The sequence below is a fragment of the Bombyx mori genome, chromosome 7 (genome assembly GCF_030269925.1).
Source record: "Bombyx mori chromosome 7, ASM3026992v2".
NCBI classification, from domain to species: Eukaryota; Metazoa; Arthropoda; class Insecta; order Lepidoptera; family Bombycidae; genus Bombyx; species Bombyx mori.
The window spans coordinates 12,830,016-12,902,104 of NC_085113.1; the positions used below are offsets into that span (position 1 = coordinate 12,830,016).

Here is a 72,089-nt window from a genome sequence, read left to right on the forward strand (position 1 = left end):
TCCGGCACGTACTTACGGACCAACCCATGTCAAGGTATTTGAGCGCTACCTGATATACAATACATATTTTTTAATTAAATTTAGTTTTTTTTATTGCTTAGATTAGAAGTGGTTACCGGAGCCCATAGACATCTACAACGTAAATGCGCCACCCACCTTGAGATGTAAGTTCTAAGGTCTCAGTATAGTTACAACGGCTGCCCCACCCTTCAAACCGAAACGCATTACTGCTTCACGGCGGAAATAGGCAGGGCGGTAGTACCTACCTGTGCGGACTTACAAGAGGTCCTACCATCAGTAAAAAAGACAACGAGTCTTGAAACCTACGAGCCCAGAAACCTACAAAATGCTATAAAATTTAAACGAAATATGGTTTCAGCAGAGACGAGAAGTATAATACCAGCATTCAACAATGGACGGTGGTAGATTGATAAGCAGAAGATACCACTAACGGATGTTATTAAATTACTAATACTAGCAAGAGGAAATGAGCACGCTAATAGGACAGATTATACACTATGATTAAAATCACGTGTGATCTAAATTAAAAAATCAAACTTTATGCATTTATTAATTTATTAAAACACAAAATTTATGTACAAAATTTATTACTTCTAAAATAATATAATATGGCTTCCACATATATGTTTTATACATAAAATATACAATCTTATGACTATAGATTAAAGATATGTTTTCAATAAGGTACCTTAATAGATTCTATCATCAAGTCATACCAAATAATTATCTATCTGAAAACAGTCGTTTGCAAATAACCAATACTATTAATTATTTTAAATAATTTATTACATGGGAAGTTACATTTTGGATCCAATCAAACTTGAGACTGACACAGATAAGTAATCCGATATTATAATCTGTGACTAATAATTTTAGCGCGAAAAACTAATCACTAGAAAATAAAAAAAATATAATAAAAGTGAACTTCATGGCATCGCAATCGTCTCAGTTCTAGAATAAATTTTCCACGGATGAAGCCCGCATGAAAACTGTTGGAGACTACGGGATCCATTTTTTTTTGTAACATCACAACCTTCATATCTGACTCTAACCACGTGCAGCCCACGACGACTAATTTGGTGAGAATTCACTAATGCATACTAATGTTACAAAAGCATAAGTCGGTTTATTTGTCACGCTTTCACGTCTAACTACTTTAGTGATCATCGTTTAATTATGCAAATACATTATTCAACCCGACCGTACAGGAAAGGGCATAGGGTACCTTTCATTAACAAAATAGTACCACCCTAAAGTATTGTCATTATCGGTAGATACCTGGACAAATTTCCAAATTAATCTGACGTATTGAAATTAGTGAAAATAACGTGGAAATATTATGTTAAACAAATAAAAGTCCAGCTAATGAAAGAGCGTCATTGCCGAAAGTCTATTACTTAAAAATCTCTGCAAAATCGATTCACGACAGAATATGTATGTCGGTTGGTACCTACCCGTGCGAAATTAAAATATCTTTAGCACCAGTGATCCCGCATACTTCGGAGTGTTTCTCATGTGTCCGGCTATTGGACGGGCCTTATAGTATAATACATTACGCACAATATGCGCCCGACAAGTTAGAATATTTGATCATGGTGTTTTAAATAGGTAATTATCAGTTATGTTACGTAATATCAAAATTACTGGCTTTTATAGCTCAATTAGCAGAATATTGTCAATAAATTGGCGTGGTAAATGACATAAGTCACGGGTGTGCTACTGTAAATAATTCATATAAAATAATTCAAACTTCTAATTGGTTATATGCAATCGAATAGTTTTACCTAAAAGGCAGCGTGTGGCTTCAAAACGCATGCAAAAATGTATTAAAAAAATGTTATATTGAAAGATCAATTTTTTTTTTTATTGCTTAAATAGGTGGACGAGCTCACAGCCCACCTGTTGTTAAGTGGTTACTGGAGCCCATGGACATCTACAACGTGAGTCCGCGCCAGTAGGTACCACCGCCCTGCCTATTTCTGCCGTGAAGCAGTAATGCGTTTCGGTTTGAAGGGTGGGCAGCAGCTGTAACTATACTTGAGACCTTAGAACTTATATCTCAAGGTGGGTGGCGCATTTACGTCGTAAATGTCTATGGGCTCCAGTAACCACTTAGCACCAGGTGGGCTGCGAGCTCGTCCACCCATCTAAGCTATAAAAAAAAAATTCGATCTCGTGTCTCGAGACGGGTCTCATGATGGCGGCTTCACCTTCGTGAACTAGTCTGTCAGTAGACGCAAAACAAAACAAGTCGACGCGAGATTAAATAGTAACAAAGAAGTGAAGCATCGTTCGACGCACGTGATTGTCACTGTGGTGACGTGACATTTGTCTATCTTCTATATATTAATACGTGAAGCAAAAACTTTGTATCCCTTTTTACGAAAATTGCGCGGACGGAGGAGTATGAAATTTTCCACACTTATATAGAGAAGAAGTGCACAATGCTAATATTTTTTTTAAATAATGCATAAAAGGTACATTAAATCAATAAAGAAAACATTACACACACTACATACCATGTATTTGACGCACACACGCATGCATACTATTTATTGTCAAACTTTTGTTCTTGACGTCTGTTGTTAAATTGAGATTAAATATTGTTTGTCTTTGTTAATATTTTTTTATAGTGTAGTCTTGGCGAAATTTGTGTTTATAGAAGTATAAAATACAATCATAATAGTGTACAAACTTACAATTCCAATTAATTATAGTCGAATTTCGACTACTGCGGGACCTCTAGTGTAATTAAAGGTACGTTTTATTTGGTGTTAAAATCAACAGTTCGATGTTTTTAATTGAACTTCAATTAAGTTTACTCTATTCAAATATATAGCTGTTTTTATTTATTTATAATATGTTTTTCCAAATTTTAAACTATGAACAGCTAGCTCTCCCGTAAATTTGCAAAAATGACGCCTAAACCCAATACCCTTTCACCCCTCGTTAAGTGAGGTGAGTCTAATTCACATTTCGTCGGCGCAGCGAGTCGTACGACTTTCGATTTATTCATCTGCTACTAATAAAAATTAGAGAAGCTATCCAACCCTTTTAGATATTAACCGTATTCATTAGATACTGAGATTCTTTCATCCCTACTAATATATAAATGTGAATGTAAGTTTGTTTGTTACGCTTTCACGCGAAAACTGTTCAACCGATCATCATGAAACTTTGTACACATATTCTTGGAGGTATTAGAAGTAACATAGGATACTTTTTATTAAGAAAAAAAAAATTTTTTTTTACGAAAAATTAAAAATTGTATGTCAAAAAATCTCAAAATCTAGCTTCTTCAACGCCATCTACCGGTTCAGTAATGAAGTTTTAATCCTGAGTACTGTAAATGAAGTCGCGGGTAAAATTTAGCGTTATGCCAAAGTAACTATTCCACGCGGTCAAAGTCGCGGGCAAAAGCTAGTTAATTATAATCTAATCAATGTTTCTTTGAAAATGGTGAAGTTAACATAAAATTAACATGTTCCAAACAGCTACCATTTTTTTTTAAATTAAATATTCTTTGATATTTGTCCAATTACGTGGTCTTCTATCACTACGTGCCGCGGACGGTGGACCGACAGAGATTCGCAAGAAGATTGTGGTCGGCAAAAATTCGCTTCCAAAATATACCGTAGATTGAGGGAAATCGGGACCCTTTCCAAATCCAACATAAATTTTCAATGGTTTTCCTTAGGGTAATTAATACCAATAAAATTGAGATTAAAATGGTTCCGGAGGCTTAAATTTTTATATACGATGCGTTATTATACATAGTTCATTACAAAGAATACACAAAAACTGAAAAAACTAGCTTGACCCGATTCACCTTGGCTTTGGGGTGAATCAGGTTACGTATGGGCCAATCGAGTTTTTCATTAGGGCTGGCACTATTTAGTTGCTATGTAGGTACCTAACTTTAGGTAATTAACTTTTTAATATCTTTAATTAGTTACAAAAATTTGATGACTAAATTAAACTATTTAATATCCTTGACAAAGTCAAATCTAACAACTCAACAAAAGTATTGTGACGTCCCAGATTTGTCCCTATTCTAACTCTAGTCTCTATTCCCCCCAATCTAATGTATTTAGCATTTAAAGTGGTTGGATTATAAAATGTCATTTGTTTATTCAAACGTCAAATAATTGAAAATGGTGGGTAGTTATAAGGCAGGTGGTGTGTCAGTTGGCGTGGTTGGCGTCCGGGTGGGGGCGCGGGAGGGGGTGCGCGGCGGGGTGCGCGGGGAGCAGCGCGGGGTTGGCCACGGCGATGATGCTGTCCCCCCGCGCCGCCACCACGTGCGGCCGCGTCTCCTCCAACTCCTGGACACGTTTAGTTTAATATCAAAGTTAATTCAACGAATTTAACTGGTTAATTTACTGGTGGTAGGACCTCTTCTGAGTCCGCGCAGGTAGGTACCACCGCCCTGCCTGTTTCTGCCGTGAAGCAGTTGTAGATGTCTATGGGCTCCGGTAACACCAGGTAGGCTGTGAACTCATCCACCCATCTAAGCAATAAAAAAAAGTAACCTTTATTATTATTTATTATTCTAGATTCTAGTTATTCTAGATTTATTCTAGTTATTCTAGGGTTACTCTAGATTCACCGAACTAGTAGGTGAGCTCACAGGGCTCAAACCTGACGACGTTGCTAACACGAACCCTAGCAAGAGCCGTGCTTCGCAGAATCTACCACCGGATCGGAAACGCGACCAAAACCTTGTTTTCCTTCTAGACCATAATAGAATATAGCCATTGCGGGTTCCATTATAAGCAGAGAAGGGGAACAAAACCCATTTGCTAAATAATAATAATAATAATTTTGCAAAAAAAAATAAGTGTAACGGCTTTCACGTTAGCCCGGATAGATAAATAGTCACCACCCTGCATACTTCTTCCGCTAAGCAGTATTGCGTTCCGGTTTGAAGGCTGGGGGCCGGGAGAGGGAAACAGTAATACTACACAATTGAGACTCCGATATAAGATCTTAAGATTAGTGGACCATATTATGCCTATCAGTTCTAGTAATCGCTTAGCACTAGATGGGCCGTGATCTCGTTCGCCTACCGAGTACAATAAGAAATAAACAGAAGCTAAAGCTAAAATCTAGTTAGTGAAGCTCAAAGTTAGGCAATGGCAGCTGTCATTGACGATGTCCATGGCTAGCAGCGTGCAATATGTCATCATCATCAACGTCATCAGCCCACAGTCGTCCACTGCTGGACATAGGCCTGCCCCAATCCACTGTTCTCGGTCTTGGGTTCTTATAAGAGACAGACTCCTCTCCTCTTCTCTCTCCTTCTCTCTCTCTCTCTTACAATATGTCAGTTTTTAGTAAAAGAAGAATAAAATGACTCACAGGAGGAGGAGTGCTGGTGCTGGAGTACGAGCACCTGGAGTCAGCGTCATCACTTTCTGCTTTAACGCCCCACCAACTAGAGAAGACACTGCGTCCTAGATTCTATTTCATTTCGAGGCATGAAAGGCGACGTTTTTGCTTAATACGCAAAATTTATCTTTGTTTTTATTTATTTATTGCTTAGATTGGTGGACGAGCTCACAGCCCACCTGGTGTTAAGTGGTTACTTGAGCCCATAGACATCTACAACGTAAATGCGCCACTGACCTTGAGATATAATTTCTAAGGTCTCAGTATAGTTACAACGGTTGCCCCACCCCTCAAACCGAAACGCATTACTGTTTCACGGCAGAAATTAGCAGGGCGGTGGTACCTGCCCGCGCGGACTCACTAGAGGTCCTACCATCAGTTAAGTTGAAAAGTGTAGTAATAGTGGTTTATTGAGAGGTTCTTCGAAAAAGCGACGACACAAGATATAACCCTTTTATCGTGGTCGAGGCTATTACATTACCAACCCAGGCGACGAGGTACCACTCAATGGCCGTCGCCCAAAACCTGTAAGGGGGCTGTAAGCTTGTCCACCTATCTAAGCAATAAAAAAAAGGAAATAAACTAAATAAAATAATTCGTATAACTTGGCACCTAGCGCTCCTTCGAAAAGTCTCTAGTTTTTTCTTAGAATCTAAACAGAGCTTCCTTCGTCAAACCTTAACCCAGGTCGCGCGGCTGCGAGCTTCCAAATCAGCTGTTGGGCTATTTACAGAAAATTGGAAAACGAAATTCGTCAACCGTCGTCATGTTCACTCGTATGTACATCAGTAATAGACGCTGTCAATGTCTCTAGTCATCGCGCCTACCTGTGGTTACAGTTCCTGGTGACGTCCGGACTGGCGCCCACCCTCTCTTCGCTTTCCTGTTGGCAGAAATCGTCATGATAAATCTCAATAATCTGAAACCTATAATAGTGCCGATCACTAAGACCATTAGAGTTATTTCTGCCGCTAAGTCAGGCGTTCCAATTTCAAGCGTAGGTCGTTAAGCATTACGTTTCAGGCTTCGATCTCACGACTCATGACTGCGGTATCCACTTGACACGAGGTGGGCCGTGAAATCCTTTGCCCAGCTGCAGAGATAAAAAGATATGGGAATAAACAGACTTTTTGGCGGGAACGCGAGGAGCGAACTTGTGTGAATTGTTTTATTTTGTCTATTTCGTGTTTCTTCAGACTGAAATGTTTAATAATGGTAGTTTATAAACTGTTTAGTATCTGTGAAAGTGTACAAATGTGGGAAAACAACACAAAGCCGCTGGACGTAGCTACTCGGGATCCTCCAAAAAGTCCTCTGAAAAAGTCTCAGTAAATAACCACCATTTTACTGAGATTATATTTCATCCTATATCATCTCATTTCATTACATGCCAATTGACTAATGTTTCAAATTAATCAACTTCATTTTATTTCGCCCCATATTATCATTTTTCATAAAAAAGAATGTAAAAGATTAGGCTGTATAGTATATACCATTGCCTTTCCAGTTGGAAAAATAGAATTGCTACTAAAACTATACACCGGCACGTAATGTAATGGACATTTTCAACAAAATCCAAAAATTAATACCCACAGTAAATGTCTCTGAGTTATATGTTACTGTAAAATATAACGCTATTAAATAACGCTGTTTTTTGTTTTAAATTTCGGCAACTGAAATATAAGTGAAGTGTTTAACTTTAATTAAGCATCATTAAGTACAAATTACAGCATGCTTACTAAGTAATAAAATTGAATCGCTACTCACCAGTTCCGCATACAAGCTTTATCGTTCTCAAACTAAATACAAAGCGCTAATTAAATATCCTGAAGCCGTTAATACGTTATCTACCTGCTTTTGTTTTGGTTATTAGTTTTACATGTGCCTCAATATTTGGGATCGTCCTTTTCTCCTATCTATCCGCTCTTAGTGACCGGTAGGTGAGGTCGTGGGCTCAACCTGAGGGAGTTTACTAACACGCAGGGAAGTCGTACAGCCAACATTTGGTGGTGGAAATAACCAATACTAGTACGGTTCAGCCGCTGGCTTTTTGCCTTAGAAGGCGGCGTGCATACGACCCAACTGATGGTTATTACTCAACACCGGTCTAAGGCATCAGCAATGCCCACCCCTGAGGACTTTCCACAAACCTTTCAAGAAAGACATAGGGCACGAATACTTTTTTTTTTAGAATTGAAGGGTTACTGGTGGCATGGAGGCCTTTCCTGTTTCACCAGGACAGGTGGGCGAGCAAAGGCTCAGCTAAAGCACGGATACTGTGGAGGGAAGTCGATCCAGAAGTGGCTAGAACTAACCCAGGAAATATAATGCCGATAAACGCGGCGGGTCCACACTCCTCAACGTGGTGGGATGAAGTCTGCTCTACCGCTACGAACTCTTTTCAAGTCTTAATCAAGGTGTTACACACATGTGACGTGCTTTAATAAGATCATGACGTCACCGCGATGGGGTACGCAGTCCATTGCGTAATATAAAAAATGGTTAAGATAAGTTAAGATCGTAACTTCGACTAAAATTTAGATAATGGAAAAAATGTACGAAGTAACATTGCGAAGTTTTTAGTGGCAGGTGCTGAAGAAAAAGACTGGATATTGTTTATTTTGTTTTAAATAATTATCGTTATTTCTAGAAAAGAAAGGGTCGAACGAACGAGGGTAGCTAAGCGTGTATTGTGTCGTAGAACTAACTACCTTCATTTAAATAGAAAATACTCTGCAACGTTCGAAACTACTCAGCGGACGTCTCCGCTTGCGCGGGGTCGACGCCTGTCCTATTTTTACATTCCATTGCGTAAAATGTACTATTTTATCTTTGGTAAAAGTCCTCAAATGACCGATCGCAGGTAAATGGCCATTTGGGTAGTTTTCGTTGACATTAACATTCTGCTGTCTACTTTCTTGCAACGACGAATCCATATTAATTTTAGATTGAAAAACTCTAATGTTTGCTCAAATGTACGTTGACCTCCTAAAGTTCCCTAAGCGACAACCAAATGAATAAAAGAGTGATGTTAAAATTTCATTAAGCATTTGTGAAGCAGCCCTAATGTCCCGATAGTTAATCTGTTAATTCCACGTTAGTGTTTAGACTAGGTTCTATGTTAGGTCTAGTCTGTGAGGTCTACGTGTGTGACCTGACGAGGCCGCTTCGGGGTGGGCTCTTCTTCATCACGATCTTCTCCAGTGGAAGCTGTTGGGGGGAGCCTGGAAATGGTAAAATTTACATTACACTTTACTTTTCGTGTTTAGGCAAGAAAAATACATGAAACTGACAAAAAATATTGTGATATAAGAAATTTAAAAACTAAATAAAACGTATTATCAACTAACTAGACTGAAATCCCAAGAATATTGTCCTCTGGTCAGGATGTTTGGCAAAAGTAAAATACAGTTCAGTCAAGTGGAAGTCTTGAAAATGTTGGTTGGTGAAAATTGAAAGATTCTGTTACATACATAAATAATAATCAGAGGTAGAGCTGAATTGAAGCTTGTTAGAGATAATTATTGTTGAAGCTATTATACAATAATACATGTAGTTATTAATTTTCGATTTCAAATTAATTTTACTACCAAGTTGGCACAATATCCAAGGATCAACGATAGCACTTTAGTCATTCGCGACACGACAACTAATTATGAAGTGTTCGTAACGTGGAAATAATGTAATGGCAGTAAACAACTTGATATTAAATTGTAAAAGTAGTTTTATATCTTTATAACCCTCAGAGAGCGACCGTCGATAGATCGACTCTCTATCAATACGTACAAAGTGCGGAGCGTCGGAATACCGACTATTGCGCAGTTTGACTTTAGGTGTTTGGTATCGACCTGTACTGTGTTTTAGCGCGTGCATGTATGTATAATACTTTTAATAAGTTAATATAATTTATAAATTACATACCGCTTAAAAATATTTTACTGTGAATTTAGCATTGATTTTTTATTTGTTTTTTAAGTTAAAATTTATATACGGTACTTTTATCAAAAAATCTTTAGCAGTTTATGCAAAATATGTGATAATAAGCTCAGAACAAAAACGGTTAAATAAAAAAGTATCACATCGGCATTGGTTTGTCTGTAGTCCGTTTAATGAGCTAATTACATTTTATTGAATTTCGGAACGAAGTACCTTATGGGATGATGCAGAGGGGTACCCTAACCGGGAAAAAACGTCCGTAACGTAAGATTTTTATTAGTAATGCACACAGTGTACGACTTAATTTTTTAATAACGTAAAAAAAAATAACATATTTTTATTATATATTTTTTATAAATTGTGAATAAAATAAAGTTGATAACTTTGTAAAGTAGTTTTTTTTTATCAATAAAAAAATCATAATAAAAAATGTATACCCAAATAATTATTTTCTTTATACCTCGAATAGAACTTAAAATTAATATTTTTATAATAAGGAACTCGGTTCCTATCCGGTGTCCCACGACACCACACATCTTTTTTTTTTTATCTAAAGTAGTCTAACTGGAATTGTAGTTTTCCTGAACCAATCTCATAAGACATTGCTTTAACGAAAATATAATAACAGAAATCTTATTTACCAAATATTCAATACATAAATTCAAATGAACATACACACATACATATTATGTTCCTACATGTTCGTTCGTTCTGGAAGGTTTCAGGAAATGCCCCACAAAAAAGGCTTGGAAATTTTGAAAAGAGACTTGAGTGGATAAGGTACCTGGTCTATAGCGAACGTAACAATTAGCGACAGTCACTATTCCATCAGATGGACCAAATACTGGGAGTGTTTTTTGCTTACGAAGAAAAAAAAGCGTCACAATTTTGATCACCAAACTTTTTTTATTGTTTAATTGGGTGAAGAAGCTTGCCCACCTGGTGTTAAATAGGTATGGGAGTCCATACACCAACAACGTAAAAGCTACCACCCATCTTGGTGGTAGGACCTCTTGTGAGTCCGCGCGGGTAGGTACCACTGCCCTGCCTATTTTTGCCGTGAAGCAGTAATGCGTCTCAGTTTGAAGGGTGGGGCAGCCGTTTTAACTATACTGAGACCTTAGAACTTACATCTCAGGGTGGGTGGCGCATTTGCGTTGTAGATGTCTATGGGCTCCAGTAACCATTTAACACCAGGTGGGCTGTGAGCTCGTCCAACCCATATAAGCAATAAAAAATATAACCTGAGTTCTAAGTCTCGGTTTTACAATATTCCAACTCACCCGTGCTTGGAGTAATGGAGTCCAGCTCTCCTGACAAGCTGCCTCGCTAAAGGAAACAGCTCGTCTCGCCTCGTGAGGAGCGCAGGGACGCATCGGCACATCTGAGCTGCAGCTTCGTTCACCATTACCTGAAAACGAGTGCAACAGTTTTCATTGACTGATTTCATTGACATCATATCATTTGAAGTCGTCGTGGCCTAAAGGATAAGACGTCCGGTGCATTCGTTTGAAGCGATGCACCGGTGTTCGAATCCCGCAGGCGGGTACCAATTTTTCTAATAGAATATGTACTCAACAAATGTTCACGATTGACTTCCACGGTGAAGGAATAACATCGTGTAATAAAAATCAAACCCGCAAAATGATAATTTGCGTGGTGGTTACTCGCCGGATCTTCTCAGTGGGTCGCGATTCCGATCCGGTAGTAGATTGTTGGTAGAACTTCTTGTGAGTCCGCACGGGTGGTTACCACCACCCTGCCTATTTCTGCCGTGAAGCAGTAATGCGTTTCGGTCTAAAGGGCGGGGCAGCCGTTTTAGCTATAGGTACTGAGACCTTAGAACTCATATCTCAAGACGGGCATTTATGTTGTAGATGTATATAGATTCCGGTATCCACTTAACACCAGGTTCTGTGCAATAAAAAAAAAAAAAAATTGCTTCAACGCTAGGTGTTCATGTTTACCTCGTGTAACGTCAGGGGCTTTTCCGGTTTCCTCTTGCAGTCAAACCTCCCGTAGATCGCAGCGTACTTCCTGATCTCTTCCATCCTCCGAGGATCCGACTCGGGCATCAACATGACCAGCTCTAGATCCTTGCACATCTTCTTTTTCGTGTTCTGCGGCTTCGGCTCCAATTGAGGCAAATGCTTACTCAACTTTTTCGCGGCCGCCGATAGCTTTTGTACATGAACGTCCAATAGCACTGGAGTTATTTGGACTGGTGACGTCACGGAACCTGGACTAGAGCCCGCTGATGCAGGTGGACACGCGCTTTGGGGGGAAAACGACCTTGATACGGCTGTGGTTATGGGAGCAGTTGGGGCAGGAGACGGGGGTAGGACTATTTTGGTAAAGGTGTTTGTCGGACTAGCGTTAGGTTGGGAGGTTGTGGAACCACAGCTGTTTTCTGGAGCTCCTGGAGAGGGACTGTACATGGGTCTGCTCTCGGGTGAAGCAACGGTTCTCGGAAGTACATTGGGATGAGCTGGTGGTATATTAATCAGCCTTTGGTTACACTGTATGAAGGGGTTTTCGCTTGGACATAAATTAGGTACGATCGGTATTTGGAAGAGCGCGGGATTGTTGACCCATTCCTGCAGGGCCTTCTGAAGGCGTCTAACGTGGAGAGGCTTGGAGGCCATTCCCACTAGGGCCATGATCTCTAAGAATTCCTCTTCGCCAGCGTCGCATAGTTGTTGAACGTCATCGCCTCCTGGAAATATAATTGGATTTCAAAATTTATTTTTCTTACCCTAGATAAGGTTCATAAAATACGTGTAGAATTGGGATCGTGACCCAAAAATATCCCCCTGTTGCACTTTTATTGTTCTCTTCCGAAATCTTTCCATTATTTTAATTAAAAATTAACTGATACCTTTTTATGCCTTTGCTCATACAATCGTTCTGGTGGTAGAACCTCTTGTGAGTTTACACGGCTACCCGTACCACCACCCTGCTTATTTCTGCCATGAAGCAGTAATGCGTTTCGGTCTGAAAGGCGGGGCAGCCGTTGTAACTATACTGAGACTTTAGAATTCATATTTCAACGTGGATGGCGCATTTACGTTGTGGATGTCTATGGATTCCGGTAACCACTTAACACCAGGTGGGTCGTGGTTCGTCCACCAACCTAAGCAATAAAAAAAATTAAAAAAAACCGTCTTCGCCATCTTGCTTTTATCTGTCATTCTCTTTTCTCTTCCGTTTCACACTCTTTTCACACGTTCCGTTCTTACCGATCCCTACATATGTAATATACGTATTCATATTGTTCTTTTTCACGACAGACTATATTTTACCTCGGATAAAAACTGTCGGAATTAGCGGCAAGACTTAGTTAATAACCTTATAAGGACCTGGATCTTACGACACAATAGTCTGTCCGTTATAATTGGCCAGCTTTATCTCGTCTTTCTATTAAGTACTATATCTATACTAATATTATAAAGCTGAAGAGTTTGTTTGTTTGAACGCGCTAATCTTAAGAACTACTGGTCCGATTTGAAATCTTTCAGTGTTAGATAGCCCATTTATTGAGGAAGGCTATAGGCTATATAACATCACGCTAAGACCAATACAAGCGGAGCACCAATAAATAATGTTTCAAAATCGGGGTTTTTTTCCCTTTTGAGAGCTTCCGCTGCGTGCGCTGCAAAAACGGTTAAAGTTTCGCTAAAATAATGTATGACAGAATTGTTCCCCTTTAAAAGATCTAAAAAAAAATCCGCGACAGCATATGTCTATATTTTAAGGTTAGCTCACTATAACTTTTTTATGCTAACCAAATTTGTTCTAAAATATAGCATTATTTGTGAACTATTCCACGCGGACGAAGTCGCGGGCAAAAGCTAGTCTGTCATATTTAGTTCCGGAAAGACGATATTCCAATAGAATAGAGCGTATCTTTGACATTAATATTAAAACGAATACTAATTAAATTTCAAATAAATATAAGTTTTCTTTTAAATGGAATTGGAACTTTTAAAAAATACATACTTAAATGTATGTATAGCATTTAGCTTCCGCAGCCGGCGACAGTAAAAAGCGCGCGAATAACCGAAACGTAAAATTCAAATTAGGAACTTTCGTGTTTTTTTTTCTTTTGATTCTTTCGACTTTTAAATTATTCACTCACGAAAGAGGGTCTCGCCTGTCTTATATTAGTCTAGTAAGTTCTTTTTTTTCTCTCTCCCCCTTCGTGAAATGGTCACGACATAAATTTGCATACTTACATAGAAAATTTAATGATTAGTTAGTGTGATGATATTTTTTCTTACAATCACACGTTTTTGTCGATAGTTCGGAGTATGAGTGAATGAAGATTTACAATTAAAAGTTTATGCATATTTATGTGGCTCTGGAAGGTTAACTAGGTTTTTTTGGGTAGGGTAAATTTTGCTATGGTTTTTAAGATTATAAGTAGACTTTGTGCTTGAAGGAAGTGAGTAGATTATTAAGCTGCAATTCCGAGATCACTCTTAAGATGGTTAGATGATGATTGTCATTACGACTTTGTTCCATCCGATTTAATTAAAATTTTAAGTGTAACACCTATTTCGTGTATTTAGCCAAAATCACATCAAAATGTGACCAGATATCAATAGTACCTATATTCTAACACAACTTTTTGCTGAGCCGAGATCGTTTTTGGGAGTTTCGCTGTCTTGAACTAATACAAAAGGCCTGCAATACTTTAGGATACATTAAAATCAACTGCCAGTGAAGTCAGACATACCCATTTCAAGTAGAGTGTCGTAATACGCCAGGAGGCTGGCTCGCTGCATCACCCTGTACAGTTGCAGCTCTGCTTCATTAGACGGTGCTGACGTCACAACCACTGAAAGCGGAAAAATTATACCATATTTTTTTTAATTATAATGTCGAACAAGATGATTATCTGTCTATCTATATGTATATATAAATCTACAGTGGTTTTTACGGATGTTCCGTTATAACTACTGAACCGTACAGCCGATTGATTTGAAACTTGGTATCCATGTAGAAAATACATGTACTTAATGGATAGGCTAATATTTATATGAGTGTTGGACTCTCTACATCAGTTGCGGGGGCGTTAATGATGAGAATCTTTGTGGGTGTGAGAAATAATAATGTTAATTTTAAATGTCCAGCGAAGCAGCCGGCTACAGCTAGTTAGTCAATATAATTAATCTTGATAGTGTGTTTTTTTTGTTTATCAGACAGGCAAAGGGTGTAAAGCTAAATGTGTCGTCGTCCTCGTCCTTGAGTCGCTTTCGTCATTACTAAGGGTCGTAACTCTCCCGCGGCATCATTCTCTCATACACAATTGTTCTCCATCTGCTACGATCCTTGACTTGGTGGAGGGCATCGTAGAGCTTGATGTCCAGATAAGATCGAATTTGGGCCGAACGTCTCGTGGGATTGCGTCCTCTGGGACGTGTCTTTGATGTTTGACGACAATGTTAACAAAGGCCAAAAAACGTGGCTGCTGTATGAAAAGTGGTACCAAGTGACTTGACTGGTAAATGAAGGAACGATGACCTCCAAGTTGCAGTAGCTCAGGATTGTGTGTTTAGCGATTTACCAATACGCATTACAAAGTCCCTTAGAGGAAATTAGTATTTATTGGTTCTTTTGTAAAGAGTAGGCAGCTTTCTAGCGGTAGGCAGCGGCTTGGCTCTGCCTCTGGCATTGTTGAAGTCCATGGGTGACGGTAACCACTCACCATCAGGTGGGCCGTATGCTCGTCTGTCTACAAGGGCAATAATAAGAAAAAGAGTAGATCAGTAAAGCCTATTAAAATTTGGAAATAAAATTAAACGTATCTTGACTTTCGGAATCCAATAAGAGTATATTATTCCACATTTATTGGCTAACAACTGTATTATATACTTATAGTTTTGACGTATAGTCAAGTCGAAATATAAAAACGAAATCACTAAAATTCAGGGTAACAAAAACTCGATCAGATTTCCGTTCGAAACATACGAATTACGGACGAAAGCCGATTAAATAAGGCAAATTACTGATTTCTCGGAACTATTTCGTTTCTTCGCGTGCAGCCGACAATTTTAGCCGCCAAAACATCGTGTAGGGCGCAAAAACTATGCCCCCCTTCGATGTTAACCCTTCGTTAAGATCGACCGTTACAACAAAAAAATAAATTCAATGCATTTTACATAAAGGGTTAAAGCTTTTGTTCTCAAAACGAGTTACGTCTATTGGGGTTGCCGTTTGGGAGAGAGAAAAAAAACTGTTGCCACCCTTGAAATAGTGCATTGGGTAAAAAAAGTATCGGGGTGGTAAACTCCACCCCGAGCTCAGGTAGAAAAAATAAACATAATAGAAAAAATTATGGGTCATGTCTATTTTTTTTCTTATATTCTATATGTAGTTTTTGAATTGGCTCTGCTGTTTATGGATAGTTATACTCTATGTAGTGTGTATGTACTCCGTGTACCTATTTGAATGAGTGCGTATTGAAGTATTCCGTAAGTAAAATGTAGACTATGCGTTGAAATGCTTCTTTTAAACTCTATAATACGTTTCTTTTTTATGTAATTATATATTGTAAGGTTGCTACTGTATACTGAAGTGTTGGTGTAATTAGTTTTAAGGGCAAATTTTTATATAAGGTACCTATATGCGCGTATACAGGGTGTCCCAAAAATAATGAATAATCCTGAAACACCTCATAGTAGAGCTATTGGGGACACGCCGGTCATCGTTCTCGTCGAGCCCGTCGCTTACGACGAAGGGCTCGACGAGTAAATTAACCCTCAGACACAGCCCACTGAGTTTCTCGCCGGATCTTCTCAGTGGGTCGCGTTTCCGATCCGGCGGTAGATTCTGCGAAGCACGACTCTTGCTAAGGTTCTTGTTAGCAACGTCGTCAGGTTAGAGCCCCGTGAGCTCACCTACTAGTTAAGGTTACGCTGAAATAGCCTCTCAAGGCTCTCAGCTTAAGTAGAAAAAAAGGGGACACAAAATAAAAAAATTAAATAAAAATCTCAGGAGTACCTACCCAACATACGTATTTTAAAAAAAAGTTGATATTTTCCATAATGCTGTGCGTTTCTGGAATATACAACAGCTACAAATAAATGAAATCCATAGGCTTTTTGGTGTTATAATATTCTACATGGACTATACTAAGGAAGAAAGAACAAAAAACAGTAAGCAGTAAACAGTGAACAGTAAACAGTAAGCAGTCCTATGGTAGACACATATTCAAAGGATCCACTGCTTGAAAGATGTAGGTACAAACGTCACAAAATAAAAACTATTTTATGTCGAAATTGACAAATAAAAAAGCGGTCTATTTCATAATTAGGAATTGGTAAATATTATATTGCGGAGTTTGACCCATTGTTCGTTACTTTTTTGTTTCTGTAAATTTACTAAAATGTTAGTTTTTTTTTCCTGCCTAAGCTGATAGCCTTTGGAGGCTATGTCAGCGAAATGTTAGGATACAATAAAACAGCGTAATTTATTTTTTATTCTAATAGGTTAGCAAACTAGTAAGCGGACTAATAACTTTGTTTCCAATAGCCAATAGATAAAAGTAGCATTATGAATGTATTAAACAATTCACGTATTAATTTATGCAAAACTGAAGTCTCGTGAGAATACTCTCATTAAAAAACTAAACCCTTTCTCAAGTTTTTTTTTTCCAAAAATAAAAAAGCCATGATATCTTCTCTCACACGTTTATGATGTCCAAAAAACTAATTTGCATAATCTGTTTCAGTAATAAAAAAACAGAGTACGTATGTATGCAAATTAAAAATTTTACCGGGAAGGGTTATGGCCGCGTGGACTGCAGATTTTTTTTATCAAGTTTTTACCAGTTTTTTTGTTTGTTTTACCTTTTTTTATTTTAAAAAGTGGTCACGTAACTTATTTGCATACGAACATTATGGCGTGTGTTTAATTTTATTCGTGTCCCACGATGTCTTGAAGGTGATTTTTTTTGGTCTAGTAAAAACTAATCCTTTGTAGGTTGGTCTGTGGCTTTTGTTTTTTTTTTTGCATATAAAATGATCGCGGGAAATTTCTCGTGAGATACAGAGTAATAATTTTTTTCTTTCGATATCTGCACAGTAATTATCTCTTGTATATGTAATATTTTAATTTATTTATAAAAAGATTTAGCGAGAGGGACATTTATAGGGCGTTCAGACACCTGCTGCTCATTATGAACAGCCGTGTTGATATGAAAATTACGATATCGGAAACATCCACTTGTGATTTCATTTTTGCAAAAATCGCTTTCCTACAATTTCGTTGGTAGTTTTTTTTTTATTGCTTAGATGGGTGGACGAGCTCACAGCCCATCTGGTGTTAAGTGCTTACTGGAGCCCATAGACATCTACGACGTAAATGCGCCACCCACCTTGAGATATAAGTTTTACGGTCTCAAAGTATAGTTACAACGGCTGCCCCGCCCTTCAAACCGAAACGCATTACTGCTTCACGGCAGAAATAGACGGGGTGATGGTACCTACTCGCGCGGACTCACTAGAGTTCCTACCACCAGTAATTACGCAAATTATAATTTGCGGGTTTGATTTTTATTACACGATGTTATTCCTTCACCGTGGAAGTCAATCGAGAACATTAGTTGAGTACGTATTTCATTAGAAAAATTGGTACCCGCCTGCGGGATTCGAACACCGGTGCATCGTTCAACAGGAATGCACCGGACGTCTTATCCTTTAGGCCACGACGACTTCGAATTTTGAAAGAGATTTTGAAATTCCTCAGCGTCTCGTCTTCAAGATGGCTATTTAGCACGTGTCAAATGCGTAATTGCTTAAAAAAACCTGTAACTGCCTAGTTTCTTAGAGATCTAATTCTGATATCTGTTGAATACGAATCAACGACTTTCAATATCCAATGTTAAATTTGAAGACGCTGTGAGATTTAAATGTAATATCTCGAGGCGGGCGGCGTCAATTATGTTGTTGATGCCCGTGGACTTAAGCAATAAAGCATAGAATAATCTATTCCACGAATGACCGGATGACTCCCATTTTTTTATTGCTTAGCGGACGAGATCACGTCCCACCTGGAGTAAGTAGATAAAACGGCTGCCCCACCCTACAAACCGAAAGGCATTGCTGCTTCTCGGCCGAAATATGCAGGGTGGTGGTAGGCTAACTTCATTTAGTTTTAAATGCGTAAAGATCAGAACGCCTTATATCCATAACAATTTATTTGTATAGGCATAACCTCAGTCTTCGTTTGAAAAAAAAATGCACAATTTTTTTTCATGTCACTGCGCTATTGCCATATCATGTCTTCTTATCTTTTATTCCGTACTTAATCGTTTGGTAGTCTAAGAGATTATTAGACTAGACTACGCCCGGACGCGTGAGTGAGCTCACGGGCTCAATCTGAGAGAATTTTCTAACACTAGCCCCTAGCAAAAGCAGTGCTTAGCTGAATCTACAATTGGATCGGAATCGCGACCCACTGAGAAGATCCAGCGAGAAACTCAGTGGACAACTTCAAAGTCTAAAAAATAAAGTCTCATGAATACTGGTGGTAAGACATCTTGTAAGTCCGCGCGGGTAGGTACCACCACCCTGCCTATTTTTGCTGTGAAGCAGTAATGCGTTTCGGTTTGAAGGGTAAGGCAGCCGTTGTAAAACTATACTGAGACCTTAGAACTTATATCTCAAGGTGGGTGGCGCATTTACGTTGGAGATGTATATGGGCTCCTGTAACCACTTAACACCAGGTGGGCTGTGAGCTCGTCCACCCATTTATGCAATAAAAAAAAAGAATAGAAAAATTAATTTCAAATGTCTTAACATTATCAAACATGTCAATCTTTTTAGACTTTCGGTTCCTAAATTAGTTGTGTAATATGAACAATTTAACTACTGTTTGGTATAATTAACATAACTAGCATCCAACGCTATGTAATTATCCGCTCACTTACCGCAACGGGACAAACACGTCTTTTCACAACCGTGCGAAAACGTAAACTGATATTCAAAATTCAAATACGAAAGTAATTAGGCACGTTACGAACAAAACAAAACAAAACAAAAAAAACGTATCCGTAATATCTCTCGTAATCCCTTCATACAAAAAAAGGTCTTTCATAATTCTCCTTCTCGAAGGAGATAAACAAAAACATTTCGTATTGTCAGTTCTTAATTTGAATAATGTTTGGGGGTTTTGAAAAAAGGCGCTAATGACAGTGCTTCGGTGACTAAACAATGGCGGACGGATGTGCGCGCATTCGATTAGCTTCTTTCCACACTTGCAACGTGATTGATATGCGTAATACTGTACTTTTGAATAACATTAACGTTATATGAATGCAGGTTGGAGATGAGTTGTTTTTTTTTTCGTTAAAGATTAAGACGGATGTCACCGTGCGAATTCTTTACTAAAAAGTTTTTGTTTAAAAAGTTTTGTAACCGTTGTTAGTTCTTTAATAAAGGCTACACATTGCTATTTGTTAATCTATGTTTCAGTGCCATTAAATGTAAATAGTTAAGTCCAGATAGACGAATAAAAAAAAAGACGAATAGAACCTAAATAAATATTAAAATCAAGCATTACGGTTTTAAGGGCAGGAAAACCATTCATCTAATGCCATTGAGTCTTTAATACCGCATCTTAAGGAGCGTAAAGGTTTTCACACTGTGGGTAATAAGGTAATCACTTAATAATAGATGCGTTGTGAGCCAGCGTTCCAATTTACGTTTGTAAAAAAATTAACTATTACCACTTAGTACTAGAGTCCGCTAGAAAGAATGACAGCTCGTCTACTTCTAAAATTAAATAACGAGTCCAAAATCCACAATATAACTCTTAAATATTAAGTGTTATAATCTATGGTGGTCATAACAAAAAGAGCTGAGCGAACTAAAGATTATTAAAACGACCGACAGATGTTCGTAACATCACAGCCACTATCACATCAAATCAAAATCTAAACTTTTTCATTGTCTCTGGCCCGATATTGTAATGACATGTAATAAAAAATGTTGTCAGAACAAAAAAAAAACTTACTCCCGAGCGACTTCCGCGGCGTTTCTGTCCTAAAAAAACAGAATGAGTGGACATTTTACGAAGAAGCTGTAGTGTGAATATTTAAAAAAAAAAAATTGTTCTTGAAGGGTAGGTGTAACACGTTCTGTGACTAGGGATGAACTTAGAGAGGCGCGGTGATTTTCTTTCCATCTTCCACTTCCGAATATGAGCTTCCACCAGATACTCCTTTTTTTTTGAGATTTTATGACCTGGTACTTACAACCTTTAGGTCAATCCAGATACTCCATTCTACGCATAAGCATGGCGATAATTGTGGCAGGGTATGCTTCAAGTCAACATGTAATTTTTTGCCTATTTTCGTGAAACAATCATGAGTTCCCGGGTGTTTTAATTTATGTGTATTAGCTACGGTACCTGCTTATCAACATGTGGTCCGTGGGCTCGTCCATCTATGTAGCGCATTAAGAAAAGTTATTTCGTTTCCGTGTAGTCTAAAGGAATTTAGGTCAGGTCACGAAAAAAAAAAAAACCATTGTAATTAACCGATAAAAACGAATGCACATGTCCGCCGGTGTATTCTAATTTCTTTATTATGTTTGATTAACCCTTCAAAATGGCTGGTAATTATACAACAGATGCTACACTGATTAATTGTTAGAGAAAAAATGTGGTCGAAGTGAAATCACCTGCCTTCGGTCTCACTATCGAATATTGAACGTTAATAGTAGGTAATGTGTGTGTTAGGTACTTTTTAGGCAGCGCTAAGCCCACTGAGTTTCTCGCCGGATCTTCTCAGTGGGTCGCGTTTCCGATCCGGTGGTAGATTGGTGGTGGGACCTCTTGTGAGTGCGCAAGGGCAGGTACCACCATCCTGCCTATTTCCGCCGTGAAGCAGTAATGCGTTTCGGTTTGAAGGGTAGGGCGGCCGTTGTAACTATACTGAGACCTTAGAACTCATATCTCAAGGTGGGTGCCGCATTTACGTTGTAGATGTCTTTGGGCTCCAGAAACCACTTAACACCAGGTGGGCCGTGAGCTCGTCCACCCATCTAAGCAATAAAATAATAATAATAATAGTCTAAGCTAATCTAAATCTAAATAATGAGATTATAGGGGAGACGTTCCTAGGTGACAAAAATAATAAAAAAAGTACTTTAGGCATAGATGTAATAAGATTTAGTTCGTTTTTTAATAAGTCCATTTGACGATGCGTTCACGAAGGATATTCGGTTGGATACGTGTACATATCGGAATAATTTTTATCAATATGTTTGTACCGATGTATCGATTAGATTTGCGAATAAAGAATTCTTTAGTCGCGAATATAGGAATTGGTTCGATTTTTTTTTACCCGCGAATAGTGAAAACGCGAATAAGGACGATGATGCTAGGATTAAAAAAAAAACAATTTAATTCACCGCTATCCTACAAATTAGTGCCGATTTTAACGGGATTACGTGTTCACGAGTAATTTGAATGAAGTTAGGATATAATTTTGCCATCAAAATTAGCTCCGCAGAATTTATTACCTAATTCTGTTACTAGTAAGGGTAGTGTCAGCACGCAATGACGGAGACCACCATCTTCTCAGTTTAGGGGGCGCAGGAGTTATGGGTCCGGGTTGAAGAATGTGAATATCGATATCACAATAGGTTTGGTTGTAACATCGACCTCATATCAAATCGGTGATAGCCTTACGATATTGTGTCCACAAGTTTCTAAAGTGTGCTAACTAGCACCACCAAGTGAGCAATAACTTATACATCGACAGCAATTACCATAAACAATTTCATAAATATTCATTCAATTTCATTAGCATTTTGAGGTTTGTTTATTTTTTATTTCTTAAGGCGAGCTCATGGTCCACCTGGTGTCAAGAACTCATGTCTCGAAGTGGGTGGCACATTTACGTTGTAGATGTCTATGGACTCCGGTGACCACTTAACACCAGGTGGGCTGTGAGCTCGTCCAACTATCTGAGCAACAAAAAAAAACGCTACACGGACAAAACCGTGTAAGTTTATCCTAAATGAGTATAAATATAATTGGAAATGCCACACGCTAGAGCCCGAAGCGCCATTTAACCCGCACCACATGTCTTATTATCAGCCAAACGTCTAATTGGTACTCACGTTCGATCCCCGAAGGGTTAGTTAACACTTCACCTACGCAATACTTTTTTTCAATTTTTCAACTTTACAAAAAAAATTTAAACCGATAATTTTCGTCGGTCGCGACGGCTTCAAAATTGAAATATTAGGGTTGTCGATTTTAGAAAAATTGAATAAGTGCAGTACTGCGAAGAAATGCGATTCAACATCGCTTCATCACTTTTATAAACTAAAATGCTATCTTTGGGCAGAATCGAGATATGATAAAAACGTTTCACGATGGAAAATACAAAACTATATTATATATCGACGCTTGAAAGGCGAACGTGACTAAGCGACAATAACCGCTTTGTACATAAATGACAGGCAACAACCATATTCGTAGCACAAAAAAAAATTCTAGGTCTATTAAAATCATTTCAATCCTACAGCTAGATTCGTTAAAATATAATTTTTTTTCAGGTATTTCAACTTTAAATTAGTCTACTGTAAAGTTCACGCATTGTCGCTTAGTCACGTTTGCCTTTCAAGCGTCGGTATGTAGACTTCTTTTTCGTCGGTATGTAGGCTTTCGTTTCATTGATTTTATGATTTACAACGTTTATGTAGAACGTAATTTTACAATTTTCGTTGCGACGAGCGAAAAGCTATGAAATGTTTGAAACAAAGAAGAAGTTAATCCCTAAATAAACCTTAAAAGTTTATATCATAAAGTACTGGCAACCGTTTTTTTCCTACCTAAACTGATGATCTTGAGAGACCATTTCAGCGTAGCCTTAACTAGTAGGTGAGCTCACGGGGCTCAAACCTGACCTCGTTGCTAACAGTAACCCTAGCAAGAGCAGTGCTTCGCAGAATCTACCACTGGATCGGAAACGCGACCCACTGAGAAGATCCGGCGAGAAACTCAGTGGGCGATTGTGGCAACCCTAATTACCCGTACCGCATATCGCTTTAGGGCACCCATCTGTCAGTTCGATCCAAAGGGTTAGCGCTGTTACTTAATGGTGCATGTATTAACTTAGAAAAGTTCAAAACAATATTTAAGTTGTATTAAAGCATAATTTTTTCTTTTTCTACCTAAGCTAATAGTCTTAAAGGCTATTTCAGCGTAACCTTAGCTAGTAGGTGAGCTCACGGGGCTCAAGCCGGAGTATGCTATTTTTATTAAGTTTTATGTTTTTATTAAGTATATAAATTATATTATTATTTTGTTACTCGAAATGAGCGGATGACTCAAAGTTTGTTTAGTGTTAAGCGGATATCGAAGCCAGTAAATATAAAAGTTTAATGGCGCCACCCACTGTCAAACTGTCAAAACTGTTTCGCCGCCAAAATAGGCAGTATGGCTGTACTTAACCCTTGTATAACCCTTTGGGCTCACAAAACGGCTACACAATGTTACATTTGACGTACCAGCAAATATCAGTAAGAGTTTTTGAAAATTTAGACTGAAATTTCCATGCATTTTTCAACTGAATTACAGGTGTTTTGATTTTAAGATACACTCGTAAGCAATTCGTTTATTTTCTAATGAATATTATAAAGGCGTTTCATTCCTTCCAAGTTATATTAAAGATAGATCGTTTCGGAATTGAGTTTCTTTGGCTTAAGGTTTATTTTCTATACATAAAGCCGCAAGAACAATAATCTTTGTTATTAACGAAAAAAAAACTGTCAGAAAAACGCGGGAACCTCCATACTGCATTACTCAATCAAAGTCAGTTTGTTCAGAGTTTTTTTGTTAAGACACCTGTATCATTGAGGGAGAGGTGTGTGAGGGCCCAAAAAACTTGAATCGGACGTGAGAAACAATTTTTTTTTAAATTATAATATATGTAATAATAATATTGAACGCGGTGTATATCGGGGTTCATTATCCCGAAGCTATGATGTTCATAGTTATGATTAATTGAGTAATTATATCGACATAAAGAAAACCTGGTTAGGTGGTACCTACAGCTTTCGCATCTTTTTCTGTTATGCGGCTATCGCTCATAGATATAATGTTTTTATAGACACAGATTTTTTTAGATATAGACCTCAAGTCGGTTGAGGCATTTAAGTTGTGATATCTATTGCCGGTAACTAACTGCTTAAGAACAAATGGGCCGTGAGCTCCTTCACCCAAAAATGGAAAAAAAGACACACGAGGTGGTAATTCCCTCCTACCTTTTACTTCTAAATAATAATAAGAAACATAATAGATACCTAAATATTAGAAACTTCAAATTGTTAAACTGTCTTAAAATGTTATCATTAGACTTCACACGAATCCAAGTTATTTCCCCGATGAAGGAATAAAGAATCAGCAAAATATTAATTTGCGTAATTAGGTACTGGTGCTAAGTACAGTGGCAAGCTCGGGAGACGGCCGGGAGAGACGTGTCCTCGACGTCGGATTGATATCAATGGGAGCCTCGGCACTGATGACGAACACCATCTGCGAGTCTGCAATGTCGCAGGAGAGGACGACGTGGGGTGACGATGAGCGCTCCTTTACCTACGCCCCCACTATCACTACCAAAGCCAGGATAGGATTATCACCTATAAGCCACCCCACACGCGTCTTCCGAAGAAGCAGCGGGTTGATAGATGCGACCCAGGCTCGTTTTTTTATTTTTTTTATTTTTATTGCTTAGATTGGTGGATAAGCTCACACCCCACCTGGTGTTAAGTGGTTACTGGAGCCCATAGACATCTACGACGTAAATGCGCCACCCACCTTGAGATATAAGTTCTAAGGTCTCAAGTATAGTTACAACGGCTGCCCCACCATTCAAACCGAAACGCATTACTGCTTCACGGCAGAAATAGGCACGGTGGTGGTACCTTCCCGTGCGGACACAAGAGGTCGTACCACCAGCAAACCACCAGTGCTATTAACAACCATCGTTTCAACATCTAGTGGAAGTAAAGTGGACGGTGACATGTGATGCGTTCCGTAGCTGGTGGATAGTCAGCCCGTTAAGCTGATTGAATAGGTGGTTTGGGAGCGTTAGGGCAGTTGACCATCCAACCATGTGAGCAATAAATACCTCGAAGTTGTCTTCGTGGACTACCAAAAAGGAGTTAATCGATGACATCGTCGAATATGAGTAGAGAATTGTGGGTCAATGGTAGTTGGGCTCTTAAATTTCGGGCAAATCGGAAATTACTGAGGTCAATAAATAGTTCAAAGGTCATTTAATATGACTAATAGAGGTATTTCTCGTTGGAACCAATTCGTCGTCCTGTTCTAGCAAAGCTGTAAGTACCTCATTCTCTTGTGTGAACTTTAGAAAAAATTTAAAGATGATCTTCATAATATCACCCCTTCAAATTTAAATACACATTAAATAATAGTAACCCGACACTCGTGGTCCATCGTACATTACTTTTTCTATTGAACAAAACATTCTCATTAAGCCAACACATCTTCCCGGAAGTTAAAAAACCCAAAATGAAGGGGTCATTCATTCCCAGAGGGCACCTTACGGGCCATCCTAAAACAAACTAATAATTTTTAATACTGGCAACCCTTCCGTGGTTTTTTATTCGACCTTAGACATAAGTCCATTCAGACTCCTTCCGTGAGAACTTCAAACATCCAAAAAAATGAAGAGGGCGAGTGGACAGTTGTCGTGTTTATCAAAAGAGTTATTGCTTTTTGATTTGAACATAGGATACAATAAAATTACCTTTTTACGATAAGATTGTAATTTAAATAAAGCTGTGTTATTAATTAATAGATTCTTTTATTTGAATAAAATGGTCATTTGTCTTAACTTGTGACAGTGGTCAACAGTAACAAACAATAACCACAAATTAACAAAGCACCTACTGATCTATTGAGACTGGATTAATATTGATTAATCCAAAACAATGCAACCAACCACTCTACCCGATGATATGTAGGCGAAGTAAAATGTCCCTTAGATATAAGGTGACACTCTACAAAACTTGCATACGCCCCGTCATGACCTATGCAAGTGTAGTGTTCGCTCACGCGGCCCGCATACACCTAAAATCATTTCAAATTATTCAATCCCGTTTTTGCAGGATAGCCGTCGGAGCCCCGTGGTTCGTCAGGAACGTCGACCTCCATGACGACCTGGACTTAGAGTCCATCAGTAAGTATATACAGTCGGCGTCCATGCGCCACTTCGATAAAGCGGCACGACACGAGAACCCTCTCATCGTGGCCGCCGGTAACTACATTCCCGATCCTGCGGACAGAATGGAAAGCAGTCGACGTCGCCCAAAACACGTCACGGATCCTCCCGATCCACTAACGGTGCTTTTAGGTACTTCAAGCACCGGTCACCGTTCTCGTCGAACCCGTCGCTTGCGACGAAGGGCTCGACGAGTAAATTAACTCTCAGACACAGCCCACTGAGTTTCTCGCCGGATCTGGGTCGCGTTTCCGATCCGGTGGTAGATTCTGCGAAGCACGGCTCTTGCTAGGGTTCGTGTTAGCAACATCGTCAGGTTTGAGCCCCGTGAGCTCACCTACTAAAGTTAGGGTTACGCTGACATAGCCGCTAGGGCTATCAGCTTAGGTAGGAAAAAAAAAAAAAAAAAAAAGCAACCAACCAACCGCCTAGCTACTAAGTGTCACTCGATGCAATTCTCCATCGCCTACATTTATAACTAAATTTTGGAAGTATAAATTTACAAAACGTGGAAAAAATAAGTCTTCCCCACCGAACAAACAGAATAATAAGGACACACCAAACAAGCACCTTGACATTATACATATACTCGTAGGCACTTACAATTTATTTTTCGATTTATTTGAAGTATTATACTAAACTTGTATATTTTAAACAGTGCAAATGTTGACGCTGAACAAGCGCATACATACTTTCCAAACGATTCGTCGCTTGTAAAGGTTTAATATCTCCGAGATAAAATACGACGCTAAAAGTAAACATTGTTAGACAGGAAGTCCAACCAAGCAGTTCTGTTATTAAATAAATTAAAAAGCAATCAAAACGCGTCCACAGTAAAAATAAAAATAAATGAACGCATCGACACATGTCACTTCCGATTGTGGAACGAAATCAGTTAACCCTTCGTGAACCTAACCAAAAAATGGCCGACAGAATCAAACAATTAAAATGATATAAAACAAATCTTTTTAACAACTGTCCTTCGGGAAGAACAGGTGGCGCGGCCTGTTTAAAGATGTTTTTACTAATTTATTTCAATGTACGCGGTGAAAGCGTGAAAGACATTTTGGAGCATGTGCTACCAGCGTTAATTAATTATATTGAGAAATTGAAAGTAACCCTTTGCTTTTATAGTTAAGAAACGGACGAAGGGTTATACATTTTTTAGTCTATTTTAGTTTCCACGGCTGTCAGTTTTCACTTACATTCACATAATATATTAAGTGTACTTTATCTATGCATCCACTAATACATTTATGTGGATGAGCGCCTCTATGGCTTTTTGGCGGGAAGCGGAGCAGCGAAGTTGCGTGAATTAATTTTTTTATTTTGTCAAATTAGTCTTTCTGCAGGTTTCGATTTGTAAGAATGATAGTTTATTAATTGATTAGAATTTCTGAATTAGCCATTAACATTAATTGACATTGTTTTGAAACCCGATTTTCATTTTCACAATTAATGTTTATTTACTCGAACTACCATTACAAGCTTATATCAACACACCAAGCCATGACTTTCCTCTATGTATAAAGACGCCGCGAGTTTGTTCACTAGGCAATAAAAAAATTACACTCTTACAAAACAAAATAATTTACAAATTTACTTCAATCGTCGGGCTCCCGCCAAAAACACCGATGACATTGTTCTAATGTCAAAGTAAGTTTTAAAGATGGCCGTTATGTCCATAAAACGCACTGCGGCTTTAAACTTAAAAAAAAAATGATAACTATATACTTGGACACTTTAAATGCTGAAAGAATTGTAATTTGTATCCAAAAACACAATTGTAAAGGTTCAATATGCGTACAAAATTATGGTTACGACTTGTCTCCTCGCAAAGTGGGAAAGTATTAAAAGCGAAAGTGATCTCGTTTTAAGAATATTATATGTAGTCTCAAAATTTATCTAGCACTTGTAGAATTTTTACTTGTGGTAGGACCTCTTGTGAGTCCGCGCGGGTAGGTACCACCGTCCTGCTTATTTCTGCCGTGAAGCAGTAATGCGTTTCGGTTTGAAGGGTGGGGCAACCGTTGTAACTATATTTGGGGCCTTAGCACTTATATCTCAAGTTGGGTGGCGCATTTACGTTATAGATGTCTATGGGCTCCAGTAACCACTTAAATAAAATAGTGGAACATTTTTAAAAACGTACAGTACTATCAAACGACTCATGTTTCGTAAACTACATAAAATAACCCACAAATGCCGGCCTAAAGGTCGAATCAATTACAAAATTAAATAAAAACAGCGCCAACTGGCAAGTGACCCAAATCCAAGCAGTTATCCTTTCATGCGCTTAGTCATTACTATATAATTATCTATATACTTTATAATTAGATTACTACGTGTGCTTTATCTAACGCAATATATTTTTTAGATACGAGAGGATTCGATACTTCGGATTGCTTAGGCGACAGTATATCTCCCTGCCTATTTCTGCCGCGTTGCGATATTCTTACCATTATTTCTATGGAATTAAGTTTCACTTTACTTGAGAAGTATGAATTTTTCGTAATGGTGTTAGTTGAAATGTAACGTAAGTAGATCGTGATTTATAGTGGACTTGTTTTATTATAATTAAAACGTAATATCATATTCAATATTGTTTATAACGTAGACGAGAGAATAAATTAACTGCTTAACTGGTGTAAAGTGGTTACTAGAGTAAGCTCTTCAGACAACACACCGCGAATCCCGCCACACACCTTGAGGTGGTTAAATTATTCTTCTTTTTCTTCCTAGCGTTTTTATGGTCTATTGTCAAGGTCCGCTTTCCTAACTAAGCTTTGCCCGGTCTTCGGCATCCTTCTGGGTGGGGATATTCTCCTCCATATCCGCCTTTACCACATCCAACCCGGGTTGCTTGGGCCTATCGCGGGATGTTTGGCCTGGTACGTAGAGATTGAAGCACGTATTTCCGACGTAGTCTGAGGTAATTAAAATATTACTATACAATAATGTCTCAATTGTATAGTAATCTTTTCGCGGGTTTGGTTTTTATTTGACGATGATTTTATTCATTGTTTAATATGCAACCATTTGAATCTGAGCACGCTCATCGCTGATATAATTATGGCGGTACAAAAGGTTGTTGGTACAACAGTTATACAATTGACAATTCGGCCTTAGATGTCTACACTCGCGATATAATGTCTATGGGTTCCGGTAATGGCATTATCACAACGGGTCCTCCCGATCCATTAACGATGCTTTTAGGTATCTCAAGCACCGGTCATCGTTCTCGTCGAACCCGTCGCTTGCGACGAAGGACTCGGCGAGTAAACTAACCCACAGACAGCCCACTGAGTTTCTCGCCGGATCTTCTCAGTGGGTCGCGTTCTCGATCCGGTGGTAGATTCTGCGAAGCACGGCTCTTGCTAGGGTTCGTGTTAGCAACGTCATCAGGTTTGAGGCCCGTAAGTTCACCTACTAATTAGGCGAATCCAGAATAACCCCTCGAGGCTACTAGAATAGGTAAAAAAAAACAACGGAATCGTTAGCCTGTCTATACGGTTTGTTTTGTCAACAAATCTCTCTCCAAAATTAGTGGTTAAGAAAGCGGTGAGTGAATTTAGCATTTATAAACTATAAATATTAGTTACGGTACTTATACGAACGACATAAGTTTAAAATAGAGTTTTTTCTTTCCTTAAAACTCCTCCCGCCTCGACAACTTAATCACAACATAATATAAAACGGTCGCTTTCTCTGTCCCTGTGTATGCTTAAATCTTGAAAACTACGCAACGGATTTTGATGCGGTTTTTTTAATAGATAGAGTAATTGAATAGGAAGGTTTATATGTATAATAACATTCATTAAATACTGGAGAAATCATAATAAAATTTTACATACTTTCATACTTTGATAACGAAATCTAACAATGTTATTTACATCCAGGTCTATCACCTGTCGCCATATTTAAATTTTTAAACGTCAAACATTCAAAATCGTGTCATTGACCTCTTGACAAATACAATCGTGTAATAAAGAACTCTATTGCCTATTGTTTGAGTTCACTTTGTTTAAGATATTCATTTGTATCTCGCATCCGTATACAGGGTCGAATTAGTTGATTGAATTTTAATAATTGTTTAAATTACGATTGTTTTAAATTACAATTTGATTTTGTAATGAATTGAAAACGAAAAGAAAGTCTTCGTAGAGAATCGACACTTAAAGTTCTCATCATCATTATCATCTGCTCTGGGAGCTCTGGATGCACCTCTGGAGATATCTGATTCTGTCCGGAAATCGGATGTGGTCACCGAGTTACTAACAACTAAATCATTAAGAAGACTATGTATGTAGTTCCTAAGCCTTATCATACTTAAAATATTAATTTTATGACGTCATTCTTGCATAAACGTTAGTAACGTTTGCTATTAACGCACGCAAACATCTATAAAAGAGAAAAATAGTCAAAAATTTATCCTCCCCGTGTCGTCAGAACTAGCCGATTCGACTGTTAAACAGATAACTTGGATCTTACAGCAGCCTCCTCGATCCCCCCTCATCAACCCATGGTAATAGAAACTCCGTGCTGTTTCTCTTCTGAAGATGCTCTTCTCTTCTTCTCTAATAATTATTTTGTGTATCAATAGTAAAATTAAACTTCGTGGCCGAAATAAATATGATAGTGGTACCTTATCGGGTGAGCTCATCATACGCCCTGCTATCATATTATTACGATTCCGGTCTGGTCGCAGATTCAGCGAAGCACTGCTTTTCCTAGGGTCAATGTTAGCAATTTTCTCAGCTTGACTCCCGTGAGCTTTTTTTTTTTTACCCTTGTAGGCTTGTAGGCAGACGAGCATACGGCCCACCTGATGGTGAGTGGTTACCGTCGCCCATGGACTTCAGCAATGCCAGGGGCAGAGCCAAGCCGCTGCCTACAAAACCTACCAACCTAGCGGTCTGTGCCTAATTGGAATAGACCCTAAGGCTACCAACTATTAGGTATTAATTTAAACTAAAGTAAACTTCAAAAACAAGATATTTAAAAGAATACGTTCTCATGAACCGTAGGCATATATAAAACGAAAGTTTTGGTTTATTTATTAAGTTAATATAATCCCTAAAATTGTAGCAAGCAGTGCTAAAAATCGTTATAATAAGCTCTACTGGGGGTCTTAAGTGGGGGGTCATAGTTGCTTATTTCCTGATTACGTCTCTGTTACATTACACAGACATCTGTCGGCAGCTGTCCACAGACCGTCGCTGGCCGGTCAGCCGGCAAATCGTCTATGACTCTAGGGTTAACCCTTTATCTACTGATCTAAGACAGAATAATGACGTCTTTGATTTACTATTTTTTTTAATTGTTTGAAATGAAATGCCGTACATCTCAGATCGTTCTGAGATTATTAACGGGAAAATATTAAAGTGTATTTTAAATATTTAAATTGAAAATAAAAATATGATATTAAATTAATTTATTAATTCTGTCGGTTTGTTTGTCTCCGGGTACCTTTGATCTGGATGCTTTACATGACGTATGACTGATGGCTGTGAAATAATTTTAAGGGATATGTATAGGGCGAGCTCTGAGCCAAAATGGGTAGAAACCATCTTTCTATACCATTTCTGTCGCGTAGTACGTATGGGTAGGTACTGTTAAGTAGGTATGTGTGCGTATGCCGCATACGGAGCTTTGTTCAACAAATATAGGACAGTGTGTTAATAGCAGGCAAGTGTTTTACTCGAATATTCCTCGTATCTAACAGTAGCGACGATACACGAACCTACCCCGTTTTGTAAAAAAAATTTTTGTTGCTTAGATGTGTGGACTATGCGTGGGTAGGCCTCCCACAAGGTGGGCCGACGACCTATTAAGGTTCGCGGGGATCCGCTGGATGCAGGCAGCGCAGGACCGGTCTTTGTGGCGAGGCTTGGGGGAGGCCTATGTCCAGCAGTGGACGTCCATGAGCTGATAGATAGATAGATAGATAGATGTGTGGACGAGCTCACAGCCCACCTGGTGTTAACTGGTTACTGGAGCCCATAGACATCTACAACGTAAATGCGCCACCACCTTGAGATATAAGTTCTAAGGTCTCAAGTATAGTTACAAAGGCTGCCCCACCCTTCAAACCGAAACGCATTACTGCTTCACGGCAGAAATAGGCGGGGCGGTGGTACCTACCCGTGCGGACTCACAAGAGGTCCTACCACCAGTAATTACGCAAATTATAATTTTGCAGGTTTGATTTTTATTACACGATGTTATTCCTTCACCGTGGAAGTCAATCGTGAATATTTGTAAAGTACGTATTTCATTAGAAAAATTGGTACCCGCCTGCGGGATTCGAACACCGGAGCATCGCAATTTTTGTCGCGATGCTCCCGTTCCAGTTTGAAGAGTGGGGCTGTCGTTGCACTTTATAATTGAACATTTGATTTCGTGTCTCAAGGTGAGCCACCGGCTACTAACTTACTTTATTTACTGAAAGGGCTCCGATGCCACTTCAAATCAAGTGGGCCGTTGTCCAGTATCTAACGCAATTAAAACTGTCATAGCGGGCCGCATCTGAGTTTCACTGGGAAGTCTCAAATCAACAGGATCATTAATTACTGGTGATAGGACCTCTTGTGAGTCGCACGGTTACCACTTAACACCAGGTGGACTGTGAGCTAGTCCACCCATCTAAGCAATAAAAAAAACAATAACAAAAGTTTGACAATAAACAATCGAGTTTATATGAGTGCGTGTGTGTGTCAAGTACATGGTAGTGTGCGTAATGTTTTTTTTATTTAATGTATTTTTTATGTATAATAAAAAAATATTAAATTTCTGCACTCCTTCTCTATATTCTCTATCAGTGTGAAAAAATTCATACTCTTCCGTCCGCACAATTTTCGTAAAAAGGGGTACAAATTTTTGCTTCACGTATTAATATATAGATGAATGATATTAAGAGAATGATTCGTCACGTTCAGGCTTCTGTCCACCCCGCGAGCACAGAGCGGTCGTGACGTTACAATGAGAGCTTATAATAACGAACACGACTCATAACCCACTTTCGAAAGGCAAAAACTAAACTTGCAACAGAGCTTATAGGCACAAAAAAGGACTCCAACTTCGAAGCCGGTATTGAAACTTTAGACATATAACTCACTAGACCTGACAGACGGTTTCGCTCGCGAGCAAGTTTTTTAAAATGAAGATAATAAAATTAAAGTTAGCGTTAAGAACGTAGAAGACCCCATTGGGAGATAAATCTGACCTCAATAAGGCTATGCGCCATGATAATCGCCTTATCGTTGCCGCCGCTGACTACTCCCCGAATCCTGATCACGCAGGAGCAAGTCACTGTGGTCTCCCTAGACACGTCCTTACAGATCCATCAGGTCCAATAACCCTTGCATTAGACACCTTTAGCTCTAACACTAGGAGTAGGGACCCCGGTAAGCGTACTCGTCGAACTCGGCAAAGAGTTCGACGTGCAACTTAACCTAAACATCAGCCCGCTGAGTTTCTCGCCGAATATTCTCCGCGGGTCGCGATTCCGATCCGGTAGTAGATTCAGAAACAGCTACTCTTGAGTCGTTAGGTCTCCTTTGGAGGCGCTCGGGTAGCTGTTAGCAAACCCCACCCCTCCTGGCTGAGCCCTTGCTTGCCCACCTGCCCTGGTAAAACTAGAAAGGCCTCCGGATCAACAGTAACTTCTCAAACATAAAAAAAAACTGACTATATTGAATTTCCGAGGAAACGATAAACAATACGAAAATGTTGCCAATAATTGAAATCACCTAAAAAAGACTGCCAAAAACAGCACCCTATATTGACGACCGCTTGAGCGCTAATACAAAATCTAACAAACAAACAAACAACAAATATGGCAGACGCATGAACACCAAAAACCACCAATGCAAAAAAAATGATCACCCGAAATTTCGCAGCGGCTACACGCTTATTATAAATAATTAATGATTCCGACTCCTACTATATGCAAGATAAAAGCCATTATGGGTTTTCGCTCTGCAAAAAATTACGCGAACCTCCATCAGTGGAACCAGTCCGGGAGAAAAAACTCAAAAGACCGAGCGGCCATCTCTTAAATTCCATTTCTTGCGGCCCGTCATTTGACTCTACCATTATCTGCGGAATTAACGGGAGAAAAACACCTTTTACGATTAAAATTTTAACGTATTTCAAAGCAATACTGGACACGCCGGTCAGTATGGCCGCTGCAAAGACTTCATAGACACGACATTTGTAAATCTATGAACTAGTGACTACACAGTACAACATTGTTGTGGTTGTTGTTGTCCTAGGGTACCCCGCTGGTACATAGGCCCTATATACCATACTAGTTTAGCTATGTTACTCTAGCCTCTGATTCTGCATTCATACATACAAAATCAAGGACCACCAAACTTTTGACCACTTTGCCTTTCTCTTGAAAGAGGTAATATTAAACTTTAGTGAAAGTATTCGATAGTAAAAAAAATCGATATTTTCTAGCAACATATCGATAAAAATCGATGCTCGAATCCGATGTTCGACATCGAATATAAATATCGATATATATTTTAAGACGACACCCCTAATATAGGGCCCTCACAAGTTGTTTCACCTTGATCCTTGCTCCTTGATATCACTCCAGGTCACGCAGGCAGTTCTCAACTCGTGCTCAGCACAGCAGTACAATACATCAATTGAATCCGCTGATGGCCTGCATAGTTTCAAGACCCTAGACAGACTGTCAAATTCAAAAAGTTGTGTAGTATGCGTAATTTGTCGACCATGAAGCTATGTTCAAGAGAGCTCACAGTTTCCACAGCTCGTTAACTCGTAAACGCACATTAGTTTCGTTCTTGAGCATCATTAAAAACATTAATTAGTTAGTATATTAGTGTAGGCTTCACAAAATATCTAGTTAAAAATAAGGGAATATTGTAACAAGTTCCCTTTGCTTTAACCACAAAGAAACCATACCTACCTAGATTATACTGAATTAATTTTAATATCAATTATCATATTTCTATGATTCTTTAATGTATCACTAATCACCAGATGAGATAAATCGATTTTATCCAACAATAAACCAAATCATAAAACATAAAAAATCAACAATTAACTCAATTGCTCATTCTCAGCTAACCACATCCAAACTTCAATATATTTGAGATTATTTTTTACACCTCACTCGGCACAGCATCTTAGTAACATAATGATTTCACTCATGAAAATTCAATTTCACGTTACATTATGATAAAAACTATATCACGATTCTCAGGTATTTATTTCATTTTTCAACGATTTAGAACAGAATTTATTGGATACATTATTGAATGGTAATTATTACATTTTTACAATAGTGGAAAATGTGTTGAAAGACCGTAATTTATGTAACTCTTAGACTGTTTAACCAGGTTTCTCTATCTATTAGATAATACCGGTTATAAATAAGCCTTTTTCAATCCTATATTTTTTGATATCGATGGGTAAATGGGCTAATCAGCCGGCTGGTATTGACTGTCTACCGGAGTCACAGAGATATCGTAATGAGAATATCACTGCCCACCTTGAGACGTGAGTTAAAATTCTCAACGTATCTATAGCTATGCCACCTTTCAAACTGCAAAGCACCTTTGATTTGATAGATCAATGTGTTTAGTGCGAGTTTTTAACGTTCTCGATAGCGTAAAAGTTAACTCAAATTTATGTGGCAGTTCAGGAACAGCGCCCCTAGCGGCAAACGTAGGCAAACGTTCCAACTCCATACAAACCTTAGTTACTTTTACGCTATCTAGAACGCATGGATTCGAAGCATATTTGCATTTAGCATACCATATTTTTTTAGTTTTAATAAAAAACCGTTGGTCGGATCAGATAACTGCGCTCACTGGACTCTCTGTTGCGAGCGCCCTGAGATAAGCCGAAAACCGAAGCAAATGGAAGCTGAGGGTACACAGAGCCACGAAGGGCTTTCAAGGACACGACCTTCAGCAATGAAGTATTCGACTAAGAAGCAGAAGAATATTGACCGGAAACCAAAATTATATTTTATTATGAATAATAATGTCTGCTGTACACTTACAAGAACACCATCACTAAACATTCGTTAAGACTGTTCAAGTCACGTATAATTTTAAAGTCGACTTATTTCATTTAACTTCCGAACATTGTAAAATGATCGTAAAAAAGCGGCATAATCATCAGGCCTCCTTTACAACACTTTAAAAAAAAAAGTTTCATTGTCCGTTTCCCGCGTAATAAGTGACAGATGCGCAATACCGTCTACAGACTGTCTTCGTACGAGAAAAGAATTTAAAAAAAAAAACAATATTTGCATACACTCAAAGAAATGGTAGTTAAATGTTTGGTTTGTTTTTTTGCTTTTTAATTCATTGTTTTGCCGTTTTTCAAACGCATCGCAGCGTAAATCATTTTCGTTTTGCTTTTAAATTGTGAGGGTGGAGCGTATTCAAAGTATGATGTGCCTTTGTCCGGCTTCAAACAGTTGAATTAAAAAAAAAACAATTTTTTTTATTGCTTAGATGATGATGAATCTAGCACTAACAGCCACAAATTGCAGCAAATAATCTTGTTCCGAGGGTATTTTGAAATGTTACCTTGAGTCTCTCGGGAGAATCAAAAACGGCTTTCTCTGAGCATCATATAAGCATCCTGCGATTACCTCGCCATCCATCTAGCAGGGGTATTTCAAACTATTCTATTTTTGTTGAGCAACGATAAAGCTTACCGGTTTTTTTTTTTTTTTTTTTTTTATGATTGAAAGATTACTGGTGGCCCGGAGGCCTTTCCAGCTTCACCAGGACAGGTGGGCGAGCAAAGGCTCAGCCAGGAGGGGGGGATTTGCTAACAACTGCCCGAGCGCCTCCGAAGGAGACCTAACAACTCAAGAGCAATTGCTTCGCGTATGAATCTACTACCGGATCGGAATCGCGACCCACTGAGAAGATCCGGCGAGAAACTCAGCGGGCTGATGCATGGGTTAGGTTGCACGTCGACCTCTTTGTCGAGTTCGACGAGTACGGTTACCGAGGTTCCTCAGCCTGCTCCTAGTGTTAGAGCTGAAGGTATCTAATGCAAGAGTTATTGGATCTGATGGATCCGTAAGGACGTGTCTAGGGCGACGACGGTGACTTGCTCCTGCGTGATCAGGATTCGGGGAGTAATCAGCGGCGGCAACGATAAGGCGATTATCATGACGCATAGCCTTATCGAAGTAACGTTCCGACACTAACTTCATGTGTTTGCGGATCGATTCGAGGCCCAGGTCGTCGTGAAGGTCGACGTTCCTCACGAACCACGGAGCCCCGACGGCTAACCTGCAAAAGCGGGATTGCAGGGATTGGAGGGTGTCTATGTGTGTGCGGGCCGCGTGAGCGAACACCACACTCGCGTAAGTCATGACGGGCCTTATGCAAGTTTTGTAAAGTGTCACCTTGTTCCGAAGGGACATTTTACTCCGCTTACAGATCATGGGATAGAGTCTACCGAGAATAAATGCGGCACGGTCACGGACTGTTTTTATATGCGGACGGAATGTCATGGATGCATCCAGGGTTACTCCCAGGTACTTGACCTTCCTGGTCCAGGGTATAGGTTGGCCGAAGAGGGTGATCGGGGGTGTGATATTTCTCCTCCTAATGCGGGAGGAAATAAGCGGAGAGTTTCCCCTTTGAAATAACACTGCTGTGCTTTTCGCTGGGTTGATGTCTATGCGCCATTTTCGGAACCACTGTCCGAGGGTTAACGCTGCACTCTGGAGCTTACTCGCGATTAGGGACTTGTTTCTACTTGAGTAGTAAACGGTTGTGTCGTCAGCGAATAAGGCTAGCTGGGTCGGCGGCGACCGGGGAATATCATTGACAAATAAACTAAATAGGAGCGGAGAAAGAACGGAGCCTTGCGGGACTCCAGCCGTGAGTGGTCGCGGGGAGGAGCGGGTTCCCTCTACTCGATATCGAAAAGAGCGGTTAGACAAGAAGTCCCGTATGATGAGCACGAGACTATCCGGTACGCCCATGTTGAAAAGTTTGAAAATCAAACCGTTGTGCCAGACTTTGTCGAACGCATTTGCGACGTCGAAGAAGAGGGCTCCCGTGTAGATCGGTTTTGGTCGGTTAAGTCCCACGAGAATGTGCTCCGTGAGGCGGTGCACCTGTTGTACGCATGAGTGATTTGCACGGAATCCGAATTGTTCATCGATGAGAATGCCCTTTGATGAGACGAAGTCTCTGAGGCGTTTGTAGAGCAGACGCTCATACAGTTTGCCTAGAGACATGAGGAGGCTAATCGGGCGGTAGCTCGTCGGATGATTTTTTGGTTTAAGCTTACCGGTGTAAAGAGTGGAAGTCGTACTCAAAAAAAAACTGAGACTCTGGTCTCATGTCTTGAAGTCGGTGGCAGCATTCAAATCGTCTATACACTGTCGCTTACTACCAGGTGGGTCGCGAGTAGTACCTGAACAATAGAATAGTTGGGAGCAACAAAACTAATACCGCGGTTCTGTTAGTTGAGTTTTGATGTTGAATAATTAGTAATCAATCACATAGCATTTTTTCAGCGGTAGGCAGCGGCTTGGCTCGGCCCCTAACATTGCTAAAGTCCATGGGCGACGGTAACCACTCACCATCAGGTGGGCCGTATGCTCGTCTGCCTACAAGGGCAATAAAAAAAAATACCATAAATACTTAACGAAAATTAACATATTTTTATTTAAAATAAAAATTAAAATTATCCTTCAAACTTCAATTTGATTCGGAATCATATGTGACTTGAACTCATACTAATATTGTCAATGTGAAATTTTGTATGTTTGATACTCGATCGCAGAAAAATGCCCACATTGATAAAAATTCGGATATTGTATTTAGGAACAACAGGTTTTTTTATTGTGGTAAATGACATAATCGGGTAACGCCAGGTCAATCTGCTGTAATAAGAAAGTTTGTTCATTGGTTCGAATATTACGTACCAAAGGATCTACAAATTGACTGGTAATTTACTAGGAGATGACACGACCTATTCCTATAATGGAACATATACAATGGTTCTTTTTTTTTCTAAATTGCAAATCGAACGCCAACGAAATCAGAGTAATGATTAGAAAAACGAATAGAAATAATTTTTTACTAATTAATATACTGAATGTATAACAATATATTTTTTAGAATTGCTATTTTATCAATTAGCCTGTCTGAGGAAGCCCTTTAAGCGCAATCATAATCATTGCGTGTGTCAAAACTAGGCGCCAAAAATGGGCAAGATGGCGTCACATTTAACTAACTACAAATCCTATTTTATAATATCTAAGTGGTTACAATCCTCCATGAATATTGGCAATAGTAATGCGCCATAATACTAAAGTTAAAAGTTATTTAAGGAAGGGCATTGCGCAGCGGAAACACTGAGGAATAATACATTTGTTTGTATGCATAAAAATACACACGCAAAGTTCAAAAAAGCTTGAGGAACTTCTCAAAAGGGAAGCTTTGAGTTCATACATCATCGCGAGTCCGACGGAGAGAATAAATTAGATATTTTTACGTGACAACGAACATGGCAGCTTGAAACAAAAACTTTTTACCGACATAATATTACACGTGTAGTTTACGTTAATGCAAAATGCCACATGAAAGTGAGATATTACTGCCTGTGCTTTTTATTGACTTAGGTTGACAAGCTCACGTGGGACTTAGATATTTTGGAGTCCATAGACACTAAATCACTTATATCTTAAGGTGGGTGGCGCATTTACGTCGTAGATGTCTATGGCTCTAGTAAGCACTTAACACCAGGTGGGCTGTGAGCTCGTCCACTCATCAAAGCAATAAAAAAAAAACATTTCAAAATCAACCTCGGAACCTCACCAGCTCGTAGAGTGCTTGGCAGAAATAGCAGATATAATAATAATAATGGCAGGGGCTTAGCTCTATCTTTGAGAGGCGAGTGGAGGGGAAGGATCGTTAAAAAAATTAAACAAGTTACTGATAACTAGGAAGACGTAGAAGAAAGCTTCAAGAGGCCCGTCTCTTCAGCTCAAAAGCCGTATTATTGTGAGGCAAGATGTCAGGCAGGATGTCAGGCAGTTGCATGATATGCATATTAATTATCCTTCGCACCAGTGTGCTCAGCGCGAGCTTTTTAACGTCTCGATCGCGTAAAAGTTAACTCCAATTTGTATGGAGTTGGAACAGCGCCCCTAGCGGCAGACGACGGGAAGCTATTCAAACTCCATACAAATTCGAGTTTACTTTTACTTGATCGAGAAGTTAAAAAAACTCTCACTAAGCACATAGGACCTGGTGGTTTTTATAGATCGTATGCCAAAGTGCCATTATCCTTCCTATTTCACCGTGAACCAATCACGTGTCCAGGTTTAAAAGGACACAATAGATTTGTGACTTGAATATAATTTCTTTAAGGTGGATAACGGCATTAACTTTGTGATTCTATGGGTTCCGGTAACCGCTTAATACTAAGTGGGCCGTGAGATCTTGCTCCTAAAGTAATAAAAAAACAAAAATAATTAAAAAAAAAATAGTTAAAAAAAAATATCCAAATATTTAATAAAAAAACGACACGTATACATTTCGTCTTGAGAATTTCCTCTTTTTTAAGACGTCTTCACAGTCGGGCTATTTAATTTTTAATTAAATTCAACGCTAATAATTTTAATACTGCACTAAAATGAAAAACAGTCTTGCTATGCGTTTAAATAAAGTTTTTATGTACAAAAACACACTTTTACGGGGCACTGCAGCTTTCAAAATTATCATAACAAAGCTTGTTCGTCACGCGAACTTTTTGATATGAATTATTTTGTAGGCACTAGCGACCCGCCCTCGCTTCGCTTCGGAAATATTAAATTTTATTATTGATAGCTGAGTCCCGCGATGGTACCCGCGGTTATTGTCATACCGCAGGTGACGCCGCGGGGCGAATTTAGTCTAAAAAAAGTAGCCTAAGTTATTCCTTATATCATCAGCTACCTGTCAGTGAAAGTCCCGTCAAAATCGGTCCCACAGTTCCAGAGATTAGCCGGAGCAGACAGACAGACAAAAATTGTAAAAAATGTTATTTTGGTGTATGTACCGTATATACATATATTCATATGCATGTAGTAAAAAGCGGTTATTTCAATATTACAAACAGACACTCCAATTTTATTTATATGTATAGATGTAGTTAAAATTTCTTTATTAGTTTATTTTTCAAAATTCAAAGGTAATCTCCGATAGTGCCTATTGCGACTATAAATTAACTATATACATGTTTCACTTTTTCAAGCAATTGATTTAATTTTTCGCGTGTGACGAGGATTTGGAGGTACTATGTTAATTGATCTGTCCGACTCGGGACCTACCTCTTGTCATATGAGTCAGAGCCCATTGACATTACCACGTAAACGCTGCTATCCACCTTGAGACTTCAGATCAAAGTCGCGATTTACTAGTCAGAACATAGAATTGCGGCAGAAATAGATAGGTTATACAAGATTCGCGAATTATTTGTGAAACTTCTATTAGGTACCTACCTACACCCGTGTCGTCTTCTTATGATTTCGCTATAACAAAAATCTACCCTGACGAGCCACTTGTCAATTGCACATACGACATACGACTTCCAGAAAATCAAATCATCATCTATGTAGTCGAAGACAAATATGCTTTATTAAGAATAAATCGAGAACTACTATCTACTGGTCAGAACTTTATAAAATTTAAATAATATCACTTAAGTAGTACCAACTTTCAAGTAAAAAAGTAATCACAATCGTTCAAGATCTAAATACCTACACATCGTGAAACAAATCGCTTATTATGCTATTTTTTTATATTATCTATGCATTTTTAACTCACTCACGGTTTTGGCGCCATTTTTATAAAAAAAAAATTTTTCTTAAAATATATTTATCTATTGTCGGTCTAAAATATATATAACATCACTTCCACATATTGACTTACTTTTTGTCCCGAGCGTGGACAACAATTAAATAATTACTTTTACCGTAGGACTATATTAAATCACTTGTCACTTGTTGTTGTTGTTATATTAATTAGGTTTTTTTTTTTTTTTTTTATTGCTTATATGGATGGACGAGCTCTCAGCCCACCTGGTGTTAAGTGGTTACTGGAGCCCATAGACATCTACAACGTAAATGCGCCACCCACCTCGAGATATAAGTTCTAAGGTCTCAGTATAGTTACAACGGCTACCCCACCCTTCGAACCGAAACGCATTACTGCTTCACGGCGGAAATAGGCGGGGTGGTGGTACCTACCCGTGCGGACTCACAAGAGGTCCTACCACCAGTGATAAATGTTTCGAATATGTACTTTACTGTTGTCGTGTTACGGACGATTTAGATATTATTCGACATTTGAAAGAATACATCGCACAATATACAAATTTCATTTATATTTTCCCACAAAAAAAAACCCAGATTAAACGGTAAAAGCAGTTCTAATTATGTCCGCGACTCGTAAAAATCGAACCTAAATATTTTCCTAAAATAAAGAATTATCGAAATCGTTATCCAAAAAAGGCGTTTGGAGGTAACACGCATTAAGCACACAGTCTAATTCATATAGTTCTCCTTTTTTTTTGAAGGCGGTTCACAAATAATTTTAATTATAAATACAAGATTTCAATATGTCATAAGTTTACAGAGCGGTACAGTTATGTGTAACGCATTGTAACTATAATAGTATATGTGCTAGGTAAAATAGAATTGAGCTAGTTTTTATGTTGGCACAATGCGAGTGTGCTTTTTCAGCGATTTCCACGGTTTTTCCACGTCTCACGTAAAGAATAGTTTTTGTTACGTCCCGTTTCGTTCGCGGAACCAATGCGATTTGATACTTGATTTAGTTAATATTTTAAATGCAAAATTTAAATTGTTCTAATCTGATCCTTGAGTTTGTATAGTTTGATTGTTATTAAATAGAGTTCGTTTATAGTTTGTGGCGGCAGTTCGAATCTCGCTTACATTTTCATGAAAAACTTGCATAATTATATACCAACCAGTTCTGAACAACAATATTCTTAGCCCACTGAGTTTCTGGCCGGATCTTCTCAGTGGGTTGCGTTTCCGAGCCGGTGGTAGATTATGCGAAGCACTGCTCTTGCTTGGGCCAGTGTTAGCAACACTCCCGATTTAAGCCCCGTGAGCTCACCTACACGCTAAGGTAACGCTGATATAGCCTCTCAAGGCTATAAGCATAGGTAGGAAAAAAAAACAACATTCGGACCGTCGCGTCGCGTCGCGTCGCCGGTCTACCGAGCAATAACACCCACCCGGTGGAAAATCTTCCTTTCGTCGCTAAGGATCCCAAAAATTAAATACGTTTGTAATGAACTATTTCGTTTGACGGATTCCTAACATAGCATTTAGTGAGTTAATGATTTTCCGTTTAAAAACTAACTTATTAAAACTAAGAATTGTGGTAGGAACCCGCAAAAGCTTTACAATGTAGATCAGAGATCCAGAAGGATTCGACTTAGAGACACGATAACTGACTGTTACCTAGTTTTCTTGTATCAATTGGAAAAAACTAGAAAGAGGGATTTTTAAGGTAATTTGGCTGCGCGGGTCTGGACGTTCCAGTTCAATTTGGAAAAAGGCATCCCATGCAAAATAGTTTAGGAATATGGATATTAATGACCATTTAAAAAAAAAAGATCATTAACAAAATAATTACATACAAATTTTACATACGGCTTTACGAGTTCAGGTGAAGACAACAAAATGGGTAATGTTAATTAAAAACAACTAGATTGCTTATAACAAACGCGAAATGAAATCGTAAAATTAGCTTTAATTGTGTCTACGTATCGAGAAGACCAAACAATTATATAACCGCCCTGCCTATTTCTGCCGTGAAGCAGTAATGCGTTTCGGTTTGAAGGGTAGGACAGCCGTTGTAACTATACTGAGATCTTAGAACTTATATCTCTAGGTGGGTGGCGAATTTACGTTGTAAATGTCTATGGGGCTCCAGTAACCACTTAACACCAGGTGGGCTGTGAGCTCGTCCACCCATCTAAGCAATAAAACATGAATACATAAATTATAACTATTTCGATTTTACTTTAATTAAACTTCATTTATTATTCATCCGGTAGGTATGTTTTAATTAAAAAAAAAAAAAAAAAAAAGTATGTTTTAATGGTACTTAATTTGAGAAAAAAAAAGTTTTCAATTTGAACTAGTGCAGTAGTGTTCAATTCATTTTTAAACATATTTACAGTTATTAAAGAACTAGCGACCCGCCCTCGCTTCGCTTCGGAAACATTAAAACACACATGAAACCAAAAAAAAAAGTAAAAAAATAAATAAAAAAGTAGCCTATGTTCATCAGGGACAATGTCGGCTTCTAACGGAAAAAGAATTTTTCAAATCGGTCCAGTAGTTTCGGAGCCTATTCGAAACAAACAAACAAACAAATCTTTCCTCTTTATAATATTAGTATAGACAAAGTAAAAGAAATATAATGAAGAATATTCATCATATTTTAATGTCGATCTGACTGAACTGAAGTATCAAAACGTTTGAGTCGCGCTATACACATCAAGATCCAGGGCATACAAAAACGCTGGCCTGAGACAAAGCGAGGGGGTGCAGAAAAACGCAAATTGCGTACCGCTCGCTAGCGGGTTCGATTCCCAGCGAATGCATGATTTTTCTTTGAACTTAATATTTTTTGTTCGTTTTCAATTTAATTATGGAGCCGGGCCCGGCAGACATGTTTGATCACGTCTCAATTTTTTTTATTGTGCCCTGTATGTTTACGCTTTAATTGTGCTATTCATGGTAGGCAGAAACTTATATGATATTTATATAATACTTTGTATATTTGGAAAGGTCATTACTGGTGGTAGGACCTCTTGTGAGTACGCGCGGGTAGGTACCACCGCCCTGCTTATTTCTGCCGTGAAGCAGTAATGCGTTTCGGTTTGAAGGGTGGGGCAGCCGTTGTAACTATACTTGAGACCATAAAACTTATATCCCAAGGTGGGTGGCGCATTTACGTCGTACCTAAATGTCTATTGGCTCCAGTAACCACTTAACACCAGGTGGGCTGTGAGCTCGTCCACCCATCTAAGCAATACCAAAAAAAAATGCCTTTTTTTTTCTAAGTGAGAAGTTGAGAAAAGAGCCAACCTAACGTTAAGAGCTTACGAGAGCTGATCGATATCACAATAAATGCTGTCTTTAGGTCGTAAGTCAAAGCCTTAACTGTAATGTTTACTTAAGTACCTACTTCTTTTGCGGACTAACAATACGCGGTTTTACTAATTAATTTCATAACTTAATTGAATTTTTTACTTTATGATCACCGTTTTTTTTATTTCTACCGCGCAGGAGTAATTAGGTAGCACTTCGATTTGACTAGTAGAACCTAGTACACTCGCTACCTATTATAACACAACTTCCTGTTCTTGAGACCTGTGATATCTTTAACTCATAATAGGTATAGCAAATGATTCAAATAGAATAAGTTGTTTTTCTGAGTTCGTATACCTATATGCAAAATCATCTTGGAAATGACGTTAGCGCGATTCAGGCTTTCGCCAGATTTTATCAATTTTAAGACATGTCCATTGTCTGCCTCAATAAGAGCAACAGTCTTTGACCTCATGTCTCAAAGTGGAAGCGTTGGGTATAGCTCACTAGTTTTCTCAGAACTATGACTCTTGCAGCCATTGCTAACGTCTATATCGACTTCCAATAAGTTTAATACGATATTAAAATTCAAATAAATAGATATATATTTTTTTTAAACCCCACCCTGTATTTTTAATTTGTAAGTAAAATTTAATTTATACGTGCATTTTATACTTAAAGCACAACCGAGTTGTGCTATTTAAGTGAAAGCTAATAAAACATGGGCCGAAATATGGGTTCATTTCTTAACTTATGAAGAGCTTAATTATATGACCCGAGCGTATTGAACCTACACGTGCTGACTGCAATCCTTAACATCCTAGAAGTTCCCGGTCACCATCCTCGCCGAACCCGGCGCTTATGACGAAGGGCACGGTGAGTAAATTAACCCACAGACACAGCCCACTGAGTTTCTCGCCGGATCTTCTCAATGGGTCGCGTTTCCGATCCGATGGTAGATTCTGCGAAGCACTGCTCTTGCTAGGGCCAGTATTAGCAACACTCCGGTTTGAGCCCCGAGAGCTTACCTTACACCCTATGGTAACGCTGATATAGCCTCTCAAGGCTATGCAAAAAGAAAATAAGTTATCAGTCAGTCTATCTCACTATAATACGTGATGGAAATGTTCAAACTTCTAAATGTGATTTCGTAATACATGTAAAGTAAGATGCACCAGTTTTATTCTAAGATTGGTATTATATATTATCTATGTTATCTCAACGTTCAGACAAACAAAAAAAACAATTTATTTGTTTTTATAGTTCAACTGATTTCCAACAGTTAAAATTATTTTACTTTTACGGATTAATCACGTGTCTGTTAATTTAATTTTATTTTGATGTATACGACTTTTCGGATACTTTATATTTTTCGCGGTTACGGACGATTAATTTGCAAAAATAAATCACTCAATGTAAATATTGTTGTTCTATGCACACTTTACTTATCAATAACGTAATGTAGGAATAATTAATAGTTTCCATTATGAAAAAAGTTTCTTGTAACTTACTGGTTCCATTCACATTGCGTCCGATGATTTTATTGGACCCGTTTGGTTGCAAGGCGGGGGTGTGGGACGCAGGGGCAGCGCTCCGTCCCGCTTCCTCGCCCGGACTCTCCATGGCGCCCCTCTCGCTCACACACATTAACCCGCCAATTCAAAATACGACACTAAAGTACCCAAACCTAACGAAATCTAAAATTCACCGAATCATTATTTTTGGCTGCATAAAATTAAGATTTGAGTCCAGAAAAGTTCTAATGTGAAATCGATTTTGGAGGTAAAAATTTGGTCATTAAATTTCGTGGTAGCCGTGACGTGCGCTTGTTGAGGCTCGGGCCACGACTGCGATCCGTCAGCGGAGCCCTATTGCAGCTGCACGCCCCGCCCAGCACCCCACGCGACCCCTCCACGTGGCCCCACGGCACTTTCCTTGCCCTCGCTGTATATAAAAACCATTCGGTGCTTGTGTGCGTCTGAAAGGGTCCGAGGGCCGATAGTTTTTTATTTAACTTTAATTCGGTCTTGTTCTTATCGATCATTCCATTTACGCAGTCGGTCATGGCGAGAATTATTTTGCGTCAAAAATCTTACGAGAATGAATTATTATTGTTTTTAAAAGGGCGTAATTTATAGCTTTAAACTATTTTAATCTTGTTCATATTTTTAACTCATAGGATTATTCAGCTGAAGATCGGAGTCATTCAAATGAAGAAATCATGAGGGTTTCGAGGTAAAAATAGTCAGAAAGAGATGAGAGGTACCTACCTGAGCAGTTTCAGAGTCCGCCTCACTACCTCTAAAAGATGTATACTGATAATCACTCAGTGAACACTACTGTTCATCCTTCTTGGTCCACTTTTACCGCCTTTTACGATATCCTTGCAAAAGGTATCCGGTGGTGCTATTCTAGACCCTCCCGTCATCGGAGCAGATTTCATCCATATTATCTGGAACCGCTACGTTCATCGACAGTGCGTTTCCAAAAATCTTTTTTGCCACGTACCACACGGCTTTGGAATGAGCTTCCCTCCACGGTGTTTCCCGAGCGCTATGACATGTCCTTCTTCAAACGAGGCTTGCGGAGAGTACTTAACGGTAGGCGGCGACTTGGCTCTGCGACGCTCATGCGACGGTGACCACTTACCATCAGGTGGGCCGTATGCTCGTCTGCCTACAAAGGCAATAAAAAAAACTGACCGTGTGAATGAAAATTTCATTAAAAGTAGTATTACGGTTTCATCTCCTGATTGCTCCCTGCTGTCGTTTCTAAGGTTAGCACAATATTCAACATGCTAACGAAAAACAACTGAGTCGTCCGTAACGACAACTTTTACTGGTGGTAGGACCCCTTGTGAGTCCGCACGGGTAGGTACGAAACTACGGTGATCATACGTTTAAACTTGGAAAAACACTAAATTAATAAAATAAAAACTGTTCACACGACTTGAGTACTCACATAACCGCCATAAAGTCTTATGATAGACACTGCTTAGTACCATACTTATTTAGGTACGTACTAAATGTAACAGAATGTCCATGTCAAATGTATCCTTGACATTAACGCAAAAAATACCAACCCTCAAAATGTATGGATTAGCACGTCATTTACCTTATATACATATAAAGTGGGTCTTATTTCTACGGGCATTTGACACTTACAGGCGGTACACAGAGAAGTATTTTTCAGTGAATTTCTCGCCGGATCTTCTCAGTGAGTCGCAAATCTGATCCACTGGTAGAGTCCGTGAAGCACTGCTCTTGCCAGGACTAGTGTTAACGAATTCGAAAGGCTGAGCCCCTTGAGCTCGCCTGTACGTTAGGTGAAAATTGCATAACCCCTCGAGGCTACCAGTATAGTTAGGCAAAACAAAAGCCGTTGAAAAGGTAAGAGACTTCCATTTTAAAGAAAAAAATCAAATCAGCCACATACTGCCAATCTCGGAGCAGGAGAAAATGTTACCGTGGAACTTGGAACGGTAAGGTAAATAGCTTTTTGCATTAAACTAGATGTAACGATGAATTAATCTGCCAATACATTTATGAGAATTCAAAAATCTATCTATATACAATCCTATCTAACTTATCTATAATGTAAATGCCGCCGCCCACCTTGAGATATGAGTTCTAAGGTCTCCGTTTTTACAATACAACCGCTGCCCCACCCTTCAAACCGAAACGCATTACTACTTCACGGCAGAAATAGGCATGGTGGTGGTACCTACCCGTGCAGACTCACAAGACGTCCTATCACCAGTAATTACCTACGCAAATTATAATTTTGTGGATTTCATTTTTACTACAAGATGTTATTCCTTCGCCGTGGAAGTCAATCGTGAAGTGAATCATTTGTTAAGTACGTATTTCATTAGAAAAATTGGTACCCGTCTGCGGGACTCGAACACCGGTGCATCGCTAGATACGAATGCACCGGACGTCTTATCCTTTAGGGCACGACGATTTCAAAATTCTAGCGGCGTTATCTACACCATTAAGTTAACTCTGCTAGCCTTGCGATTCCGATTCGGTGGTAGATTCTGCGAAGCACTGCTCTTGCTAGAGCTAATGTAGCAAATTCTCACAAGCTGAGCCCGTGAGCCCACCTAGTGAGCGCAGTAAAATTAGCACCTTAAAGTACCAACCATTAGATAGGTACAACAAAGACCATACAAGTTTCCAGAATTAACACAACGTATGAGCAGATAGTGAACGTAAAATATAACTTATATTAATGACTTAATATCACAGATAAGTATTATTCTTGTTATTACAGAAAAAATACCAAAGTTAAAATACAATCTCAGAAGAAACAAGCATGTGATATCAGTGTCACGAATGTGAAAAACTTTTTTATTTATTTATCAGCGAAACTTATTATAGACTAGTTCATTACCAGTTTATAGTAATACACTCGCATCTCCAATGCTGAGGATGTACCTATAAATTGGGCCTAAATTATGTTATAAAAAATGCCAAAATATTCTTAATTATTTTGTAAACCACTGATTTGTAGATGCAGTCAGCCTATCCGAGTTGGTGTCATCTCAGCGCCTATTTTTAACGCGAAGCCATTACAGGATATATTTTCAAGGTTATCATTTGTCATACCTGTCGTCTTTAATGATGGTAATCTCTTCCAATTGATCTCCTAAATATGCGATCTAAAGAGGATTATTGCAAATTTATCAAACTCTTCTGCCCTCCTTACATAGGTACATTATTTAAATAAATGAAATTGTCTTCTGAGCACACCGAATTTGTCCAGCCGTATGTTTTTGCACAGCGCAGAAAAACGCCGTGTTCCCACGCCGCGGAGCCACTCCATCATAACTCCATGTTACCAGGTAGAGCTTTCACTCACCTAAAGAAAAACCCACACTGCCATAAGTGTCGCTTCTATATTATTTACAGAAAAAATCGGTCCGCTAAATAAGCGATCGAGTTATAACGGTACCTTTTTAATACTCTTTTATTAGCTTCAGACGTATGTATGTTAGTATGTAACGGAATCTTTGAACATGATTTTGACCCCCTTCAAAACGTCGGATTAACTCGAAATTTGGTATACTTATTAAGGACCGATGATAATTCAATATTAAAAAAAATATAAATATTTTATGAACAGATATGAGTAGAATGGTTATTTTACCCCACGCTTATTTACAATAAAATCATTTTTTCTTACACTAATTTTAATTCAAATTTATTAAAATTTATTTTCTATTTTTTAGTTGGATTTTCTATAAAAGCGTATTTTGTTAGTTTTTTTAACAATTTTTTTTTACCATACCTATATCTCCTGTACACACTTGGCGACGCACCGTAGAGAGAACTGCCAATGTGACCTGGAGTGATGTCAAGGAGCAAGCGCAAGACAGGGTAAAGTGGAGACAGCTTCTGAGGGCCCTATGTACCAGCGGGGTACCCTAGGACTACAACAACAATAACAACAATACCTATAGGTATACGTCTCTCTCATATGACATACAATTGAATATAATATGTTGTTGTATACTAGTGTAATACTCAGAGAGCACCACTGTTATTTCCATAATGGATTTATAAATCGCCTTATATGATGCCCACAATACGAGATAGCTTGTCTTACTCTGAGACAGATCACAATGACATATCCTTGAACCTTGCCTGATAAAGACAAAGTGTTATTATTGGCAGTGGATTTAATGACTTCTGAGTGGTCATGATAAATGTTAGGTATGTTTTTTCTCATAGCTCTCAAAGCATTTCATATTTAGCATATTAGATGTTATTTGCTGTAGTAACATATTTAACCTTTTTTTTTCAAACAAAAGACATATTTTAGTATTTTGTTAAAAGCTTCAATTTTTTTTTCGGAAAACTCGGAAGTTTTTGTATTTACGAATTAAATTATAATGCGTAAAACTCAGAGTCTATCCTGACGAAAGCGATCGCTCTGTTAATTGTAACAGAGAGAATATATTGATACCATAATAACAATGATATCAGAAAATAATGACTTCAAAATCCACAATAATTCCGATAGCACTCACTAAGGGTTGACTTTCATTAAACTAATCTTCAAAGTCAACCGTTGCTTATCTCTAATTTATGGCCGAATACCATGAAGTAGGAAAAACTTTATATGTCCGTTATTTCAGTTCTTACGCGGAAACCCTCTGATTTCGGAGCCCGACATATTCAGTTAACTCTCTCGGGCACCCATGTTCTCACGGCGGACTTAGCTTCCACAAGCCACCGGTCTAATCCATACGTGTTATCAATCGTTAATTATTCCACTACTCAGCTTTATTCATTAAAACGGAATAGAAAAAAAATTAATAAAGTGAAAACATGCTTTTCGTGGGTTGAATCTGTTTTTAATTATTACAATAGTACAAAACAAAAGGATTTCTTGATAACTGCTTGCTCTGTATATAAATCGGACAAAACAGATCTAAAAACGGATAAAATACTAATATAATCTCCAAAGACTAAGGAGAATACATTTCAACTTTTTACAACACACACAATTTCAGGAATGGTTATCATAATTTCGGAACGAAATCGTGCGAGAGCGCGCGAAAAACTGCAAAATGGCCGCCGTCTAATGCAAATTACACAAGGAAAAAGCCGACGATAGGTAAAAAGAACGAACTCGTAGTATTTCATGGACATCAGCAGTTATTGAGCGCGGCTTAGTGTTTTTGTGTAGATTCCCGCTTTGTCGCTTGTCTGGTTTTTGTCTGGCGGACGGAGTCTGGGAAGCGGCTGGCGGCGGTTGCAAAAACCGATCGCGGGCGGCCATAACGCCACCGTCACAAAAACATCGGGACACACGGATAGAATTAATGCGGCGAGTCTTTAATTTTCTTGAAGAAAGCGCGGGAGGAAATGGTGTACGTAATGAGCGTCGGTGAACGTAAAAACCGTCTCGTATAATCGCATCGCCCGTTTATGCAGGCCGCTTTTCTTGTACATATTGGATTCTGTAAAAAAAATATACATTCGAAAACCAATGTACATACATTTGCGTTTTATTGATGTTCAATAATTATTTTTCTCATATGTTTTTTGGAACAGTCAGAACGTGTGAGCTAACTGAATTGCAACAGAAAAGTACAGAAATTATCTATATTACAAAAAATGTTCTATATTTTGATTTAACGGTTCTAATGGATGACTATAACTGACCGACTGACCCCGAGTTAAAAATTAATTCGTTTAGAGAATTTATGTTATTAAAAGCTTAAAGTAAATAAAAAAAATATTAGGTACGCCAGTAGGTATATTTTTAGAGCCTAGAAGAATCATTGAGACAAGTAGGTATATTAAGACAAGTTTTTTTACTGGTGGTAGGACCTCTTGTGAGTCCGCGCGGGTAGGACTCACAAGAGGCAGTAATGCGTTTCGGTTTGAAGGGTAGGGCAGCCGTTGTAGGTAGCGGCCTCCCCCCGGTGAAGGTCAAGGGGCGACCTGAGGGGGTGAGGCCGCGCGGCGCGCTACCAGCACTCTAGCGCGCTGCCGTGGAGTAAATAGAGCGACCGGTCGACGGTGTATCGCGTCCCGACCCGGCAGGCTGGTTCTGGTCCAGCGGGGTATTCCGGGACACCAGCGGCACCGTCCGGGCGGCCCGACGGGCTGCCGTACCGAGACGGCCGACGTTTCAGAGCCTTCGATTCGCCTCGAAGGCTCAGTCGGCTGGGCGTCCTTGGGGTGAGCCGCGCCGTCTGGTTGTAGTGTTGACCGCGGTAGCCCCCCTACCTCATCCGGGTTCTGACCTCAGAGGGGATCGGACGTCGGGTGTAAGAGTGCAGGGGAGTCGTTTAGTGGGTGGGTCCTAAAATCCTTGGGCCCGCGGTCTGCTCACAACACCATGCAGATCGTTGAGTCTCACATACCCCGCGCGCCCCTTTTGCGCGGGGACCTCGTAGGAGGTTCGGCCTCTACCCGAAAAAAAAAAAAAAAAAACGTCAGCCGTTGTAACTATACTGAGAACTTAGAGTTTGTATCTCGTGATGGGTGGCGCATTTACGTTGTAGATGTCTATGGGGTCAACCACCCACCTAAGCAATAAAAAAAAAAGTGTCTCGAAAGTTTACGGCCAGTCTGGATGAAATCTAAGTATCTAATCCCTCTTTTTAAATCTAAGCACAGGTGCAATTTTACGACCTTCCTAATAGGCAATATTATAATAAACCTTTATTCGTTCTTGGCCGTAAGTGACAGTTTAGCTATAAAATAGCTAGTACTTAATTGGAGAAAGCATATTTTGTATTTAACGTACGTATTATTTTGGTACTTATTTGTACTCTGCACTATTCCAACTTAAAACTTCCAATGTTTAACGTTTCATCTCTTTTTTAAATGATTATTCAGTGTCTGTCGCTCAACTCCTTCTCCTTCGGTGCTCGGACCGATTTTGATGTTATTTTGTTTTTTGTCTTCAATTAACAATTAAAACCTATAGAGCGTACCTATAATTATATTCCAGGACTTTTCAGCGCAAACCAACGTTTTCAATCATCTTCATTACAACGTTTTTAAACCTATCAAACCTACGATATTACCTATTATAATATTAGTGCAGTTCATAAAATTAGTATTCAATACAGCAAGTCGGAAGTCCTTAGCGAAGCGTTACTTCGTAGTGGTGACGAGGCAAGCTTTTCGTGGCCACCGCTCCCTTCTTGACTGAAGCCGTGCCCGTCTATCCAATCTGGTGTAACTGGAAATATCAAGCGATCACTTAATTAAGAATCATAATGATTTGGTAAAGCGCTGACAGCTTTAAAATAGGGCTTGAGAACAGAATTTTACTGTTAAATTTATTTAATATTCTTCCACTTTTATATCATTACAAAAATCCAAAAAGCTTCCATAAGCTTTCCCACCAAGAGTCAAATTGGGGGATACATTGGGAAAATCCAAAAGAGTTAAAGAATAATATCAATCTATGATTTTTTTAGATGATAACATCAAATTGTCTTTACGCGATCTAACATTAATAAACGATATATGTCATAATCGAGATGTCGAGTCTAAGTCTGTGTGTCTTTTTAAATATAATAAATATAGCCTATGTCACCCGGGGATAGGGTAGCTTTCCAACAGTTTAAGATTTTTTTAAATCGGTTCAGTCATTTCGGAGTCTATTCAATACAAACAAACAAAGAAATCTTTCCTCTTTATAATATTAGTATAGAAGTATAGATGAAGACGAACTCGAAAATAAATCAGATACAAGATAACTAACAAACTGCTTAATAATAAATATACCAGTGTCCTTACTTATCAGTGCTCTTTAATACAGTCCAAATTAAGTAAGTCATGCTATGTATTTTGAATTTAAGGCTGATTTAATTAAAGTTTATACAATCTATGGCTATGCGATTTTTTTCCTACCTATGCTGATAGCCTTGAGAGGCTATTTCAGCCTCACCCTAAGATGTAGGTGAGCTCACGGGGCTCAAACCGGAAGTGTTGCTAACACTGGTCCTAGCAAGAGCAGTGCTTCGCAGAATATACCGCCGGATCGGAAACCAGACTCACTGAGAAGATCCGGAGAGGAACTCAATGGGCTGTGTGCGGTTTTGCAGCTTACCTCAAACCACACATATGTATTGACTTGAAATTAGTCGATTTTTAACTAAATACATACTTTAGTGTCTGTAATTAGGTAAGTGACACACACTAAGCTGTGTGTTTAGTTAAACTTAGCGTTATGAATAGTAAAATCTAGCGGAATAAAATACAGTGTATCTGTCTGATACTAATTCAACGATAAAATTTGATGACATTAAATAAAATTACTTAAATGAGATCAGATGTAATTAACTATGGTTCAAGTAACATAGAAGAAAAATAGAAGACACATCTAGTATTTTTTTATCATTTTTAAACACTTATGTACTTTCCCATTTACCACCTACCATTTAATAACCCACCATCACATTAGTACATAAATAATACGCGATGTATAAGAGTTAACTACACATTTAAACCCGAAGGAACTCTAAATTAGCAAAAACACATAGTCAAGTAATTCATATAATTGATACCTCGTGTTTCAGCCGAAAAGTCTTCACCCAATATTTAAATGTTCTTAAATTCTTAGTCCCTGGCTCAGTATTCAAATGTTCTTATATTCTTAATTCCTGGCTTAGGAAATAATCAAACTAAAATAATAAACGCGATATTAAGACATAAAAGTACGTTTAATAGTGGAACTGGATATTAATAATAATTAAATACATTGTGTAAGTGAGTGATATTTACTAATGATTCCATTTTCCATCCACCTATGTCACGATGTTTGCTTTTAGTTATAGCAAATTTTTGCGGGTATTCTTTCAAACCACCTTTTGATTAAAAATAATTTGCTCCATGAAACCTGAAGAATTCGTTCTAGACTCTTTTATTTTCATCGCCTTACGTTGTATTGAAAATCTTATTCGACTAAGTGAAAATAGTCGATATGGTTGTACCGCTTTGCTAGAAATGATTTTGTATACTGGTAACATTAATACAAATTTTGAATTCAGCTTGGTCCAACGACTGCAACGTATTTCGTGATAATTTTCAAATATTGACGATTTTTTGTATGATTACGAAGAAAAAATAGTATATTTGTGATAACATAAATAATTTGTTTGTGTAACAGTTTATGTGTGCGGTGTCAATATGACGTCGGAGAAAGGATGTCGGAAAGAAAAGAATCAAAATATCCAAGTGTTTGTTCGTTTGAGGTAATTTCATGAGTTTTATTTCTTGATCAGTCCTATGGATATTTGGATAATTAATTAAGTAATTAAATACTTTAATACAATACATCAAACACCATTCATCGATATACAATAGTACGTTTTATGCAATTCCAAAGGACGAAAGTCTTAGGACATTCCAAATGCCTCCAGTACATCCAAAATAGAAAAGAAATCATTTAAAATGCGTCTTCGTAACGTTAAATCATAGGTTTTGAAAAAAAGAATACGTGTTCCACTTCAAAAACTAATGGTTCATTATTCCAAATCATCATTCATCAGCTTTTGACATATACAAATTTAACTAATTTGCCTAATTGTATTATAACCAAAGATTAATTAAACTTAAAGAAATTAAATTTCAAAATGTGACTAACTATTTCTGTTGACCCTATGAAAGTTATAGCTACGATGGGAAAAAAACTTGTGGCCCAATAGTTGAATTTATTAATGTTTCACCAATGAGTTTGCTTGGATCTAATGGGTACATAATATAAAAACCAGGACAAACATAGTGAGCACTCACACTCAGAGTATCAAATTGTCAGATTGAAAAACTATAGAATTGAATATCAGATATTGTGTATATATGAGTCGTCTATTATCAAAGGTGGCAATCTGTGCATTTGGACAAAAATTTTTTATTGATATGTCAATACAGATTGATTTGAATATAATCGTCTCCTTCAAAGAATACGGTTCAAAACCTGCATTAAATAAAGGTTAATAGTTAACCTGTTATTTATCTAAGATGTCGTTCCAAAGAGTTTTGTGACTGCCAATGGAATACAAAGACAATAATTCGTTTTTCTGATTTACCAATCATTCTCCAAAAGTCAGATTGCCGGCTTTGATAATAGTCGACTCATATAATATATATTGTGTTGTCTAAGACTTCCATTGGCCAATTAGCACCACATAAGCTGCAAGATGTTCACAACTATGCCAAAATGCATTACAATGATAGCAAAATATTTCCAGACCGCTCAACCAACGGGAACGAGACCTCAAATCTTTGGGGGTAGTTGAAGTGCACAATAACAAGGAGGTTGTTGTGAGGATCTCACAGCAGAACAGCATTACCAAGAAGTTCACCTTTGACAGAGCATTCGCTCCTTATGCTAACCAGGTAAAAAACAACTTACAGGCAGGAATAAAGTAATTATCCTTATTCTGAAGATTTAGGTCCCTTAATTACCTGCTGGTATGCCATCATGCATGCCTGTCTCCTCCAACTTCTTCCTTTGAGTTTGGTTAACAGTGTACACAAGGACGTAGAGTGCATTATAATTATACTTTTTTTATTATTATTATTATTAATATTGCTTAGTGGACGAGCTCACAGCCCACCTGGTGCTAAGTGTTTACTAGAGCCCATAGACATCTACAACGTAAATGCGCCACCCACCTTGAGACATAAGTTCTAAGGACTCAGGTATAGTTACAACGGCTGCCCCATCCTTCAAACCGAAACGCATTACTGCTTTTATATAAATGTAAAATCTACTTTACGCTATACGCTTTAAGCTACTTTAATATAAATGTAAAATCCCTGTATTTATGTTATACTTGCTGTTTTTTAATGTCAGTCGCAGTTGAACAATTTGATTACTCCCCTGTTAATAAGTGGGCACTGGAACTTGGAACTAGCCTGCAGAGTTTGAGCACTAACATAGTCTCATTACTGTTTTAATAATTTATTTTGCTTGATAATTGTCTGGGTAGAATATTCATATCAGAAAGTTACATGGACTATATCAATGTTATTGATCAATGTGAGTTTCTGAGAATGTTTCCTAGTTATGATAAGTAAGAGTAGTGCCAGCTGAAAAGTTTTAATTTAAAATTTGTGAAGTAACCCCATATTCCTTTGCTTAGGTGGAAGTTTACCAAGAGGTGGTCAGCCCACTCATTGAAGAAGTGCTGGCTGGCTACAATTGCACTGTCTTTGCTTACGGTCAGACAGGCACTGGCAAGACCCACACAATGGTCGGAGAAAATACTGGTGATGAAACTACTTGGCAAAAGGTCAGTCTGCTTATTCATATTCATTATAGATTTTTTTTATTGCCTTTGTAGGCAGACGAGCATACGGCCCACCTGATGGTGAGTGGTTACCGTCGCCCATGGACTTCAGCAATGCCAGGGGCATAGCCAAGCCGCTGCCTACCTGTATCTGTATCTTCCTATATCTGTGTGATGTAATTGATTGTCTATCTAGCTGTCTTGAAACTTTGTACAATTAGTAGTCACTTTAGGGTTTTTGTTTACGAGTACTATTACATGTGATGGGTGATTCAATTAGCTATAAAAATGTAACATGCATGCTTTGGTTTTATTATTCAAATATTTCTTCAACACATTACTGTAGTTTTTACATCATGCCCTAATTAATTTTTAAGTTTCTATAGAAATAATATTCATAACTTCAATTCATTGCGGTAGGCAGCGGCTTGGCTCTGCCCCTGGCATTGCTGAAGTCCATGGGCGACGGTAACCACTCACCATCAGGTGGGCCGTATGCTCGTCTGCCTACAAGGGCAATAAAAAAAAAAAAAAAAAAATCATAGTAGTAAGAACTTCCATGAGTCATGCAATGCTAGTAACAACTTAGCTATAGACTTGTTTCAAATCTCATTTGAAGTAATTTATGCCTCATCATTCTGTTGATTTTTTAAAAATAAACTATTTCGGTAGCCTTATAATTCAAAATTAAATACACAGGATCCATTAGCCGGTATAATACCACGTGCGCTGAGCCAACTTTTTGATGAGCTTCGTATTTCTAACACCGAGTACACGGTCCGTGTGTCTTACTTGGAACTATATAATGAAGAGCTCTTTGACTTGCTGGCAACATCTGAAGACAATTCCAAGCTCAGGATTTATGAAGATGTCACTAGGAAAGGATCTAATATTGTAAATGGGCTAGAAGAGATAACTGTAAGTACCGAGATGTTATAAATGATCAGCTTTTATTTTTAGGACATCTTGATGAATGCTATAGGTAAATAAAATAGTTTTGAAGTGATGCTTCTTTAGGCGCGTTGAGAGTGAAATTTAACTCGCGACAGATTCATTACGGCTAGAGAGAAAAGATACAATTTAGGAAGAGGGAGAGTGAGACAATAGACAGAGCGTTTCGTGAACCACTCGATCGTGTAGAGAGGAAAGGGACAATGCGAGCTAGGTCGTTTCTCTTATACACAGCATTCCCTATTACAAGAGAAATTTGATTTAAGGATGAAAAATAAAGAAAACCACAACACACAGTAACGCACCGCAAAAGAAGCTTGACTTCTTTCAAGTGCACCGAGTTGCACACGTAGATTTTTTTAAAGCTGTTTATTTTTTCTATTATCTGCAAGGACATATAAATTGTTTCATTTCTTGATTTTATGATATTCTTGCAGGTCTACAACAAAAAGGAAGTGTTCAGAATTATGGCCCAAGGACAGGAAAGGAAGAAAGTGGCTTCGACACTCATGAACGCACAGTCCAGGTAGGAACAATATTTTTTAATCAGCAAAGGTTGTGGACGAACTTACCACTCACCTGATGATAAATAATTATCGTCGTACGTTGACACTAATAGTAGGGATGTAACCAAGGTAACAATTGCCGAGGAGACCAAGAGAAATGTTTATAATTTTGAAGTCGTCATGACCTAAAGGATAAGACGTCCGATGCATTCGTATCTAGCGATGCACCGGTGTTCAAATCCCGCAGGCGGGTACCAATTTTTCTAATGAAATACGTATTTAACAAACACGATTGACTTCCACGGTGAAGGAATATCATAGTGTTATAAAAATCAAACCAGCATAATTATAATTTGTGTAAGTACTGGTGTTAGGGGATCTTGTGAGACTATACGAGTAGGTACCACCACCCTGCCTATTTCTGCCGTGAAGCAGTAATGCGTTTGGCTTGAAGGGTGGGGCAGCCATTGTAACTATACTGAGACCTTAGAACTTATATCTCAAGGTGGGTAGCGCATTTACGTTGTGGATGTCTATGGGCCACTTAACACCAGGTGGGCTGTGAGATTGTCTACCAATGTAAGCAATAAAAGAAAAAAAAATAACATTAAAATTTAACATGAAAAAATGTAAATTATTTGCTATTTAATTTGACTAAAAAATTTTGTATAATTTTATTTCTAGTCGCTCCCACACCGTCTTCACGATCGTAGTCCACATGAAAGAAAACAGTCCTGAGGGCGAGGAGCTGGTGAAGATAGGCAAGCTAAACCTGGTGGATCTCGCTGGCTCAGAGAACATCAGCAAAGCTGGTTCTGACAACCCAGCCAAGCGGGAGAGGGCCCGGGAGTGTGTGAACATCAATCAGTCTCTGCTAACTCTTGGGAGGGTCATCACTGCACTTGTGGAAAGGCATCCTCATGTTCCTTATAGGTAATTTAATTAATTTTGATTTAATGATTGCTACAGATCTTCAAGCGATGATGATTTTATTAACGTCAGCAGACTAGATCTAATTATGTGGCTAGAAAAATTAAGATACCGAAGTTGCAGAACACCTCGTATGTCCTATTACGCAAAGCAAACTATTTTCAAATTCTAAATCGTCCACAGAGAATCAAAACTAACCAGGATCCTGCAAGAATCCCTCGGTGGTAGAACCAAAACTTCAATTATTGCTACAATCTCACCTGGACATAAGGACCTGGAAGAGACCATGAGCACTCTTGAGTATGCTCACAGAGCAAAGAACATTCAGAACAAGCCTGAGATCAACCAGAAAATGACAAAGAAAGCTATATTGAAAGAATATGCTGAAGAAATTGACAGATTGAAGAGGGATCTGCAAGCTGCAAGGGATAAAAATGGTAAATTAAACATATCTCATTATCTTTCACAACAGTTGAACATGTGTGAAAATGTTGTTTTAATATCGTTATTCATCAAGAACAATCATTTGTTTCATACACAACATAACAATTTTATATAAATATCAGTTGCGAAACCACAATATCTGCACCAATTGGTGTGATGTTCATAGTCAGTCTAGAATATCTAGTTCATTATTTCATTTAGCACATTGTATATTTTTTACAAATACACCAAGAGTCCTAGCAGCATAAAACCAATGCATTTTGAACAATTAAAAAAATGGAATATCCCTTTTTTTTTCTCTGCATGTAATGGCATAGAATGTTTCATTTGACATCAGTTTTAGACTTCCAAAACAGCCTAGGTTTTGACATCATTCAGGCATATTAAAAGCTTTCTCATGGTCTATAACTGTTGTAACAATACTGCCTAAATATAATAATGGTAGTAAATGGTATACCAATATTATGTATTTAATACACCCTTGAATATATTATACTTAAATTATAAATTATAACCATAATTTCCAGGAGTATATCTAGCGAATGAAACCTTCGCCGAGATAACATTGAAACAGGAAGAACAAAGAAAAGAAATACAAGAACTCTTACTAAAGAAGAGAGCGATGGAAGAGGAAAGAGATAAGATGGAGAATGTCTTTAGTAACTTGAGTCGACAGTTGGAGTGCAGGGATGCCGAGCTCAATGAAACAAAGAATAAATTGAACAAAACAAATGCGAGATTAGCAGACACCTGTAATGTAAGTGGAAGCAGACTTTGATTGCTCAAAACCGTAGCTCGTCACTACATAGTATAAACAAAGTCGCTTTCTGTGTCCCTATATCTGTCCCTATGTATGCTTAAATCTTTAAAACTACGCAACGGATTTTGATGCGGTTTTTTTTAATAGATCGAGTGATTGAAGAGGAAGATTTATATGTATAACAAAATCCATTAAATAGTGCAGAAATACTGTTAGTTTTGAGGTTTCTAATGTGATGTCGTAAATAATCAATAATAAAATTTCATGTTTCCGAAGCAAAGCGAGGGCGGGTCGCTAGTGTCCCATAAAGTGCACTATAGACGCAATTAGAATACAGCTGCCCATCATAAGACATAAGGTCGAAATGTTTTACAAGGTCCACTTATAAACCAAAACGTTTTTTTATTGCTTAGTTGGGTGGACGAACTCACGGCCTAAGTAATAATGTTAGACATAAATGTGGGTTCACATAACACCATATCAATAGTAAAGTTGTATAGTTGCTTTGCGGCAAAATCAGAGAACTTATATCTCAAGGTGGGTGGCGCATTTACTTTGTGGATGTCTAGGGGCTCCAGTAATCACTTAACACCAGGTGGGCTTTGAGCTCGTCCACCCACATAAGGAATAAAAAAAAATACAAGCTTGGAATATGGTCTGTTATTAGTAGAATTAAATATTGATTAATTGATTAGTAATACAAATGTTGTTATTTTAGGTTCTGAAGACAACAAAACAACAATTTGAAGAGCAACAGTATTTAGTTCTGAAACATCGTGATACAGAACAAACTCTCACTCAACAAGCGAATCAGTTGCTGGCCACAGTAGACGTCGCCACCACACATGTCGCTTGCTTGCATGATAGTGTTGAAAAGAGGAGGTCAGATTTTTATTGTGTTTTATCATACATGAGCCACCTTACGATGAGTGATTAACAATAATGCCAGGCGTAAGTGAACAGTTGCGAACGCCATTAAGAATACTTTTAAAATAGCCTTCCCATTTTATGTCAGAAGATGTTATAAGACACTAGCTGACCCGGCAAACGTTGTTTTGCCATATATAAGATTTCTAGAGAATTTCTAGTGTAGAAAAAAAAACTAACTTATTGTAAATGTGTAAGGATGTGGTAGATGAGTGAAAGAGGCATGTAGTGCTGTGAACGATGAAGGAATATAAAAATAACAATACCTCATTCAACCACATAATGTCTCATTATAACAAAAAAAAATTGTCCAAAAAATAAAAAATAAATTTTAGGGGTGGACAACCCTTATCACTTAAGGGTATGAAAAATAGATAGTAGCCGATTCTCAGGCTTACTGAATATGCATAAATTTTTTTATGAGAATCGGTCAAGCGGTTTCGGAGGAGTATGGGAACGAACATTGTGACACGAGAATTTTATATATTAGATTGTCTATCTGGCTTTGTTTTATGTGGACTGTTTAGGTTAATTAGGTATCTTGGCTATTTTATTACACGAAAATGTCTTGTTCCAATCCACAGGCAATTAGAAAATGTTAATTTAGAAGTGACTAAAACTTACGTTGAACAATCCTCACAACACCGGGAGCACCTCACCGCTGGCATTGGGCATTACGTAGAGAACATCACTGCGGCACTGAAATCCCTCGATGATGCTATGAGTAAGTTAATTACTTATAATTTACTGCCTCGTCGTCAACACGCAGTACAGTGCTGTTTAAAAATTTCATTATGCCTCTCCAGATGACTATACAGACAATAACACTCGCACACAAGAAGAAAGCAAACTTAAATTGGAAGAGTTAATTGGAATGATGGAGACAACTATCAATGAGGTATGATATAGAATATTATTAAAGTATATGTTTTAATTCAGCTAGTTACGAGGACAAATAAAATAGTATGTAGTGAATAATGTAAAAAATATAATGTTTCTCGTTGATAGTCTTAAATGTTACTGGTGGTAGGACCTCTTGGGAGTCCGCACGGGTAGGTGCCTATTTCCACCATGAAGCAGTAATGCGTTTCGGTTCGAAGGGTGGGGTAGCCGTTGTAACTATACTGAGACCTTAGAACTTATATCTCGAGGTGGGTGGCGCATTTACGTTGTAGATGTCTATGGGCTCCAGTAACCACTTAACACCAGTTGGCTGTGAGCTCGTCCATCCAACTAAGCAATAAAAAAAAACCTACATGACCGATATCACACTTAGTGCTCCATACTTTTGAAAATATTTTAATTACACACTACCTAATAAATTGTTACCCTATCATGCTGCTTAGCTATAGCTAATTTTCAGAAACTGACAGTTTTAAATTAACACATTTCACAGATAAGATCCCTAGCATTGGACACACAGACCTCATTGGTTACAACAACAGAACAACATCGAAACGAAGCTCGGTCGATGGTAAGCGACCACAAGATGGCAATCTGTGCTGTTGGAGATTCATTAGTGGAGAGTGCTAACGATACCTTAGTCGCGGCCACCAACGTGGACCTCAGAGGACACATCGCTAGATTTGTCGAGCAGTGGGTGAGTAACTTAGTGTCAATAAGAATTCATATCGTACAGGTTGTTATGGAACGGATAGCCAAATGATGACGATAGAAGTCTCAAAATCGCGTTTTTATCATCACACCGTACGCCATCGGAGCAGAGTTCATCCATACGACCTGGAGCCACTGCAATCATCCACAGTGCGTTTCCAGAGACATTTTTGCCATGTGGCATCCGGCTTTGGAATGAGCTCCCCTCCACGGTGTTTCCCGAGTGCTATGACATGTCCTTCTTTAAACGAGGCTTGTGGAGAGTACTTAACGGTAGGCAGCGGCTTGGCTCTGCCCCTGGTATTGCTGAAGTCCATGGGCGACGATAACTACTCACCACTGGGCCGTATGCTCGTAAAAAGTATATAAAAAAAACGTTAGAAGTACAAAGCTGAATATGCAATAACCTAACCTGCAGAAATAAAGAAATGTAGTCGTCGTGGCCTAAAGGATAAGACGTCCGGTGCATTCGTATGTAGCGATGCACCGGTGTTCGAATCCCGCAGGCGGGTACCAATTTTTCTAATGAAATACGTACTTAACAAATGTTCACGATTGACTTCCACGGTGAAGGAATAACATCGTGTAATATAAATCAAACCCGCAAAATTATAATTTGCGTAATCACTGGTGGTAAGACCTCTTGGGAGTCTGCACGGGTAGGTACCACCGCCCCGCCTATTTCCGCCGTGAAGCAGTAATGCGTTTCGGTTCGAAGGGTGGGGTAGCCGTTGTAACTATACTGAGACCTTAGAACTTATATCTCGAGGTGGGTGGCGCATTTACGTTGTAGATGTCTATGGGCTCCAGTAACCGCTTAGCACCAGGTGGGCTGTGAGCTCGTCTACCCATATAAGCAATAAAAAAAAAAAAAAAAAAAAAAAAACACATAAATTTTAAATAAAGTTGATTATTAAAGTTGAAAATTTATAATTGATTATAACTATAAAAAAGACATTGAAGTAACTTTGTTGAGAGAATTAACAGGATATTGTTAAATAATAATACTGAGCGTCTGTGCACAGTACAGGGGAGCGGCGGAGCGCGTGACGTCACTGCAGCGTGCGCACGCAGCGTTCGACACGCGCGGGCGGGACGCGCGGCTGGCACGCGGCGTGCTGCACGCGGCCCGGCGGGACGGCGCGCGGGAGCAGGCGGCGCGCGCGCGTCTCGCGGTGCAAGCGTGTCTACAGGTAGTCAATCAAATCAAATGAAATAAAAAAAAAATATTCAACATAAATGAAAGTATGTACATACTTGTTGAGCGTCAAAAAGAACTACCGCCAATTCACAAAAACTAGCCTCCGTCCTGTGAAGAACTGGCAAGAGACAGCGGGCATGTCTTTTTTTTTTTAATATTATTTTTACAATGAGTATTATAAACGTAACAATTATTGCAATATTGAAATGCCCGGAGTGAGCAACTCATTCCCACTTTGTGCAATTTTCTATATAATCATTGACTTTATAGTAAGGTTTATTGCACAGATGTCCTTTAATAGTTTTCTTAAACCTATGTATATGTAGGTTCTGAACATCTTTGGGATTTTGTCGTACAGGCGCACAGAGTGCCCTCCTATTCAACACTCAACTAACTTCAGGTCATGTCCCCTAGAGCTTTCTCCTTCTACTATATCTGTTCCCTTTCCTTTCCTATTCTCTTGTCGCTATCAACGAAACTAATCGTAAACAGTAGAACTCTGTTTTAATTTGTCTAATAACATTTAACAGGAATTTCAACAAGAAAAATCTTACATTGAACAAAGACTAGAGAAACAATTAACTGAAATCCAGAAGGAAAGGGAGGAGACGGACCTGCGCCTCAGCGCCTGGATGGACGAGGAGAGAAGACTACTAGAAGAGAGACTAGCTCGACACGTTGAGAGCGAGAAGAAAGCCTTAGAATGTAAATTAGAAGTCAAAATGCAAGGTTTGTGTGTTATGTATATCTGTATAGGTACTAAAGTGAGCACTTGTTTTATTGATATATTATTAGTGTACTCAGTATTGTTTACGTTGTAACACTACTTGGCTGTGACCAACGCCAAGGTGACTTGATATAGTTTCATATTGTGTACAGTCATTTTACTTGCCTTAACAGCAGCCACAGTATTGCTACGCGCTGAGGCTTGGGATAAATAAAACTTTCACCGAAATACAAATTGAGAGTAATTGAGACTCTATTTAACAGTTAGAGCACTTAAAGCACACTTTAAAATTCGCAATTCGTTTCTCCTGCTTTGCTTCCGCCCTTAGAAAGTAGAACCACTTACTAGCTGCCATCGCGTCACCTCTGCAACGCTTTTATAATCGACACGACTACTCTACATTTATCGAGAACATTCCCGGTAGTCGACTAGTAGTGTTTTCGCTCTTTGATAATAGATGGCGTTACACTTCTCGAGCGTTTTCGATATTACTAGTTTTTTTTTTTGTACAACCATGGCACGGTACCTACATGTTATTAAAGATACTTCCTTCCGCTTATATTAACTTATCAATTGATGAAACAGAGGTAAAAGGCGAGAAGGCGTTATTAGAAGAGAGGATGTCCCGTTACATCGAGCTACAGAACGCCCAGCTCCAAGTGACCTCGGAGGCTCTGGAGCAAGCAGAGGAACACGCCTCGTGCTGCGAGAACCAAATAGCTGAGGATGAAAATAGTTTCAAGAGTTACGGGAAGGAATTTGAAGAAGGTAAAATGTGTTGTTATGTTAAACATGTAGTTGTTACATGTATTAGTTTAAACTGCAACACTATCGCCGTCCACCCAGTCCGACACCGCCCAGACGGACACCACCCAGACTGACACCACCCACACTGACACTACCGTCCCATCTCAACCGCGACAGTTTGAGCGGTCGAATGTCTCTCAACGCATCTGATGCCCGTTGGTGTCAGCATCGTTGCTACAGTTTGTCTGCCTAAACGATTTTATATTGTGCACTAGATCTCTCTTGTTAGTGTAACTTCAAACATTTTCCCACCTAATATAAATCTGATTATTAAACAGGAGTTAGTGCAGTCGGCACGGAGATGGAAGCTTTTAGTAAAAACGTTGTGGAAGTCGTCGAGCACATCAACAACGAACTCGTGGCTGCGGTGCAGCGGGCCTCCTCGCGTGTGCAGGTCTGTCTACTCACTGTGTACTTACTCACTGTGTATTTACTCACTGTGTACTTACTCACTGTGTATTTACTCACTGTGTACTTACTCACTGTGTACTTACTCACTGTGTACTTACTCACTGTGTACTTACTCACTGTGTACTTACTCACTGTGTATTTACTCACTGTGTACTTACTCACTGTGTATTTACTCACTGTGTACTTACTCACTGTGTACTTACTCACTGTGTACTTACTCACTGTGTACTTACTCACTGTGTACTTACTCACTGTGTATTTACTCACTGTGTACTTACTCACTGTGTATTTACTCACTGTGTACTTACTCACTGTGTACTTACTCACTGTGTACTTACTCACTGTGTACTTACTCACTGTGTACTTACTCACTGTGTGCTGATAGCCTACTCGTCCTGATCATACAAGGGGCACGCTTTTGAATGCAAGGTATTGGTAAAAATAGACAGAAACGAGACTGGAGAGGAGATATAGATAGAATGTATTAAATTTTAGTATGATTTGAAAAGTCAAAATAAATTGAAAATGGAAGATTAATAGACTCCGGAGAACTGAGATAGTTGAACTTAGCAATATCAAAACATTCAAATTCAAAGCAACAATTCAAATGTTGCGACTTAACAAGTTTTCAAACACAAATATACTTGCTATTGTATCATAAATAAAAGGAATAATTCTTTAGTAGGGTCTCAATATGATTTATAATATGTTTTAAAAGAATTATTCTGTATTTCACAGCAAGACTTAAAGAAAGTTATGACCATTGACGATGAAACCTGCAAAAGGTTTACGGATCAAACCAATTCAGTGCTGGATCATCTGCTCGCCGAGAACGCAAGGACCGTGGACAGTGTAACGCAAAACATCCAGGTGTGATATACAGATATTGTCACAACAAACGTTGGATATTTGTAATTTAATCTCTAATTAACCCCCTAGTGAACTGGTGAACCAAACAGTGGCCTCGTTTCATTGAATTTATAAAAGTTTAATCATATATGTGTACTATGTCCAGCAGCGGACATCTGTGGGCTGATAGAATAGAATAGAAATCACATATAATATTACCATATTTTTTTTATTTTCCTTCTCTTTGCTACTTAAGCCAAGAAGCAATGAAGCATTTTGATAGATGCTTCAGGCCTTTAAAGAAGAGTGATCTCTTGTCTTAGGATTGGGAATAGGATTTGTCTGTGTTAATAAACTGTAAACAAAAGTTTGAAACGAAATATTATACAAATGGTTTCACATTACAGAGCAACACGACAACGACAATTGAGAACATTCGCCATCTCGCTTCGACCTTAGACTTCCTGGTCAGTCTGTCTCGTTCGCTCCGCGCAGACCACTCCGCCAGAGTGCAGGATATGGAGCAAGAGGCCTTCAGTCTGGAGGGACAAGTGAGGGACGCTGTGGAGCGACACGAGGATCTGGAGAGGCAGTGTCTCGCGCAGAGCTACAGGGTGTACTCACCTACAGGTCAGCTTCGTGTGTCCACGCACTACTGAGTGTGCATGGTTGATTGCCCTACTGGTGGTAGGAGCTCTTGTAAGTCCGCACGGGTAGGTACCACCACCCTGCCCATTTCTGCCGTGAAACAGTCATGCGTTTCGGTTTGAAGGGCGGAGTAGCCGTCCTGTTAAACTGAAACTTTAAAAGGTTTGAACACAATCACCATTCAAGCTCTTTCAGTCACTCTATTTTCAATAATAATGTAATTTTTCGTATTATCGAAATTGAAATCCAGATTTTGTACGGGACGAGTAAGTTGGCAATCCATGCTAAATTCAACTGAATTTCATTTTTAAGAATTTGTGTTTTCACTACATTCGTATCTTGTCACCAACATGCACACGACACAAATACGAGTAATTATGGACTATGGCCGCTATCGCCGCGGAGTCCACAGACCTATTGAGGTGTTGAGACGTGAGGTCGAAGTCTCAATAGTATAGCAGCACGGGCGGCCCACCACCGGCAGACAGCGAGTAAGTAAGGTGGTTGTTGCGTTGCAGGGCGCACGCCGGCGCGCTGCCAGTACCGCTACCCGCGCGCGCTCGCCGCCACCTCGCCGCACGCGCGCCTGCTGCAGCGGCTGCGGGACAACAGCGGACCCGCGCGCGCCTCGCCGGATTACAGCGGACACGATGCAAGTTTACTATTTATATATTTACGAATGTATTAAGCAATGTATTGAAAATTGTTGATGTCGAGGTCAACGACCTGACACGGGACCGGGATGCCTTCGTGTTACATCGCTGCTTCTCGTATATGAACTTAAGCGACAAATGTAGTGTATTAATAAACATTATACATTAATAATCATAAAAATAAAAACAAAAATAATTTTATGAAGATTAATAGTGAATCCTCAATGGATTGCCGTTTCGAGAACAGTTCGCTTGTTCCGCGCGCGTGAGCACGGTCACAGCCCGGCACGCTGTACCTACAACAAATTTGTAATACGTTTCAATGAAAACGATTACTCAAATGTTTTTGTAAAATGAGTCGTCTATTATCAAAGGTGGCAATCTGTGCATTTGGACAAAATTTTTTTATTGATATGTCAATACAGATTGATTTGAATATAATCGTCTCCTTCAAAGAATACGGTTCAAAACCTGCATTAAATAAAGGTTAATAGTTAACCTGTTATTTATCTAAGATGTCGTTCCGAAGAGTTTTGTGACTGCCAATGGAATACAAAGTCAATAATTCGCTTTTCTGATTTACCAATCATTGTCCAAAAGTCAGATTGCCGGCTTTGATAATAGTCGACTCAAATATAATACACGTTTTGTGGAAATAAGAGCTAGTGACGCTAAGTCCCATAAACTATTTCTTTTCACATTTAATTTAGTTAAATAGTTATTTTATTACCCACATAATAAAGTAGTACTATCCACTACCACTATTTTACCAGTTTACCACATTTTACCACTATTTTATTACCCACTAGTAAAGTTTATGTAGTGTTTAAGTCTTCTTAGTCAATCGTGAGGAGGCGGCACGACACGAAAACCATCTTATCATAGCATAGGTAGGTACAAAAAAAAGTAAATCGTCGTATGCTTGAGCACTCACCAAACGGATATCCTAGTACTCCATAAAATTTAATAATTAGCCGATACAATAAAATCATACTTTGTGTTGTTTTCAGGACTGTGTGGTGGTGGAAGATGTCGACGAGGCTGAGCTGACGGACTTCACTCCTCCCGCCAAACACAACCTGAACATACTCAAGAGCACGTCGGAGACCGACATCTACCACATGCGGAAGGTACCCCCGACTTCCACCGCGCATACAATATACATTTGTTGAAATATAAAGTAATTTATTTCAAGTTAGACGTGTACGATGGACGGACGGCCTGTAGCCGGAGGTCACGGCTGACCTCTGATGCTTTCTAAGTGAATATAACTTAAGCACTGTGGTGATTTCAAAAACGGAAACAATTCGAGCAGGGCATCTAAACACATATGTTTCCTAAGGGCTAAATTGGGAGACACTATAATAGACTCGTATGGAAGAGGTCACTTGTCCTACCCGTCAATTACACACGTATTATATTTTAAAGTGCCAATCAATAATGTCCGAACCTAGCCACAGAGGTGATACAGTGACACTGCTTGGAACTTTTTAGCGGGAACGCGATGAGTGAAGTTGTGTGATTTATTTTATTTTGTCTATTGTTTCTTCAAGTTTCAATGTATAACAACGGTGGTTTATTAACTGTTTAGTATCTGTGAAAGTGCACAAATGTGGAAAACTGAAACAAAGCCGCTGGACGTAAATTCTCGGGATCCTCCAAAAAGTCCACTGAGAAAGTTCTCAGTAAATGACCACCATTTTACTGAGATATTTCATCCCATATCATCTCATCTCGTTTTATTTCATTTCATTTCATGCCACGTTTCATATTAATCAACTTCATTTCATTTGATATCATTTTTCATATAAAAAAGTTTTCATTAAAATTAAAATAAGACTTGACCTAAAGGTCTTAGTTACTAGGTCATAAAACATCTCTTAAAAAAAATGACATTATGGAACGCCTCACACTTACAATACAAAATAAATATGAGTATAATGAATAAATGTTGGCATTGTAAGTTTGTGTGTCCGCAGCTCGAGCACCAGGGCAAGGAGAACTGCGAGCGGGGACCCGTCTCGTCCATGAAGAAGCCGTCGCGTCTGCCGGCGCCCGCCGCGCGACCCCTCGCCGAGCGCAACGGGCTCGCGCACTGACCGCCGCCCCACCGCCAGCCGACCGCCGACTG

General features: G+C 38.8%; 2 protein-coding genes and 1 long non-coding RNA gene across 4 annotated transcripts in view; 1 reads left to right on the plus strand and 2 right to left on the minus strand.

Moving 5' to 3' along the window:
• Positions 1-558: 558 nt before the first annotated feature.
• Positions 559-47,607, minus strand: LOC101736180 (NGFI-A-binding protein homolog). Of its 2 annotated transcripts, none has more exons than XM_012690079.4 (8): positions 47,273-47,607; positions 14,087-14,188; positions 11,316-12,064; positions 10,632-10,759; positions 8,567-8,636; positions 6,240-6,295; positions 5,383-5,458; positions 559-4,346 (listed from the first exon to the last, which is right to left on the minus strand). In XM_012690079.4, exons 1-8 carry the CDS (start codon positions 47,406-47,408, stop codon positions 4,206-4,208), a joined length of 1,458 nt encoding a protein of 485 aa, XP_012545533.1. In that variant the 5' UTR covers positions 47,409-47,607; the 3' UTR covers positions 559-4,205. The 2 variants fall into 2 exon arrangements, 1 of the variants encoding a protein (XP_012545533.1); XR_005244896.2 differs by having other exon boundaries at positions 4,274-4,346; positions 5,383-5,484; positions 47,273-47,601.
• Positions 47,608-52,100: 4,493 nt separating this feature from the next.
• Positions 52,101-54,740, minus strand: LOC105841584 (uncharacterized). The gene is made up of 3 exons (XR_001139635.4): positions 54,563-54,740; positions 54,313-54,470; positions 52,101-52,731 (listed from the first exon to the last, which is right to left on the minus strand). It is a non-coding gene; the product is annotated as an uncharacterized LOC105841584 (long non-coding RNA).
• Positions 54,741-56,266: 1,526 nt separating this feature from the next.
• LOC692748 (kinesin like protein 2) overlaps positions 56,267-72,089 on the plus strand; it is an 18,192-nt gene continuing 2,369 nt past the window's right edge. The window contains exons 1-21 of the mRNA XM_038012078.2: positions 56,267-56,490; positions 57,487-57,634; positions 58,384-58,533; positions 59,230-59,448; positions 59,919-60,007; positions 60,672-60,920; positions 61,101-61,354; positions 61,889-62,118; positions 62,840-63,003; positions 63,633-63,772; positions 63,855-63,946; positions 64,445-64,648; positions 65,688-65,855; positions 66,394-66,592; positions 67,176-67,358; positions 67,676-67,791; positions 68,547-68,678; positions 69,065-69,287; positions 69,824-69,957; positions 70,969-71,088; positions 71,938-72,089. The exon at positions 71,938-72,089 is cut by the window's right edge and continues 2,369 nt beyond it. Of these exons, the coding sequence (XP_037868006.1) occupies positions 56,426-56,490; positions 57,487-57,634; positions 58,384-58,533; positions 59,230-59,448; positions 59,919-60,007; positions 60,672-60,920; positions 61,101-61,354; positions 61,889-62,118; positions 62,840-63,003; positions 63,633-63,772; positions 63,855-63,946; positions 64,445-64,648; positions 65,688-65,855; positions 66,394-66,592; positions 67,176-67,358; positions 67,676-67,791; positions 68,547-68,678; positions 69,065-69,287; positions 69,824-69,957; positions 70,969-71,088; positions 71,938-72,057 (3,399 nt within the window). The 5' untranslated portion in view covers positions 56,267-56,425 and the 3' untranslated portion in view covers positions 72,058-72,089. The remainder of the gene's footprint in view (positions 56,491-57,486; positions 57,635-58,383; positions 58,534-59,229; positions 59,449-59,918; positions 60,008-60,671; positions 60,921-61,100; positions 61,355-61,888; positions 62,119-62,839; positions 63,004-63,632; positions 63,773-63,854; positions 63,947-64,444; positions 64,649-65,687; positions 65,856-66,393; positions 66,593-67,175; positions 67,359-67,675; positions 67,792-68,546; positions 68,679-69,064; positions 69,288-69,823; positions 69,958-70,968; positions 71,089-71,937) is intronic.

Coding starts and splice junctions, on each gene's coding strand:
- LOC101736180 (XM_012690079.4), bottom strand. CDS start 47,408: ATGTGTGTGAGCGAGAGGGGCGCCATGGAGAGTCCGGGCGAGGAAGCG. Junction 6,296..8,566: donor CCCCGAAGCGGCCTCGTCAG/GTCACACACGTA, acceptor TTCTGCCAACAG/GAAAGCGAAGAGAGGGTGGG. Junction 4,347..5,382: donor GCACCAGCACTCCTCCTCCT/GTGAGTCATTTT, acceptor AAACGTGTCCAG/GAGTTGGAGGAGACGCGGCC.